Here is a 63725-nt window from a genome sequence, read left to right as displayed (position 1 = left end):
CGAGCTCGACTAGCGAGCTCAAATGAGTAGCTTGACTGGGTAGGTCGACTGGACGAGGTGACGAAGTCATTCCAGTTCGACCAGGCTAGACCAACGTACTCGAAGTGACGACGTTATTTCTGGACGAGCTCGACTGGGGGGCGAGCTCGACTAGACGAACTGGACAAGCTCGATCAGGTGAACTGGATGAGCTGACGAACTGAAGAAGTCGTGACGAAGTCATTCCAGCTCGACTGGACGAGCTCGACTGGACAAAGTGACTATGTCATTTCAGCTCGACTGGACGAACTCGAGCTCGACTGGCGAGCTCAACTGAGTAGGTCGACTGGACGAGGTGACGAAGTCATTCCAGTTCGACCAGGCTAGGCCAACGTACTCGAAGTGACGACGTTATTTCTGGATGAGCTCGCTTGGGGGTGAGCTCGACCAGACGAACTGGACGAGCTCGACCAGGTGAACTGGACGAGCTCGACCAGACGAGGTAAAGAACTGTACGTTTAAGAATTAAAGTCAACGGTTTGTGGGCTTTAACTCAATGGTTTTTGAGCTTTAAATGCGCATTATGACTGTGTAATAATGCCATTAAGGCTGGAAAAACGTTGGACTGTTCACATGTTTGAATTCATAACGTTGTGTTAAATGGTTGTAATAACCTGCGTTAAATGCCTTTATGGCTGAACGTTTTGAACTTCAAACTGATATAGCCTAGCCTTGGCCTATATATAGAGACTTCAGCTCTCATTCAAAATATACAGAGAGAATTCGCAATCCATTTTTCCCCACTGTTCCCTCTCTCCCTCTCTCCCAGAAAATATTTCTCTTTTCTTTGGTCGTGGTGGTAGTTTCGCAGAGGTTCCAGTTCGCCGAGAGAGTCAAGTGGATGGACTAGTGCCACAAGTATATGTAACTGATGTATTTACCTTTCAAAGAAAATTTGACTTAAAGCTAAATTAAATAAATAAAATGAAGCATTTATTCTCTTTAAGCATACCTTATTATGATTTATCACTATTTTTCCTAAAACGACCTATAACATGTTTTTAAGTGGTATTCACAACTTTTTAAACAAATAGACTATGGTTGATTCCAATAGATGATTGGTAGGAGAACTCATGATGTTTATATATGTAACATAGAGAGTTTGGGGATGTCTTGTTCTTCATAGATATCTTATGAAGATATTGAGCATGACCAATGCAGTTTTTAAGATTTAAGGCTAGTGTGAAATTTTCGTACGCAAGTGCACGTAATCGTTCAAGTAATAAATTATAAGAATGATTCGATCCCATAAGAGGACTAAGTATTTACCGAGAATTCTTTAAGCGCTACGAATTAAACTCAATATCAAACAATGTGATTATTAATAAGAACTAGCAAACAATAGCTAAAACACAAAAACCATGAGCGAATGTATATGATGAAGGTACGGTCTTTGGTTTTACTTTCTTCTCCTATAGTCGGATTCCTAGACCTAAGCTATATTATCAATCCTATTTTTCTAATCACGTTCACGTTTTTGTATCACTAAATCTCTTTTGAGTATCTAACAACTATGAAAATATCATATTTTTATTTAAGATCTTAAATCCTAATTAAAATATGACATGCAATGGGTTCGGAAACTGACACAGGACTCCGTAGCAACTTAGAGTATCTCTAGTCAACTAAAAATGCACTATGATTGTTCTATTATTGTGTACGATAAATCATATAAATATTTCTCAAGTATCTAAACAATCTTAAACTCCTACACTAGTCAGCTACTCTTACATAACCAATAAGCACGGAATAAAAACAAGCAAAATAATGGAACAGATAATGTTTCAATAAATTAAAAAATGGAATTCATAGCCATTGTCAAATCAAGCTATACCATCAAGGGCATACCATAATAATTGGTAAACTAAAACGCAAACTATTTATTGACAGGCACACATACATGCTCGAAACCCGCAGTAAAGGAAAAAAAAATGAAGAACCACTAACGGATTACACTCTCTTTATGGTGGTTGGAAAAGCTAGATGTTGAGTCTGGTTTCTCAAATCAAAATGCATAGAAGATATTCGGTGTAAATCTTGTGTGTAAACAATCTTATGCAAAACCGAAACTTGTAAAGGCCCATGATGTGTCAACTAATTTTGAACACGTTGAGAGACATCATGTCCAAGAATCTTTACAGATAAAAATAAGTCAACACCACATGTACACCATTTACTTATAAATATTTAATCATTAGTAATTGTTAAAAGCAACAACGGATTGACAAGATTTTGAAACCACCAAAATTTGAAGAAAAATTATACGGACTAGCCAATCCTAAACGTTGCAATTGCATTTTAGCCGATGTTTCAATATTTTTTTTATTAACTAGCCAAATCGATGATGTGACAACTAATTTCAAATTTCTTTTACCAATTATGTCATTCTGAATAAAATGGGTTGGTTTTATATGAGTTTTTTTTTTTTTAAATTCTTTAATCAATATGCATTTATGTAATTTATCTCAATATCTCTCAATAAACGCTGTTTATTTGGTCTCTCTCTCTCTCTCTGTCTCTCTCTCTCTCCAAGTATGTGTAGAATAAAATGGAAATTTCTTACTCTTCTCTTTCCTTGTCATTTAACAATTTTTGCTAAAAAAAAACCGAGACATAAAGGATTGAAAATTGCTTTTGCTAATTCAGGATAATGATCATGCTTCATCACTATATATTATGATTTTTGATCCGTTGTCTGATTTTAGTATTAAAATTTTACTTCACACTAGAGTTGTCCGACTCATAAAACCCTGAGTGCTTTAATAGGCTGCACAACCATTGAGGCTTCCTCTGTCAAGATAATTTATTAATTTTATTTATTTTGGCGATTATGTAACAATAATGCTTTTTTCAATTCGTTTAGGTTTAACCTCTTAACGATTTAGGGTTCTTACTTTCTTTTCCTGATTATAAACAATTAATAATTACTGTATAGTTAATAATCATAAATTTTGGTTTGTGGATTGTTGTTACGTTGAAGTTGGCGTTTTTGTTCAGGCAACTCTTCTGTTTCTAGTGTTGTCTTTGGCATTGTACAGAACATCCTACACCTCTTTTTAATTTGTTAGGACTCTACGTGGCCTTCCTGACAGCTTTTTGTCTGTCCTTATCCTGTTGTGTGCCATCTGTCCAGGAAGGCTTAGGCTTCCTGATTCTAACGCCATATTTGTTTACTTGACCGCTAAGCCAGGTTTAGTTAATATCAACCCGAAGTTTCTGTTGATGTTTATGAGAAGAAGAAAGTGCTGAATTTTGGTTGACCTTGTAAAAAATGTCAACGGTGTTTAAGTAAACCAGCATTTTATTGTCACTTTTCACATTCTAAAATTTCCTAGACCTTTTATTTTTCGTTTATTTTTTTCAAATTGTCGGAATATAAACTTGATTCGGGTCATGGTATTTGGGTTTAGTTATCTCTAGTTCGTAGTATGAGCTTTTAGTATATTGGTCTCTTATATAACAAAAAATTGGCTACATAAGCCACCTGAACTATAGGAATTGTAAATTAGCCAACATTTGGTAAATACTTTGTAAATAGCCAACTTGTATATGTGGCAGCCTATTAACTACCTAAAATATATGTTTGACTGTGTTAAATAAGTCTTTTATTAATCTGTTAATAAGTTTACTTGGCTATTTACAAGAAATTAACTAAAGGTGGGCTATATCTCAATCCACTATATCCGTGTGGCTATATAGCTTAATAACCCCTTATATAATAGTCATATTATCTAGAATATTCTTTGATATATCTAGAGTGAGTAGAGAGTAAATAAATTTTAGAATAATATTGTGATTCTTAGATAATTATGAATTACGAGAATTCTCTAGTAAAAGTTGTATGAAGAGATTTCATTACTATGGATGTAAACTCTAACATTTTCAATCAAGTTGGTACAAAGTTCTCTCTTCCATTGAAAGTTCTACAACTTCTTTAATTTTAATATTTTCAATTTCGAATACTTTTCCTAAACACAAAAAACTCTTAATTGAATATTTTATATGTACTATTGTTTAAAAAATATCATTTTTTTTAATAATATTATAATTAAATAAAAAATACTCAGTATTATACTTTATTATTTGCGAATTCATGATAATTTGGTAGTTAAAAATATGCGTAATTTTTATTTTAATATGTAAATTTTCTATAGATAAGAAAATTTTGATTTTATTTGATATAACGTATTAGATATAAGGGTCGGCTAAACAACTAGCCAAAATAGCACCCATACTTTAAAATTGTAGCCCAACTATTAACATATTTAGGAGAATAACCAATTTATCATGACAACATTCTAATATTCCAATTATACCCTTAGGTTAATATTATTAACTATCATAGTAAATAATATCATCCATAACAAAAAAATTAGTAAATCTAATTAACAATAACAAAAACTACAGTAAATCCTATTTGTCATAACAATAATAACAGTAAATCTTATTTACCGTAACGAGAACAATAGTAAATTTTATTTACCGTAATAACAAAACAATAAATCTTATTTACTGTAACAAGAACAACAGTAAATCTTATTTACCATAAAAAGAACAACAATAAATCTTATTTACCGTAATAAGAACAAAAGTAAATCTTATTTACCGTAACAAGAACAATAGTAAATCTTATTTACCGTAACATGAACAATAGTAATTCTTATTTACCGTAACAAGAACAATAATGAATCTTATTTACCGTAGCAAGAATAATAGTGAATCTTATTTACCGTAACAAGAAAAATAGTAAATCTTATTTACTGTAACAAGAACAATAATAAATCTTATTAATCGTACCAAGAACAACAGAAAATCTTATTACTAATGTTGTCAGTCAATCGCCCTGTCTACGAAAATGTTGTTTTTTGGCTACCTATATTTTGCATGTCACTTTTTTTTTTTTTTTTTTTTTTTTTTATAATGCTATTTGGATTTTCTAGATCGTGGCCAGATCTTATGCTATCCTCTGATCGGTCCGATTTGTTTGTTCAATGCAAGTGTAGCGAAAGAGACTCTCAGACTTGATATAAATTGATTCTATTTTTCTCTTCCTTCTAAAAACTCAAGTCAAAGCTTCAAAATAAAGTTGATTTCATCTGATTTTTCCGATGCTCTGGTTCAACTAGGTTTCTTGGTACTTCTGTAGATTAAAAGAAAAGAAAAGGAAAAGCAAGCGAGGGATTTCACCTATATGGCGACGAAGAATATCAATACCTCGAGGTTCACCTATATGGAGAGGAACTTCAGCGATTTGAGCGGCCTCTGCGGCGGAGATTCATCTTCCTCCACCTCCAGCGACTGCAACACAATAGATCCAGCGAGTTTTCACTGGCGACGAACCAGTATCGGAGGCTCCTTCTCGCCTGCACCATTGATAACTCCGATGAACTAATTATGCAACTGGTCGCGGACCTGGAATCAAGCTCCGTCAAGGATCAGAAGCAAGCGGCGATGGAGATCAGTCTTCTCGCGAAGAACAAGCCGGAGAATCATCTGAAGATTACGAACGCCGGCGCGGTGAAGCTTCTGGTGGCGCTCCTCCCGTTGCCTGATCTCCAGCTCCAAGAGTACGGCGTGACGACGATTCTCAATCTCTCGCTCTGCGACGAAAATAAAGACGGAATCACGGACGCCGGAGCGATCAAGCCGCTCATTCGCACGCTACGATTGGGAACTTCGATGGCGAAGGAGAATGCGGTCTGCGCGCTTCTCCGGCTGTCTCAGAAGGAAGAGAACAAAGTCGTGATCGGACGATCGGGAGCGATTCCGGCGCTGGTGGACCTCCTCATCGGCGGCGGATTCGGGGAAAGAAAGACGCCTCGACGGCGTTGTTCTCTCTGTGCTCTGTGAAGGAGAACAAGATCAGATCCGTTTAAGCCGGGATCATGAAGCCTCTGCTCGAGCTAATGGGGAGTTCGGGATCAAACATGGTAGATAAATCGGCGTACGTCCTGAGCGTGGTGGTTTCGGTGCCGGAAGCCAAGGCGGCTCTGGTTGAAGATGACGGAATTCCAGTCATGGTCGAGATCGTTGAGATAGGCTCTCAGAGGCAAAAGGATCTGTTGGCGAGGCGAGAATAGAAAGCGTTGGGCTAGAAAGGGTAATTTTGGAATCTAAAATAATGTGGGCCATTCTCTCAACCCGATTATTTTTGGATTGGTTTGGTATTTAGTTTTACTTTTCAATCGGGTTGGTTTGAGTTTTAAAATTAAAAAATTAATTGTAACGATTTGGGTTGATAGCACATGAAAAAATCGACAAACCCAACCCGATTACACCCTTAGCTGAAATCAGAAAACTTAACTCGATTGTATGTGCCAAGTTATTTGGTCCAAATAAACAAACTCAACTTAAATTATTTGGGAAAACACAAAAAGTTATTATAGAAAGCGGATGAATAACAAACAATCACCATGAAAAATATTACACACACACACATATTTATTCAATACCACAAAAAGCATGTGCCACGAAAGTCTAATATATGCAAATAAAATTTCATCGTTATAAGCAGTTTATCTCGAAGCATTATATATGCTTTAGGTTCCTTTTATAACAAGCAAATATTGAATGCTGTACCTACAAATGAAAATTGAAAATAAGACAGTGACAGATTAAACAATATAAACAAAAATAAATTAGATTAAATAAAAATAAATTTCATTCACAATTCTCGCATGTTCTTCCACTTTCGTACAGACTCCAAAAACATTTCCACTTAATCTACAGAGCATATAAGAAATTAATGCTCTTTTATCATTGAACTATTTTCGAATCAAATGTTGCGATTTTTTTTATAACTAGCACGCAAGCGGACGTATCGAACAAGTAATAGTGTTACGTAAGTAACGGATATCGATCCCATGGAGACTAGTTACTATAGCGATTTTCTAAAACTTGATGCTAATTAATTCCAAGTAAAATTAAGAAGATGGTTGTAACAAAAGCAATAATAAAAATAAAGCAGAGAGTTAAATACGAGTTTTGCAAGAAGAGAAAGTAGGGGTCACGATTTCACCGGAACTAACTAGGACGGGGGTTACGGGCTCGAACAACAAAATCTACTCCTATGGATGTTAATCTCACTCTATCAAAATTATTTACTAGTCTTTCTTAAGTGTTCTAGCAAACCTATGCAATTGACGGATTATTATCCTCTCGGCATCTAATCCTATTAAAAAAATCACACGCAATGAAACAAGAGTTCAAACGATTACATAAATTGCCTAGATTTTCTAACCTAGGATCAACTATGATGACATGAACAAAAGCACGATTATTATTATTATTATCCTCTCAGCATCTAATCCTATTAAAACAATCACACGCAATGAAACAAGAGTTCAAACGATTACATAAATTGCCTAGATTTTCTAACCTAGGATCAACTATGATGACATGAACAAAAGCACGATTATTTACTCTCTCTCGAGTAGCTAAACAATCCTAGATAACAATTCTAATGGTGATCAAGCACTAGAAAGCATAATGAACAATTCACATCAAGCAATCCATAATAAGGAAGCAAACAATAATTATCTAACCCTAACGAGCCCCCCAACCATTATCAATCCCGGCTACATCGCAACCCAATAAGAAGCTTAGCCTCTAATGGTATTCATAATCAACACTAAACACAATAGAATAATTAAAAGCACTAAAATAAAGATTGAAACCAAAACAGAATTCATATTAAATAAAATTGATGTTCAACAATAATTTAGAGCAATAAAATAAATAAAAGAAAAGAAGAAAGAAGAACGAATGAATTCGGAGAAGGAGAACTCGTCGGGTTGTCAATTCCGTTGAAGAACGTATTTTTCCTCTTTCAAAAGCTCTCAAGAACAACCAAACAATAAAAAAGAAACTAAAACAAAAGGAAAGATATGTTTTTAAGAGCTTAGAGTCTCATATATAGGTCAAGGGGTGATTTTCGGAGCATATTGGGCCTTTGGAATGGTTTAATTCGCCCAAAAACATCAAAAACGGAAAGTAAGTCCGTCAAAACCCGAAGGAGGGCGCGGCGCGCGGTCTGAAATCCAGGTTATGCGCGGAGCATATATAAGACTCTGTGTATTTTCATGATTTGCGCTCCCGTATGCGCGGCGCGCTATCGTCTATGCGCGGCGCGCGATGAAGGGTGCGCGGCACACGTGGTCGCCAATTTTCTTACTTGTGCTTTTTTACTCTATTTCGACCGTTTTGTCTCCAAATCCCGTCCTCTTTCCACAAAATTAATTGTAGACGCTCTATTACTCCTCTGAACCTGAAACTACTCTAAAACCTACTAAAAACCATTAAAATACTTGAGGACTCGTCGGCTTTTGGTTCGGGAAATAGGAGTTTTACGCGTGATTAACGCACCTAACTTGTTGCGATATTTTTTATAACTAGCACGCAAGCGGACGTATCGAACAAGTAATAGTGTTACGTAAGTAACGGATATCGATCCCACAGAGACTAGTTACTATAGCGATTTTCTAAAACTTGATGCTAATTAATTCCAAGTAAAATTAAGAAGATGGTTGTAACAAAAGCAATAATAAAACTAAAGCAGAGAGTTAAATACGAGTTTTGCAAGAAGAGAAAGTAGGGGTCACGATTTCACCGGAACTAACTAGGACGGGGGTTTCGGGCTCGAACAACAAAATCTACTCCTATGGATGCTAATCTCACTCTATCAAAATTATTCACTAGCCTCTCTCGAGTGTTCTAGCAAACCTATGCAATTGACGGATTATTATCCTCTCGGCATCTAATCCTATTAAAACAATCACACGCAATGAAACAAGAGTTCAAACGATTACATAAATTGCCTAGATTTTCTAACCTAGGATCAACTATGATGACATGAACAAAAGCACGATTAATTACTCTCTCTCGAGTAGCTAAACAATAACAATTCTAATGGTGATCAAGCACTAGAAAGCATAATGAACAATTCACATCAAGCAATCCATAATAAGGAAGCAAACAATAATTATCTAACCCTAACGATGCCTCCCAACCATTATCAATCCCGGCTACATCGCAACCCCATAAGAAGCTTAGCCTCTAATGGTATTCATAATCAACGCTAAACACAAAAGAATAATTAAAAGCACTAAAATAAAGATTGAAACCAAAACATAATTCATATTAAATAAAATTGATGTTCAACAATAATTTAGAGCAATAAAATAAATAAAAGAAAAGAAGAAAGAAGAACGAATGAATTCGGAGAAGGAGAACTCGTCGGGTTGTCAATTCCGTTGAAGAACGCATTTTTCCTCTTTCAAAAGCTCTCAAGAACAACCAAACAATAAAAAAGAAACTAAAACAAAAGGAAAGATATGTTTTTCAGAGCTTAGAGTCTCATATATAGGTCAAGGGGTGATTTTCGGAGCATATTGGGCCTTTGGAATGGTTTAATTCGCCCAAAAACATCAAAAACGGAAAGTAAGTCCGTCAAAACCCGAAGGAGGGTGCGGCGCGCGGTCTGAAATCCAGGTTATGCGCGGAGCGCGCATAAGACTCTGTGTATTTTCATGATTTGCGCTCCTGTATGCGCGGCGCGCTATCGTCTATGCGCGGCGCGCGGTCTCGAATCCTGTCATCGCGCGGCGCGCGATGGAGGGTGCGCGGCGCGCGTGGTCGCCAATTTTCTTACTTGTGCTTTTTTACTCTATTTCGACCGTTTTGTCTCCAAATCCCGTCCTCTTTCCACGAAATTGATTGTAGACGCTCTATTACTCCTCTGAACCCGAAACTACTCTAAAACCTACTAAAAACCATTAAAATACTTGAGGACTCGTCGGCTTTTGGTTCGGGAAATATGAGTTTTACGCGTGATTAATGCACCTATCAAATCCCCCCAAACTTAAACCGTTGCTTGTCCTCAAGCAACACAAAAGACTAGACAATAACATAAACACACCAAAGAAGTTACACTAAAAACTTGTGGTGATCACAAAATTTAGCAACAATGTCAAGTGTTAGTTACATACCTCAACCTACAAAAATTTCCGAATCCAAGTCAATCATCATATGAAACCAAGAAAAAAAATAATTAGACTGACTAAATGGCCTTTTTGTAACTCGTTCTCGATCAAAATCTCCCGTGTGTGAAATATGTCCCGAAAGAGTGAATGGTCAACTCAATATGTTCGTTCACGTCTTCTAATGTCAAATGCTCAAATAATAATGAGATGAATGTGAATCGAACACCATAATGCTTTTTGCCGCTCACTCTCCACTAATGCAAGACACTTACCAAGGAAATCAATATGGCTTTGTCGGCTTGTAATGTTAGGCTAGGGTCAACGGTAGGATATGGTCAAAATGTGGCTAAAACGTCAACCTAGCGACTCAATCTCTCCAACTCACCAACTTTCACATGATATTTGTTACTCACCCATTCCCACGTTCATGGTATAACATTTCACCTTTCGCGAACGTTTTCTTTCCTAAGCCTTTACTTCCCAACGTTTTCCCCCCCAAACTTTGACTATGCAATGTCTAGTCTCTAAAACTAATGTCACAGAATACCACGCCAAAGACTAATACAAACAAATAATAAAACGCATAAATTAAACACTCTTTTTTTTTGTAGTATTTTCTTTTTCTCTTTTTTTTTTCTTTTCTTTTTTTTTTCCTTTTTTTTTCTTTTTTGATACAAAACAATAAAAATAAACACGAACAATCATCGGCGTGGTGTCTAATGAACTATAAAACACGTAGAGACTAGTCGAAAAACATGTCACAAAATCGAAAGAATTCACTCAAGAGTCGCTAAGTTAACGGGGTTCTTTGTGGGATTTCAACAAATATGGGCTTGGCTTTTTCTGACTAAGTAACGAGAAAGGATTAATCGTTCGGCTTTTTCTGAAAGGGTGCTCAAGGAAGTATTACGGGTTGGCTTTTTGGCTCTGATCGGTCCAACTGAAGGCCTATGTCATTTTTCCTACGTTCGTGTCATGTCATTTCGCCTCGATGAGGGCTAGAGCGGTTCTTAGTGTTCGTGAGCTAAAAGACATTTAAAGATGTGATCGAACCTCTAAGGACTACTCAAACCCCGGGACGACGTGTGTGCATAAGTGGGAAAAATCAACCAAAATTGCGTTACTCAAACCACTAGTCAATCACGATGAAGCACAAAAAGTTTTAAATTGACTCAAACTCGGATTTCTTCGAAAATACATGGTATCATTGGCAAATAACGAGAGAAAACACTTTAATACTATCACTTATAAGCAATCACCAAACAAAATTAAGAAAATAAAAATTAAATAAAAACAACCTAATCTAACAGAAATCCCCCACAAAGTAGTTCATCCCCCCCAAAGTAGTTCATCCCCCCCAAAGTTAATCTCTACATTGTCCTCAATGTAGATCCATAAAAACACGGGAGACAAAGAACTTACCTCACGGGGGTGGTAGAACTCCCCTACTCGTCGCCGCCGCGCTCGGGCGGCGGTGGATCTTCTTCTACGTGCTCTTTCTTCATCCATACCTCTTTGAATGGTTTCGGCCAACGTCCTCGCCATGGCTTGAATGGAGACTTCGGCTTTGCACCCTTGCTCGCACTTTTTGTTGATTCTTCTTTAGGAGCCCGTGGCGGAGGCGGGGGTGGTGGAGTGGCGACTTCGTATGTCTCGATGACGTAGATCTCTTCTTTTTCCTTCTTGCGCTTTCGGGTTTTGCAGGTCCCGAACGTCTCCTCCTTGTTCTTCATGCGCATCATCAGCTCGCCTCTTTGCACGTCTATGCGAACACCGCAAGTGGCTAAAAACGCCCTTCCAAAGAGAATGGAGATATCGCGATCCTCGTCCATGTCGATGACGTAGAAATCGGCCGGAAAAGTGAATTTTCCGAACTTAACGAGGAGATCTTCCACGAAGCCGCGCGGATGCCTTACGGTCCGATCTGCCAGTTGGAGAGTGGTGCGCGTGGGCTTTAGTTCACCCACCCCGAGTTTGGTGAAGACGGCCGACGGCATGAGGTTGATGCCCGAACCTAGATCACACAAAGCATTCTTGATGAAGACGTCTCTAATAGTGCACAACAATGTGAACTTGCCCGGATCTTCTAATTTTGGCGGCAGCTCTTGTTTTAGAAGTGCGCTACACTCGGCGGAAAGCGCCACCGCTAGCCGTTGCGGGAACGGAAGTGGCGTCTCATAGATGCGGACCGTCGAGTGCGGCTTAGGGGCTTTGGTGACCGGAGCAGCCTCTTCTTCTTCTTTCTTCGGACTCTCGGTGGCTGCAACGTGTTGATGAGAAATGGCATTGCAGTGCTCCCTTGGATTCACTTCAGGGGTGCTTGGAAGTGTGCCTTGGGGTCGTGTATGGATGGTGGTTGTGAGTTGCCCCACCTGCGTCTCGAGATTTCGGATCTGAGCCGATTGGTTCGAGAGTGCCGTCTTCGTTTCGTTCATGAAATCGGTGGTGGTATTCACGAAGGCACTCGTCGACGTGGCCAAATTAGCTACGAGCTCCTCCAGATTGGTCTCGTTCTTGTAAGCTCGCAATGGTGGGGCTTAATATGACGGTGGTCGGGGCTGATTCTGATGCGCTCGAGGCTGAGCTTGCGGTGCGGGTTGCATCGACATGTTATTCTGGGGACCGCACCATCCGCCATTCTGATAAGTGCTCATTGGGCCTTGATTGTAGGGCGGCCGATTGTTGATGAAGCTTGCTTGTTGGCCCTTGTTCCCTTGCGCGCACTCATCGCTAGAATGAGGGTCGGCACACCAGAAGCACGACTCGGGGGCGGGGGCTTGGATAGCATGAACTGTAGCTTTCTGCTCGTGGAGCGTTTTGGTGAGGTCGGCCACCTGTGCTGCGAGAGCTTTCATCAATACCATCTCGGGCGTGACCGGCTTGCGCTTCTGAATTCTTCGCTCGGAAGGACATTGGTCGTTGTTGTACGCGAGCTCCTCGAGGATGGCATGAGCTTCTTCCTCGGTCTTTTGGAAGAAGGATCCCCCTGCGGCGGTGTTGACGAGGGTGCACGATGAAGGAGAAAGGCCGCCGTAGAAGATTTGCACCATCATCCACCCTTGGATGCCATGGTTAGGACACTTCCGCTGCAGCTCCTTGAAGCGTCCCCAAGCTTCAAATAAAGACTCACCCTCGAACTGGGAGAACGAATGGATCTCGTTGCGTCTCTTGTGCATCTTCTCGAACGGGAAGAACTTTTAGATGAATTTGACGCGCAGGTCGGCCCACGAGGTGATGGAGCCCGGCGGGAGGGAGTTGAGCCACGTCTTGGCTCGGTCCCGTAGTGAAAACGGGAAGAGGCGGAGGCGGATGGCTTCGTCGGACACATTGTGGAGCTTGAACGTGTTGCTGATCTCGACGAAGTTGGTGAGATGGTCTTGCGGGTCTTCGGCCGGTGATCCCAAAAATTGGGATTGCTGCACCATATGGATCACGCCGGTCTTGATTTCGAAATTCTGATTACCCGCAAGTACCGGAAGAACAATGGCCGATAGTGTGACATCGGTCGGCGGCAGCCCGTATTGGAACAGGGTCTTGGGCTCCTCGGCGTTGTTCCTGTTCTCTTCCATTGCTCGTTCCTTTGATTCTTTTCGATTTTTTCTGCAAAATTTTTCGATCTCAGGGTTGATTGGAACTAGAGCTGATGACCCGTCTTTTCGCATACACCTTCAAAAGCAAGAAAGTGACACAAAAAGTTAGAAAACAAAAATTAAGAAATTAAATAGCAAGAGCAAGCAAATCCGATCGCTATTGTAGACTAGTCCCCGGCAACGGTGCCAAAAACTTGTTGCGATATTTTTTATAACTAGCACGCAAGCGGACGTATCGAACAAGTAATAGTGTTACGTAAGTAACGGATATCGATCCCACAGAGACTAGTTACTATAGCGATTTTCTAAAACTTGATGCTAATTAATTCCAAGTAAAATTAAGAAGATGGTTGTAACAAAAGCAATAATAAAACTAAAGCAGAGAGTTAAATACGAGTTTTGCAAGAAGAGAAAGTAGGGGTCATGATTTCACCGGAACTAAGTAGGACGGGGGTTTCGGGATCGAACAACAAAATCTACTCCTATGGATGCTAATCTCACTCTATCAAAATTATTCACTAGCCTCTCTCGAGTGTTCTAGCAAACCTATGCAATTGACGGATTATTATCCTCTCGGCATCTAATCCTATTAAAACAATCACACGCAATGAAACAAGAGTTCAAACGATTACATAAATTGCCTAGATTTTCTAACCTAGGATCAACTATGATGACATGAACAAAAGCACGATTATTTACTCTCTCTCGAGTAGCTAAACAATCCTAGATAACAATTCTAATGGTGATCAAGCACTAGAAAGCATAATGAACAATTCACATCAAGCAATCCATAATAAGGAAGCAAACAATAATTATCTAACCCTAACGAGCCCCCCAACCATTATCAATCCCGGCTACATCGCAACCCCATAAGAAGCATAACCTCTAATGGTATTCATAATCAACGCTAAACACAACAGAATAATTAAAAGCACTAAAATAAAGATTGAAACCAAAACAGAATTCATATTAAATAAAATTGATGTTCAACAATAATTTAGAGCAATAAAATAAATAAAAGAAAAGAAGAAAGAAGAACGAATGAATTCGGAGAAGGAGAACTCGTCGGGTTGTCAATTCCGTTGAAGAACGCCTTTTTTCTCTTTCAAAAGCTCTCAAGAACAACCAAACAATAAAAAAGAAACTAAAACAAAAGGAAAGATATGTTTTTCAGAGCTTAGAGTCTCATATATAGGTCAAGGGGTGATTTTCGGAGCATATTGGGCCTTTGGAATGGTTTAATTCGCCCAAAAACATCAAAAACGGAAAGTAAGTCCGTCAAAACCCGAAAAAGGGCGCGGCGCGCGGTCGTCCTTGTGCGGCGCGCGGTCTGAAATCCAAGTTATGCGCGGAGCGCGCATAAGACTCTGTGTATTTTCATGATTTGCGCTCCCGTATGCGCGGCGCGCTATCGTCTATGCGCGGCGCGCGGTCTCGAATCCTGTCATCGCGCGGCGCGCGATGGAGGGTGCGCGGCGCGCGTGGTCGCCAATTTTCTTACTTGTGCTTTTTGACTCTATTTCCACCGTTTTGTCTCCAAATCCCGTCCTCTTTCCACGAAATTGATTGTAGACGCTCTATTACTCCTCTGAACCTGAAACTACTCTAAAACCTACTAAAAACCATTAAAATACTTGAGGACTCGTCCGGTTTTGGTTCGGGAAATAGGAGTTTTACGCGTGATTAACGCACCTATCATCAAACTTCTAAAGGTAAAAAAAAAAAAGACATGCAACTTGCCATCGACGACTTCATTCAAAATGAATTTAAACATTTAGAAATGTTTGTGATCATTACATTAAACTTTCTAATTGGGAGCCTGCACTTTGCCCATACCTGAAGATTGTATCAAGTAGATATTTTTCAGTTCCTAGTTTATCAGTAGCCGGCAAGCCAAACCAATGCTAACATTGTGTTTCAGTGTATGCCAGTGGCGGACCCAGCTACAATTCTCAAGACGCCTGGGCGCCCCAAAGCCCAAATTTTCGGCGCCACTTGTGTATGCATGCGTTTCCAGAGTTGTATCTATTTATTCATAGTAAATTTCTAGTAAATATGTGTAAATAACGTTGGTTATAAGACACCAGGCAAGAGCTAAACAACAGAAGTTATCTGGCTGAGGGCTGAGTTATCGCATGCTCAGTGTTGAGATTCAAAGGTATGGTTTCACTTAACTCTCTCAAACCTCTCTTCATGTCTTCTGTACTTTGTGTCATTTGCAAGCACACTCTGAGTTCTCCCACAACCTCGCCCATGTTCGGACGATCTGCGGAGCTCAAAGACACGCACCTAATAGCAATTTCAACAATTTTCCAAGCAGAGTTGAGGTTGAATTTTCCTTGCAGCCTCGGGTCAACGACGTGATTGATGAGGCCTTTCTCGATAACCTTAGAAACCCACTCGCCGATAGACGTGCCCTTGGATATTGCGGGTTTCCCTGTAATAATCTCCAACAACAGTACTCCAAAACTGTACACGTCACTCTTCTCGTTTAGTCTGTTTGATTTGTAGTACCTGCAATATAAGAAAGTGATTCATTAAATGAGAAATCACAGGAATTTCACTTTTCTTGCGAATTAATGGTGTGGAATAATATGAATAATGTAAAAGCAAACAAGTTATAGCCTATAAAAAAGGAATCTTGTTAGCAAAATGAAGCGCATAAGATTAATATAATTTTTTCTAAACCATATCTAAATTCATGGGAGACTTATAAGAACATTTTTTCTAGGGAGACTTACTCCGGGTCGAGGTATCCGGGGCTGCCAGCGACTACCGTCGAAACATAAGCCGCATTGGAGTCGGTTGGAAAAGTTTTGGATATTCCAAAATCAGAGAGTTTTGCTTGAAAGTTTTCATTCAACAAAATATTGGCAGACTTGATATCTCTATGGACTATAGGAGGCTTACAACCTTGGTGTAAATACTCCAACCCTACATATTTTTAAATGAAAACCAACTCAGCTGAAGAATAATTAAATGATATATAACACGTATTCATATATTGTTAGTTGATACAAACCTTGTCCTGCATCCACTGCAATTCTAAGCCTCTCCTCCCATGTCAAAATTGGGAGAACTGAATTATTTTGATCATCTGTATGAGCTGCAGTTATACCCAAATTACCCAAATTATTTTAACAACTTCCATTAATAGGTTTTTTTTAGTGTAATTAGTTTGTGAACTATAATGAGAATGATATCTTGGTCCCTAAACTAACTTTCTAAGTATATTAGTCTTCAAACTATTGATTTTATAGCATTCTTAATGAAATATATAAACTCTTAAAGAAGTATTTGAAAATTTAAATTACTTGTTAATTAGCTTGATAAAAAGAATAATACAATTAAACTCAAGTATATAAACACTAAAAAAAGTTTATCGAATTTGGATTGTTACAAGAAAAAATTGTTTTAATGATTCTCTTAGAAATTAATAACAAGTTAGTTGAGTATTTAATATTTTTAATATTTTTAATCAAATATGCGTTAAGTAAAAACCTGAAAGATGAAACTATATGTCTCCACTGGCCATGTACTCGTAGACTCACTGAATAAAAGTTAATCTAATTTGGATTATTAGGAAAAAAAAAATGTGATCTGATGATTTTTTTTTTAAATTATAAAGAAGTTACTCAAGTTTTTAAATAGGATGATTTTATTTAGATGTTGAATTTCATTTAAAAAAATTATACATGACTAAACTGCTACAAAATTAATAACTTAATTAAGGACTATTTTGCTTACAAAATTAATAAAAGGCTATTCAATTATGTGTTGGAGGAAAAACCTGAAAGATGAGAGCGTAAGTCTCCGTTGACCATGTACTCGTAGACAAGGCCAGAGCGATTTTCATCGTTGAAATAGCCGACAAGAGTCGTTAAATTTCTGTGATAGACTCTCAGTAGAATATTAACCTAGAAAAGAATGTTATTATTTATATATTGATGGAAATAAAGAACATAATAAAACTAAACTTTGGTATGTATTGTTTATCTTTCAAGTACCTCAGCTTGAAATTGCTGATACCCTTGAATAGCCGTGGATGAAAGCAATTTGACAGCGACTTGAGCATCACCAATGTGACCGTGATAAACCATACCGGATGCCCCTTTGCCTATCATATTCTCAAAGTTGTTGGTCATCTTTTTTATTTCGGAGAAGCTGAATTTTTTTTTTAATGATCCTTCGTGATATTCCCCAAATTTTGCATCATTTGCCTTGGCCACACCTGAAAATTAGTTATAAGTAGCGGTGAGGAAAATGTTAATTTCAGTTAATATACACCCAAAGTTTCTGTTGATGTTTATGAGTGTTAGAGTATAAGCCTGCGTGCTATACACGCAATCTATTTATATTCATCTGATATCAGTTAGCCACGTCAGCCCAGGCAGTTAGAGTTTGTTGTAGCTAACTGATCACCAGTCCTTGTATATATACACAGTTGTAATCATTGATTCAGTAATGAGAAAATATCTTCATTCTCAATCCTTTGTCTACTATCTTTTTCCTTAAATCTAACATGATATCAGAGCTCGGCTCTCCAGAAATCGAGTCCTCACCAACTCCGATCGGAGAAGCATCGTCTTCAATGGCGGCGCCAAAATCTGGACCAGTGGTGTTTTCTCATTCACTGTCGATCCAGCTCACCAACGACAACTATCTGCTGTGGAATCATCAAGTCTCTGCTGCGATTCGTGGCCATAATCTCCAACTCTTTCTCGTGGAGTCTTCAAAGCCAGCGAAATTCCTCTCTGCTTCCGATGAAATCTCAGGTCAGATCAATCAAGCTTTTCTTGACTGGGAGAGGTAAGATCAACTCCTTTTGTCCTGGCTTCTATCTTCCATGTCTGAAAGTCTTCTCACACGCATGATTGGATGTGATGAGACACACAAGATTTGGTCTACACTTCAGCAATATTTCACTGTCCAAACGAGGACTAAAGTCAAACAGTTGAAAGGCGATCTCGAATCCACGAAGAAAAAATTCGCTGTCAATGAACGAATACCTACTTAAGATCAAGAACATTGTTGACCTTCTTGGATCTGTAGGGCATACTCTCACTGTCGATGCGCACATTGGAGCGATCTTTGATGGTCTTGGAGCTGAGTATGATTCGTTCATCACGTTAATTGAAACAAGAGCTGATCCGTACACGGTTGCTGAAGTCGAATCTCTTCTCCTGTCTCAAGAAAAGAGAATTGAGAAACGAAATCAGGTCAATGACACAAATCACTCAGCGAATCTCATGTCTGTTCAATCAGACTCGTCCAACAACAGTCACAACAATGGTGGACGCGGCTCCAACAATGGCGGTCGTAACAGCAACAATGGCTATCGTGGTGGCCGAAATGGACGCGGACGTGGACGAACCAACAACAATCGGCCTCTGTGTCAAATCTGTGGACGTCTAGGTCATCCAGCCTTCAAATGCTTTCACATATATGATCAAGCCTTCTCAGGACCACCTCAGCAGCAACACCAGTCCTTCCGTCCCTCTGCACCACCACAGGCTCACTTTACTCAAACTCAAGGCTATGGCAACCAAGGAAGCAACTATGGCTATGATCAATCTGGTGGCTACAACAACAATGGACACTTTGCTGCTCCTGTTCATCACCAAATGCATCTAGCCACTCCAGAAACTGCCTATGATCCGATGTGGTACCCAGACTCTGGCGCAACTGCTCATATCACTCCAGACTCAACCAATTTGAACACTCAAAGCAGCTACAATGGCTCAGAAAAGGTTCTTGTTGGTAATGGTATGGCTCTTTCCATTTCTAACATTGGAAGTTCTGTGTTTCAAGGCTGTTCTAAATTGAAATCACTCAAGTTACAGAACATTTTACATGTGCCTCAAATCACTAAGAACCTAATGAGTGTATCAAAGTTTACTAAAGATAACTCTGTATTCTTTGAGTTTCACCCACACTCGTGCTGTGTAAAGGATCAGGGAACACAGGCAGTGCTTCTTGAAGGCAAGCAACGCAATGGACTCTACTCGTTCAGTCCTAGTAATCTCCAGCCTCTATCAAATACGTTGTCAAGGTTTCACTCAGCTGATGTGGCGTCAAAGGCTCAAGTTCAGAGGAGTTCAGTCCAGCCTCATGTCTCCAAAGATAGCTTGATACTCTCTCTTTGGCATGATAGATTAGGCCACCCCTCAATTCAAGTTGTAAAGAGTGTCTTAACTAGATGTAACATACTCAATTCACGCATGAATAAAGCTGATATTACTTTCTGCAGTTCCTGTTGCAAAGGAAAAATACATAATTTTCCATATGTTACATCTGAGACTGTGTACACAGCACCATTGCAGCTTGTCCATTCGGATTTGTGGGGTCCTTCTCCTATGGTACCTAAACATGGTTATAGGTACTATATCCATTTCATAGACACATATTCCAGATTCACATGGCTGATTCACATGGCTGTATCTCATGCATAACAAGTCAGAGGCCTTCACTGCTTTTCTTCAATTCAAAGCACGAGTAGAGCCGCAACTTGGCTGCAAAGTACGAGCAATTCAGACAGATTGGGGTGGAGAATACCGTGCGTTCACATCCTATCTTGCAGAAAATGGCATTCAACATCGTATATCCTGTCCACACTCACATCAGCAGAATGGACTTGCTGAAAGAAAGCACAGACAGATAGTAGAAAATGGTCTCACTCTGCTTGCACGTGCCTCAATGCCTCTTATCTTCTGGGATGAAGCCTACAGGACAGCAGTTTATCTTCATAACAGGCTTCCATCACAGGTGCTTCAAGGAAAGAGTCCTCTTGAGGTATTATTCAAATCTCCTCCAGATTATATGAGTCTCAAGTCATTTGGTTGTGAATGCTTCCCTAACCTAAGACCTTTTAACCAACACAAATTAGATTTTAGATCTCAGCCATGTGTTTTCCTAGGCTATAGCATCAACCATAAAGGCTATAAGTGTCTCACCTCATCAGGAAAAGTCATTATTTCCAGAAATGTCATCTTTAATGAGTCAGTTTTTCCTTACACCACATTGTTTTCTCTAACTAAGCATACCACACAACCAGTACAAATCACACCATCTATAATACCAACCCACACTCCAAATCACATTCCTGCCATCATACCACCAATTCCCAGTGAACCACATATTTCCTCACACACACAACCCAGTCAAATGTCAGCAACCTCTCAGCCACCCAGTGACCCTCAACCTAGAGACACAAGGAATAACTGCACTAATATAATACCCTATACACAGCCTGACCCACCTCCTATCACTACACCCTCCACAAACATTCATCCTATGATAACACGTGCCAAACATGGGATTCACAAGCCTAAAGCATTCCTCACAACTATACATGAGCCTGACACGGCAGATGATGCTCTCAAGGATGTAGCTTGGAATAAAGCTATGCAGTGTGAGTACAATGCCCTCATTCAGAATGGCACTTGGTCTCTGGTTGATCTTCCACGAGACAGGAATCCAATAGGCTGCAAGTGGGTTTTCAGGATCAAAGAAAACTCAGATGGATCGTTGAACAGACTCAAAGCACGTCTCATAGCTAAAGGGTTTCACCAAATGGCTGGCTTTGATTTAAGTGAAACCTTCAGTACAGTTATCAAGCCAACCACAGTGCGTGTTGTTCTCACCATTGCCATCTCTCGAGGTTGGAAAGTGTCTCAGTTGGACGTCAACAATGCGTTCCTTAATGGAACAATCACAGATGAGGTGTACATGGTCCAGCCTCAAGGCTTTGTCAGCAAAGGAAATGAACACAAAGTGTGCAGATTACACAAAGCTTTATATGGCCTAAAACAGGCTCCCCGAGCCTGGTTTGATACACTCCACCACACCCTCCTCTCATTTGGATTTAAAAGTGCAAAATCAGACCATTCTCTGTTCATGAAATTTGCTGGAAACACTGTAGTCTTCATTCTGGTATATGTAGACGACATTCTGGTTACTGGAAATGATACTGCTCACATCAAACAGCTCATCAGCTCTCTTAATGCCTCATTTGCCTTAAAAGACCTGGGCGAGATTCACTACTTCTTGGGCATTGAGGCTACTTACACCAAGTCTGGTCTTCATCTCTCACAGACCAAGTACATCAATGACTTGCTACGCAAGTCAAAGATGTCAACAGCCAAGAGTATGCATACACCGATGACTAGTGGACAAAAACTGAGCAAGTATGGAAGCAATGCTATTGATGATCCTCAAGCTTATCGCCAAATAGTTGGAGCACTTCAATATGTCACAATCACGCGGCCTGAAATCTCCTACTCTGTCAATAAGGTGTGTCAGTTCATGCAGTCTCCAACTGATGAACACTGGCGAGTTGTTAAAAGGATATTGAGGTACCTAAAAGGCACAACCACTCATGGTCTTCTTCTACGTCCAACTGAAGATCTCAGTCTTTCAGGATTCTGTGATGCAGACTGGGCATCAGATCCTGATGACAGACGCTCTACCACTGGTTTATGTGTCTATTTTGGTACGAATCTCATAACCTGGCAGTCCAAGAAGCAACAGACGGTGTCACGTTCGAGCACTGAAGCTGAGTACCCCAGTCTCGCAGCCATAGTTGCTGAAATCACCTGGCTGAAGTCACTACTATCTGAACTTCGTGCACCGGTTATGAAACCACCAGTCATATGGTGTGACAACCAAAGCACAGTCTTGCTTGCTGCCAACCCAGTTCAACATCAACGCACGAAACACATTGAACTTGACCTGTACTTTGTACGGGAAAAAGTACAGGCCAAGGAAATCGATGTCAGACATGTCCCTTCGTCAGAGCAGGTTGCAGACGTACTAACCAAGGCAGTTCCGAGTAAACAATTTTTGGAGTGGCGTGACAAGCTTCGTGTTACAGGCTCAAGTGCGCTGGGTTTGAAGGGAAGTGTTAGAGTATAAGCCTGCGTGCTATACACGCAATCTATTTATATTCATCTGATATCAGTTAGCCACGTCAGCCCAGGCAGTTAGAGTTTGTTGTAGCTAACTGATCACCAGTCCTTGTATATACACACAGTTGTAATCATTGATTCAGTAATGAGAAAATATCTTCATTCTCAATCCTTTGTCTACTATCTTTTTCCCTAAATCTAACAATGAGAAGAAGAAAACGCTGAATTTCGGTTGACCTTGTAAAAAACGTCAACGGTGTTTAAGAAAAACCAACATTTTATTGTCACTTTTCACATTCTAAATTTTCCTAGAAAGAGTAGACCTTTTATTTTCGTTTAATTTTTTTTTTTCGAATTGCTGAAATATAAACTTGGTTTGGGTCATGATATTTGGGTTTAGTTATCTCTAGTTTGTAGTATGAGCTTTTAGTATATTGACCTCTTATATAATAGTCATATTGTCTAGAATATTCTTTAATATATCTAGAATAGTGATTATAGAGTAAATAAATTTTAGAATAATCTTGTAATTCTTAGATAATTATGAATTACGAGAATTCTCTAGTAAAAGTTGTATCAAGAGATTTCAGTACTATGGATGTAAACTCTTTAACTTTTTCAATCAAGCTAATCAAAGTTCTCTCTTCCATTAAAAGTTCTACGACTTCTTTAATTTTAATATTTTCAATTTCGAATACTTTTCCTAAACACGAAAACTCTTTTCCAAAGCGGATGTGACCTTAATTTTTTCGGTTAAAATCAACCTAGCTTAAAAAAAGTGAAATTATAAATCAAAATTCTTATTTTCGTTTAAGGGTACATCTAGCGTGCAAATGATATTCGAGAGGACTTACCACGATGTCTGTTTCTTCTAAGAACCCACCAAGCAACTGCAACAAATGATATCAATGCTAAAGATCCGGCAGCGGCGATTGCTATAATTGCCATAACTGAGAGTGATGCAGTTTTTTTCTTTGTGCAAGAAGCTGATGCGCATAGTTTCGTGTTCCCATTTATACTACATAGTTAAAGATAAATTAGATACGTTAATAATAGGAAACATGCAACAGCTTTTAAGCAGGTTCAAACTAGGTTCATGTTTTGAAGTGTAAAAAAATTCACCTTAGAGATAGAAAGCCTTTGTTCTGTTTCTGTATGAGTTCATATGGGATTGACCCGCTGAGCTGGTTGTTTTCCAAGTTTCTGTCATTGTTATTAAAGCATGTCATTTTACATGTATAGCGAGATTTACGACGATGAAGTTGCTCTGCGTACATGATTTTTAGGTTTGGTAATGTTGACAAAAAGTCTGGAACTGATCCCGTAAAGTTGTTGTTCGACAGATCTCTGAGATCAAAGTAAAAATTCAGACGAAATAAATTGTCGTATGAATTAAGATGATAAAAATATTATATACTTACAATACTTCTATCATTGATAGTTTGGCTATTGAAGAAGGTATCTCCCCTGCTAGTTCACTTGCTGACAAGTTCCTGAGAATATCTCAAATGCATTTTAGTTACTTAGCTCAAAGGGCAAATCCAATAATATTGTATAAATACACTTTTCACTTACAAGGATGAAATTCTTGGGGCTCCATCATAAGTACAAGTTAAACCTTCCCATGAGTAGTTTTTCGGAGAGCATGGGTCTCCTTGCCAGTTTCTACTTATTCTAGAACTTAACTTTATCTTCGTAATCGCATCAACTGTACGTTTTCCATATATCAGGACGATCTTATTTTTATTAGGAGAATATTAAAATCATAAACGAACTCTGTACGGTTGGATAATATTTTTCATAGTTTCAAAATGTACTAAAAATAAAAAATTGGAGTCTTTTTTTAAGGATTACTTTTTGCCCATATTTTCACCTTCTTATGTTCTCTTGACATCCAGCCCCCAAAATTTGATTTTTGGCTCCACATATATCCAAGAACAGGATTTAAACAAAATTGACAACAATTGAAGACCAAACATAAAAGAAAGACCCAATTACCATCTTGTTGGCTAGATTCTGACTGTGGGAAATCCATGATGATGTAAATCTCGTAGGCATTGATTATGGGTGGATTAGTTGAATTTGGAGTCTTTACTATCGAGAAATTGTGCAAAGTTCCTGAGAAAGGAGTCGGAGTTGACACCGTAGTGGTTTCCAAATAGGAGGGAGAAATGGGGCCGTGGAAGAAGGCGCCGTTATAGAGGATGTTGAACTCTCTCGACTCGTTTGCTCTGAGCCGTTCGATCTCAGCAAAGTGAATGAATAACATATATTGGCTCAAATTGGCGTTAGAGTAGTCAGACCACCAAATATCTAAAGAAGTGGCACCTGGTGTTGCAGCGGTGCTCATAACTATAGATGGCACATTGAAATGGTTGTTCGGATCTGCTTCAGCGTCTATGGTTTCACTAGTGTTAATACTTGCCCAGTAATTAGCGTACAACGAGCCCGACTCCCAGAATCGATCATGAACATCGGTTCCGTATCTAAATAAAAGATAAAAAAAATTATAAGTGCACCACAAAGAAACAAATTCTTTTAGCCTTAGCCACATCCTGTGACTTGTACCTCAAGGTTCAAATTTGATTATATTGCTTCCTATTCAAATATGAGTACGCGCTTCAAACAAACAATTTATTTATTTATTATTTTTTTTAACGAGTCAAAGAAATGCAATGTAATTGCATTTTAACATCTAAACATGTCTTTTTTTGCACTCAACCCCGAGCTTTTAACATCTAAACACTTTTTTAATACCCTCTCAGCCTCTCTCTCTCTCTCTCTCTCATAATCTCCTTCAAATCCGTTATATTAATAAAGATAACTGAAACCTCCCAACCTATTTATATGCTTATAAAGGTTTATAGTACGGATAATGCGTAGATGTACAATAAAATCATAATGGCTAATTTGTAGCTCATTATAAATAATAATTAATTTGTTTAGGATAATTTCTGTATGATACATATGATATATATTTTCTCCTGTATGTTTCGAATTATCCTAAAGGACCTAAACAAGTTAATTATTATATGTACTCAGAAGACAAATTCCACATAAAATTATATTTTGAATACCAAAATTTAAATAATCAATAACGAAATATAAGAAATAACAACATCCTGAAATTATAGGATATAAAAGTCAAACATTGAAATGTTATTTCTGATCTAAGGTGACATTTTTGTTAAAAAACTATCCAGCGTGGGCTATAGATTATTTTTACACGGACTCATTAATAGGGCGGCGCAAAAAAACCGTAAAAACCGTAAACCGGACCGGACCGGGGATTTTTAAACCGCCGGTCCGGTTTAAAACGGTTTTTTTTTTCCCCGGTCCGGTCCGGTCCGGTTTACTCAATGTAAACGGTCCGGTCCGGTTTTTAAAAAAAAAAAACCGTTAAACCGGACCGGACCGGTTTATTTATAAAAAAAATTTAAAAAAATTAAAAAAAAATTAATTGATGTCCAATTAACCAAATTAGGCATTTGTGCATGTATTTAACTCCCAAATATGATTATATGTTTGTGTTTTGGTAGAAAATTAATGGTTTTTTTTAAAAAAAATTATGTTAAACGGTTCAAAACGGTCCAACGGTCCAAAACGGTCCGGTCCGGTCCGGTCTAAACGGTTCAAAACGGTCTAAACGGTTTAAAACGGTCCGGTCCGGTCTGGATGATTTAAAACGGTCCGGTCCGGTCCGGTTTTTACAGTTTTTTGGTCCGGTCCGGTTTGGGTTTTTTTGAACCGTTTTGAACGGTCCGGTCCGGTTTTTTGGCCGGTTTTGGACCGGACCGGACCGTGCACAGGCCTACTCATTAATAAGGGAGAAAGAAAAGACATTCTCTATTCTAGTTACTATAAAGAAAGAAAATATCAACATATATTATCCCATGCCTTTAATCGAAATTTATCTCTTCAGTTTCCAAAAATATCAAAAATCTTATTTCGGTTTAATATAAATGATTCATTCCTCCACTAATAATTTGTTATATCGCGGATATCACTATTTTCATTTATTTTTTACACAAAAAAATAATAATTAAACTTCCCAAAATTTCTTTAAAAAAAAAATAAATATTTATTTGCTATTTTAATAAAAAAAAATCAAAATCTCTCTTTATAAAAAAAAATCCATACTTTTTTATAATGAAAGATTTTGATTTAAAGAGTTATTTCATTAAGGGCATTTTGGGGAGTTCAACCTTTTTTGGTAAAAAATAATTAAAAATGGTGGTATTAGCAATATACCATATTTTTAGGGTAGGTGATTATCATTTATATTAAACTGAAGAGAAATGTTTGATATTTTTAAAAATTGAGGGATAAATCACGTATTTTGATTGAACACAGGGGATATCGGTGATATATTCCGTACTATAAATGTTTGCTAAATTGTAATCTAAATGTTTTATGTTGCTTACTAAGTGTATTTTTTTTAAATACCATGTATGAGAAGTAACTTTTCAGCTACATACCATGTAATCCCGATTAGAATGGATTTCAAAATTTATGAAAAATAATTTCAAAATTAGGAGTTATATATACAAATCTTTAAATTTAGTAAAAAGAAAAAAATGAATAATTTAATTTATGAAAACTGTGAACTGTGAACATAAACTCTAGATATTGATAACTTGATCTGTATAAAAAAATATTATTTCATTCCAAAACTAAATTGGTTGCACAAAAAGTAATATATTTGACTAATTTATTATTAAAAAATATCATTCATATATGTCGCTTTATTAATCTTATTTGTACAAATGGTACCTCGAACTTGGAACGAGCATGAAGAAATTAACGATACTTCTTTATCTTTTGAGTTGTTCGGCCGGATCGGTCGCTCAAGACCTTTGGTCTCTACCCGAACTCGATGAAAAAAACGGGATCACTTCTTATGGACTCGTTGAGAATGATTCTGATCTAGTTCATGGCCTATTAGAAGTAGAAGGCACTCTGGTGGGATCCTCACGGACAGAAAAAGATTGCAGCCAGTTTGATAATGATCGAGTGACATTGCTTCTTCGGCCCGAAGCAAGGAATCCCTTAGATATTATGCAAAATGGATCTTGGTCTATCGTTGATCAGAGATTTCTCTACGAACAATACAAATCGGAGTTTGAAGAAGGAGTCCTCGACCCGCAACGGATAGAGGAGGATTTATTCAATCACATAGTTTGGGCTCCTAGAATATGGCGCCCTTGGGGCTTTCGATACAATCAAATAGAAAGCCCCAATGAATTGGGATTTCCCTATTGGGCCAGGTCATTTCGGGGCAAGCGGATTATTTATGATGAAGAGGATGGGCTTCAAGAGAATGATTCGGAGTTCTTGCAGGGTGGAACCATGCAGTACCAGACACGAGATAGATCTTCCAAAGAACAAGGTTTTTTTCGAATAAGCCAATTCATTTGGGATCCTGCGGATCCACTCTTTTTCCTATTCAAAGATCAGCCCTTTGTCTCTGTGTTTTCACATCGAGAATTCTTTGCAGATGAAGAGATGTCAAAGGGGCTTCTTACTTCCCAAACAGATCTTCCTACATCTCGCTGGTTTATCAAGAATACGCAAGAAAAGTACTTCGAATTGTTGATTTATCGCCAGAGATGGCTTAGAACCAATAGTTCATTATCTAATGGATTTTTCCGTTCTAATACTCCATCTGAGAGTTATCAGTATTTATCAAAGCTGTTCCTATCTAACGGAACGCTATTCGATCAAATAACAAAGACATTGTTGAGAAAAAGATGGCTTTTCCCGGATGAAATGGTTGTTGCTATCTGCTACAATAACGAATCATTGGTTTAACTAAAGAAAAGAGATAGCCATTTCTCTTCGTCTCAGGTCAACGGATCTTCTCAATTGAAGGATCCCCTATATGTATAATACACATTCCAGTTGACCGACTAATTCTAATTGTTTTGTTCCGAAGCAAAGATCTCCACGGAGCGGTTCGTCTTATTCACGACCAAGAAGTACTAGATTCTCTTTCGGATAGGCTCTGAAAGGGGGGGGGGGGGGGGGGGGGGGGTTGAGTTAGTTAACTATAATGAATTAAATATTGACTATTTAGCAAATAATAAATTTGTAAATGCTCAAAACATTTTAAAGTCAATCATCTTTTCACATTTTCGTTTATAATCATATTAACATTATGTTTTTTTAATTGTTGAAATTTATTCATGTCTATGGACATTTGACTTTACTTTTGTATGTTAATTAATATTACCAATGACCGAGACGTGTCATTTGTGTAAATTAATAGCCAAAGGTTAACCAACATGAAAATTAAGAGATAAATTCTAACAATAAGTAATAGTTTAAAATTTAAGGGAGGATTACGATCGACTTTAAAATCCAGGGTACACAAGTAACTTATATAAATGATAAAAAAAATTGGAAGTGTAAAGAGGAGAGCAGACACGTTACCTATATGCTTCAGTAGAACCGACGTCGAGACGAGTACGCAGTTTCAAGGATCCGAACCGGGTTTGGTAACCCGATCCATCCAAAGGCCGGAGATCGATGGTCGAGACAAACGGAACTCCTTGTTTGGTATTGACGAGGCAAACGTGGACATAGTTTTGGGTCATAACGTGTATGATCTCCCTATTCACACTGCTTGAGGAGTCCTTCATCTGGATCGTGTCCCAGAGGTGTGGGCCCAGATAGAGGTCGAACATGGGAGGCATTCCTTGGCCATCGTGGTCCCCATAGAAGAACCCGGCTCTCACCAAGTACTTGGAACCTTGAACCACCTCTATTCTGTAGCAGTTTCTGTCTCCCTCTGGGAAGCTCCGTAGAGACCAGTATTGCTGTTGGATTTTATCTCTGTACCTCTCGCCTATACTTCGACTCTCGCCCGTCTCCACGAATCCCTCGTCTGGAACGTAGGTCAACCCCGTCGTTTTCTCGTTATACCTAGAAGCGTTGCTTTGTAGACCACAATCTATGCTGATAAACCCTGAGTATAATTATTAACTATTAGTGATAATTAAGATCGTAATTAATGAATTCCTGTCATGAATATTTATGTAGTTGGTGCTATTTACTTACCAGTTTGATCTTGGGCACTTGCAGTGAAGGCATATGTAGATAGCAGTATTATTGACGCTAAAAGAAGTTTATGTTTCATGTTTCAATTGCTAAAATGCAAAGTCGTACATAGTTCCAAAATGTACTAAAATATAAATTGGAGTATTTTTTTTAAGGATTAATTTTTTGCCCATATTTTCCTCCTCTTATGTTCTTTTTGACATCCAGCCCCCCAAAATTTGATTTTTGGAATTAAAGAACAGGTTTTAAGCAAAATTGACAGCAATTAAAGACCAAATATAAAAGAAAGACCCAATTACCATCTTGTTGGCTAAATTCTGACTGTGGGAAATCCATGATGATGTAAATCTCGTAGGCATTGATTATGGGCGGATGAGTCGAATTTGGAGTCTTGACTATCGAGAAATTGTGCAAAGATCCTGAGAGAGGAGTCGGAGTTGACACCGTAGTGGTTTCCAAATAGGAGGGAGAAATGGGGCCGTGGAAGAAGGCGCCGTTATAGAGGATGTTGAACTCTCTCGACTCGTTTGCTCTGAGCCGTTCGATCTCAGCAAAGTGAATGAATAACATATATTGGCTCAAATTGGCGTTAGAGTAGTCAGACCACCAAATATCTAAAGAAGTGGCACCGGGTGTTGCAGCGGTGCTCATAACTATAGATGGCACATTGAAATGGTTGTTCGGATCTGCTTCAGCGTCTATGGTTTCACTAGTGTTAATACTTGCCCAGTAATTAGCGTACAACGAGCCCGACTCCCAGAATCGATCATGAACATCCTTCCCGGTTCCGTATCTAAATAAAAGATAAAAAAAAAAATTAGTACACCACAAAGAAACAACTTCTTTTAGCCTTAGCCACATCCCGTGCCTTGTGCCTCAAGGTTCAAATTTGATTATATTGCTTCCTATTCAAATATGAGTATGTGCTTCAAAGAAACAATTTTTTATTTTTTATTTTTTATTTTTGCTTTTTAACGAGTCAAAGAAATGCAATGTAATTGCATTTTAACATCTAAACATGTTTTCTTTAACTCAACCCCGAGCTTTTAACATCTAAACATTTTTTTAATACCCTCCCTCTCTCTCTCTCTCTCTCTCTCTCTCTCTCTCTCTCTCTCTCATAATCTTAAATCCGTTATATTAATAAAGATAACTGAAACCTTGCAACCTATTTATATGTTTATAAAGGTTTATAGTACGGATAATGTGTAGATGTACAATAAAATCATAAAGGTTAATTTGTAGCTCATTATAAATAATAATTAATTTGTTAATTAGGATAATTTCTGTATGATACATATGATATTTTCTCCTGTATGTTTCGAATTATCCTAAACAAGTTAATTATTATTTAGACAGGCAAATTCCACATAACTTATATTTTGAATACCAAAATTTAAATAATCAATAACGAGATATAAGAAATAACCGCATCCTGAAATTATAGGATATAAAAGTCAAATATTGAAGGGAAAATAACATATTTATACCATGTGTTTTAGTGAAATTTCGAATTTAACCTTTTGTTTTAAAAAATGTCAAGTTCATACCTTATGTTTAACTAAAATGATGAAATTATACATTGAAATGAATAGCAGTGTCACACATCTAAATTCATTGATATTAACTCTTATATAAGAAAAACCGAATCAAAGTCAAACTAGTACCAAAATTACAAATTTTGAAATAAAAATAGTCTTAAATTGAAATTAAATAATAAAATCCATATCTTCTAAGAGATGATTTCATTCTATGTTCGAATTGCAATTCTAAATCCTGGATTCACGGTTCGAATATGTGATTTTGATGACTATCAATTGTTGATTTTTACCCATTTGTCTATTTCTGTGTTCTTTATGATTTCCCTGTTTGTTTCTTCATTTGAAAACTGTTTTTGACTTTTCTAACTTGAACAGTTTTATGAAAAACTGAATTGACTGTTTGTTTGATGATTCTCATAATACAACTCAAAAAGTTTTCAAACTGTTTTTGTTTTAATGAAAAAAAATCAGAAAACAGTTTTTAGGTGTTTTCTAATTTTTTCACTCAACTTTTTTAACTTTTTTTTTTAATATATCATATTGACATTTCATTTTCTCCTATCAACATCATTTCATTTTTCTCACTTTTAATTATCGAATTTGTTTTCGTTCCCTGGAAAACTTAAGTTTTACAATTATGGCAAACTTTAAACAATCGGAACTCCATTTTACAAACTATTAATTGGTCGTGATCCTCTCGTCGAGCACATGAGTTTTCTCTATTTTAGTCAACATTAGGTATCAAAATTTGATATTTCTTGTATCGACTACAAAGACAAACGGTGTTTTCCGATGAACTTGTGAACAATCATTATTACTAAAGGTACGACAATTATATTCGCAGCAAAGACTTTCAATTAGTATATATCTCAACGCCTAATTCTTATGTGAATTATTACACTACAATTACAAAAAACTGAATAAAAAAACTGAAATCCTTACCAAACAGTTATTTGAAAACAACTGCAAAAAAATTTTAGACTACAACTATATGAAAACAAAAACAGAAAACAAAAACAGTTTGAGTTAACTAATAAGAGACTGTTGTATTTTTTTTGTTTTTAAATAATTACATATATGGCGTGAATGAATAATGATAGTTGGTGTTTACATATGAATATTATAGTCAACGTCAACGAAAAGTCAATAAAAATTCAATAAAAAGAAGATTTGTGGCATTGTTATCTATTTCATAGTATAATTTCATCATTTTATCAAAACATAGGGTATGAACTCGACATTTTTAAAAACTAAAGATTAACCTCGACATTTCATTAAAACACAAGGTATATATGTGTCATTTTTCCAATATTGGAATGTTATATTTGATCTAAGGTGACATTTTTGTTAAAAACCTATCAAGCGTGGGCTATAGATTATCTTTACACGGACTATTAATAAGGAAGAAAGGAAAGACATTCTCTATTCTAGTTACTATAAAGGAAAAATATCAACATTATCTCATCTGTTTAATCGAAATGTATCTTTTTAGTTTCCAAAAATATCAGACATCTATTTTCAATTTAATATAAATGATGCATACCTCCCCTAATAATATGTTATATAGCAAATACCACCGTTTTAATTTATTTTTACAAAAAAAAAAATAAACTTCCCAAAAATGTCTTTAAAAAATAAATATTTATTTACTATTTTATTAAAAAAAATCAAAATCTATCTTTATAAAAAAATCCTTAACTTTTTATAAGGAAAGATTTTGATTTTATTTTTTATATATAAAATTGAAAATAAAGAGTTATTTCATTAAGAGAATTTTGGGGAGTTCAACCGTTTTTTTTTGTAAAAAAATAATTGAAAATGGTATGTGTCATTTATATTAAACTCAAGGGAGATGTTTGATATTTTTAAAAACTGAGGGGATAAATAGCATATTTTGATTGAACCCAGAAGATACCGGGTTATATTTTTCCTACTATAAATGTTAGCTAAATTGTAATCTAAATGTTTTCTGTTGCTTACTTAGTGTAACTTTTTTTAAAATACCATGTATGAGAAGAAAATTTTCGGCTAAATACCATGTAATCCCGATTAGAATGGATATCAAAATTTATGAAAAATAATTTCAAAATTAGGAGTTATATATACAAATCTAAAAATTTAGTAAAAAGAAAAAAAATGAATAATTTAATTTATGAAAACTGTGAACATAAACTAGATATTGATAACTTGATCTGTATAAAAAAAAATTTATTTCATTCCAAAACTAAATTGTTGGTTGCACAAGAAGTAATATATATTTGACTAATTTATTATTAAAAAAATATCATTCATATATGTCGCTTTATTAATAGAATTAGCGGTTAGTACTTAACTCTAATGAATTAAATATTGACTATTTAGCAAATAATAAATTTGTAAATGCTCAAACATTTCAAAGTCAATCATCTTTTCACATTTTCGTTTATAATCAAATTAACATTATGTTTTTTTTTTTTTTTTTTTTTTTTTTGAGGACAAACATTGTGTTTTTTTTAATTGTCGAAATTTATTCATGTCTATGGACGTTTGACTTTACTTTTGTATGTTAATTAACATATATATATATATATATATATATATATATATATTTGACATATATTACATTTTTTTTTTCTTCAGAAGTTTACGAATGTCAGAGACGTGCCATTTGTGTAAATTAATAGCCAAAGGTTAACCAACATGAAAATTAAGAGATAAATTTCTAACAATAAGTAATAGTTTAAAATTTAAGGGAGGATTACGATCGACTTTAAAATCCAGGGTACACAAGTAACTAATATAAATGATATAAAAATTGGAAGTGTAAAGAGGAGAGCAGACACGTTACCTATATCCTTTACTAGAACCGACGTCGAGACGATTACGCAGTTTCAAGGACCCGAACCGGGTTTGGTAACCCGATCCATCCAAAGGCCGGAGTTCGATGGTCGAGACAAACGGAACTCCTTGTTTGGTATTGACGAGGCAAACGTGGACATAGTTTCGGGTCATAACGTGTATGATCTCAGTATCCACGCTGCTTGAGGAGTCCTTCATCTGGATCGTGTCCCAGAGGTGTGGGCCCAGATAGAGGTCGAACATGGGAGGCATTCCTTGGCCATCGTGGTCCCCATAGAAGAACCCGGCTCTCACCAAGTACTTGGAACCTTGAACCACCTCTATTCTGTAGCAGTTTCTGTCTCCCTCTGGGAAGCTCCGTAGAGACCAGTATTGCTGTTGGATTTTATCTCTGTACTTCTCGCCTATATTCCGACTCTCGCCCGTCTCCACGAATCCCTCGTCTGGAATGTAGGTCAACCCCGTCGTTGACTCGTTATACCTAGAAGCGTTGCTTTGTAGACCACAATCTATGCTGATAAACCCTGAGTATAATTATTAACTATTAGTGATAATTAAGATCGTAATTAATGAATTCCTGTTATGAATATTTATGTAGTTGGTGCTATTCACTTACCAGTTTGATCTTGGGCATTTGCAGTGAAGGCATATGTAGATAGCAGTATTATTGACGCTAAAAGAAGTTTATGTTTCATGTTTCAATTGCTAAAATGCAAAGCTGTGGATAAAGAGAGCTGATGAAGAAGTAGCAATATATAGCTGCTTATATACAAGTGAGGTCTTAAGAGGTCAATGTGACTCAGTCGTATGCGCCTCGAAATTCTATGCACGTACTGGTTTATCTCACACGCACAATTTAGAAGACTGATTCTAATTAATCACGACATTAATACCTCGGGCGACGACCACATATTATTTTATCTCACGCAAAACTTTTAATAAATTATTACGTGATGGAGGAGATAAAACACAAAGGTTGGAATTTGATTTGGCAGTCACCAATTGGACACAAGACAACTTGGTTGTGATTGCATGGAATAAGCGATCATCAGTCAATCAATGCAGTAATGGTGGTGAATGTGATTGGACCTGCAGATCAGTGGGGACATTTAGTCAAAGTCTTCATATATATACGAAATGACGACCGAGTCTACTCACCCAATTTAAGTCAAGACCTTTAACTTGATTAATTAGATGCTCGTGATTATTGGTCTTATTAATCATATTAGTATATATTTTTCTATGAAAAAATGACACATATACACCTCCTTGTGTTTTAGTGAAATGTTGAGTTTAATCTTTGATTTTAAAAAATGTCGAGTTCATACCTTCAGTTTAACTAAAATGATAAAATTATACTCTGAAATAGATAACAGTGCCACGAATTTTCTTCTTATTGAATTTTTATTCACTTTTTATTGATGTTTGACTATAATATTTGTATGTAAGTACCAATTATCTTTATTCATTCGGTCCATATATGTAATTAATCTAAAAGCTAAAGATAAACTACAGTCTTTTAATCGCGAAGAACACAGAAAGAGACAAAGAGGTAAAAATCGATAATTGATAGTCATCAAAATCACAAATTTGAGCAGAAAATTCAGGATTCAGAGTTGCAATTCGAACACAGAATGAAATCATCTTTTGAGAGATATCCATTGTGAAATCCCAAATTTATGTTAAGCTTAAAGGCTAAAATATTTGTGTTCGAGTGACGTTTCTTTTTTTTAGTAAAATAGTAGTGAATGATTTTTTTTACGTGGTAGTTTTTGAAGTTTTAGTTTTTATGTGTGTTTTGGTATTTTTAATATACGCTTTAGATTACAAAATATGGATATTATATATATAAGTTATATATATTATAAATAAATCATGTGTGTATAAATATACATAATTTTCATATATTGTTATATATATATTATAGTTATAAATTAAATATACATACATACTATAATACATAATATATACAATATATATATATATATATTATAATAATATCTATATATTATAATAAGTAATATATATATATATATATATGGCTATTCAATCATGATGATGTGTATGCTTTATTATTATAATAATAATAATTATTAATATATTAAGAATATAAGTAGGATTGGAGTTTGGGCTTTTAGGGTTTGGACTTTTACGTTTTTTTAAATCATATATAAACATCTCATCATTTTCTTTTTCACGCTTCTTTTTTTCTCTCCCTCCCACGTTCATCTCTTAAGTTGGAAATTCGTAGCTCTAAATTATGTATGCTTTCTTTTCTATCGGATTCGGATTCCTTGAAAACGGTTTCTTAAAACGCTTGTCATGGTTTCAAAATGTATGTTTTTGCGTTGATTCTTTTTTAAAACGTTAGTTTAAGTGTCTTCTATCTAAATCTTTAATCGAAAAATATGTTTATAAAATACAGAATATTTTTCGATTATTTTTAAATCAGTGCGCAGACCTCAGACCTATTTCCGATTTTCAGACTTTAAACGCTTACTGTGGATTCAAAAAATTTGGTTTTGCGTAGATTCTTTTTAAAATTTAAAAATGTCTTCTATCTAAAGCTTTAATCTAAAATATTTTTAAGAAATACATAATATTTTCTGATTATTTTAAAAACGGTGCGCAGACAGTTTTTGACAAAAAATTTAAAGTTGGATTTTAGCACTTCTTTTATTTTTAATAAATGGTATTATTTATTTTGGCCATGGTGCCTTTACAAAAAGTGATCCAAATTATGTTTTATACGTACTGGAATTTTTACAGAAGTTTTCTCAGAGTTTTAGTTTTTCACCGAAACCCTAATAGCCAAGGGTATTTTGGTAATTTCACTTTGAAAGTCGTTTCTGAAAATTTTCAGAACCAAAAGTTTGTCTTGGATCTTTTTCTAAGCTTATCCCGGTAGTATTTTATCCCGATTAAGTTTCAAGTCGTTTTGAGCATCCTTTTTCCTTCGACGATCTACGATCGTAACCTTCGATATCCAGGTGAGAATAATCTCACTACAACATAGATTACTTCAAAATTAAATATTATGATTTGTAATTCATGTTATAGTTTGTTTAAAGCTTTATATGTTGGAGTAGGTTTTGCTTTATTTGATTGTGTGGTTGATTGTAGTAGTTGGATTTATATTTGGTCAACTATGCAGTGTTAAGTTAAAGTAGATTTGAGAATGTACATGTTTTATTTTTTTAGTCATGTATTGTGTGAGCATATGTTTAAAGTTTTTATGTACATGTCATATCAGTATGTAATATTATTTTTCAAAAGTGAAAAGATAAAGATAAGCAAGGGAATCGTATCGCCTCGAGAGGTATTAAGGCGAAGTTTCCCTGGCCGAGGCTCCAATGGGAAATTTCTCGGGCCGAAGCCCTAATAAGTTTAAAAGATAGAGCGAAGTGTGAGACTTTATAACCCCCACGTCTTCATATCAAAAGTGTACTTTGAAATTGGTACGACTACCCTCGGGACACCCCGAACTAAAAGTTGATAGAGAATCAAGAAAAGAAAGATCAAGTCATCAATTAGTTTTAAAATACTAATAATCGGTTCATGCATTGCATTATTCTTTTTATTTTGTGAGCTTTATATTATTCTCTCTGAGTGTAAGCTCATCTCTTCGAAAAAATATACGTCTGTGTTGTAGGTAAACATCTTATAAAGAACTGAGTAGGGCGGACTAGCGGCGTCGATAGCGAGATGGTGTTGGAATCGATCTAGGGTTTAAGAAAATAATTAACGCTTCGGTAAGCGGCGGAATTTTAAAAATTTTCTTTTACAAGTAAAAACAGTTTTTACTAACCTAGACAAAGAGCAAGTACACGTAATTAAAAACTATTATGAGCTAAGAAGATTACTAACCTTTCTTGAAGCTTGATCTTTGAGAAGCTCTTAGAAAGTTGCAACGCTCGTCTCCCCTAGCAGCACGTCCCTCTTTCTTTCCTCGGCACCTCGAGCAACCACGAAAGTTTATATCACTAAATCACTCGAGAGAAAAGGAATCAGTGGGTGGGCACTTTTAAACACTATACGACTTAAGAACGAGTCTTGAAGTCGCAGAGCTAAACTCTAGGTCAAATGAGGACCTAGGTGCCAAAACAAAATCAAAAATAAACTAGAGAGAGAGAGAGAGGAGTTCGGCCAAAGTTCTAGAGAGAGAGTCTCTCAAATCTCTTAAACTTGGATGAATGAAATGTGTGGAATGAGGCTCATATTTATAGGAGAGGTCTCACCTTCAATAAGGTAGTTTCCTCTTCTATAGAATATCACATATTCATGAGAAAATATTGCTCATTACCTCTTTATTCCACACGGCCAAGGAGGCTTCATGAAGCCCTTGGATTTCTTTCCTATTTTGTTCTCTCCCTCTTTGGCCGATTACCCTAATGCATGCATATGCAAATTTGTTTCCTCTTTTTTCTTTTGGCAAGTATCTTGATACATTTATGCACAAAATATTCTCTCTATCTCATGGGTAGTAGGCGCCCAACATGTCCTCTAGAAGGAGCTTCTAGAAGCTTCTTTATTTGTTCATGAGAACATGAAAAAGCCCATTAAGAATTTTCAATAAAATTCTTATGAAATGAAATTAATCCACAAGGCCCAATAAGACTAGTATTGGCCGAGTGATGCATGTCATCGAATGACCTTGTCAAAAAAATTTATTGACATTCATTTCATCATATGTCTCAAAAGACAAAAATACCCTTTTGATAATTTTCGTTCTTGTTTTGACTTAGCTTCCAGTTTAACTATTCCTACTCGATGTGATTCGTGACAGTGACCTCATGGACCCAAATGAACAAAGCTTGAGCTAAACACTTGGACTCAAAAGTTCACAAACCTTTTCCAAGTTTAGCTTAATGCCAACTAACTCCACTAAAGAGTTGACACTGAAAATCTCTCGGTTCAAATGAATTTATTTTCTACTAAAGAATTCAACCTAATTATGATGAGCGGATCCACTGAATATTATCTATGTTTACCCTTCATGAATGTCATCAGCTAGTCGGGATTTACTAAATTACCATTTTACCCTTCTAACTGTTATTTCCTCAACTCCTTTGTCGCTTGTGAATAAGTTAGAAACAATGTATTGGCGAGGAGCTAACAAGTCACATTGTTTCATCCAAAAGAGTCAGGACTCAATTTGGACACTGGCCAGTTCATTTATTCACACTCCAAGGAACAAAGCATGAGGTGACATACATTGCATTTCAGCAATCTTGTACATGAATTCCATATCTATGAGAACTTCACAAAGTTACTCATGACATTCTCACAACTTAGTACTTCACCAATAGGCCCTGTTCGGAATCACATAGTGAGTCCGAACTCTGACTTTCTCAAATGAGAATACGTAAGCTGTGAAATGACATGTCTCATTTCAGGATTAAGGTAAGCATGATGCAATTCATACATAGTGACTTCGAGACATAAGAGGTTAAATGGTTTGTTCTTATCTTGTCTCTAGAAGTGCACTGGTCAATTCAGTACCTTCGGAAGATACCTAGAAGAACTATAGAGTCTCCAACTCTCAATGCCTCATAACCAGACATCATAGATTCTTCTAACAATCGTACTGAGGTCAATAGTCCTTTGACCCTAAGATTGCGAATATATCGTTTTAAGTAAACTACGAAGAGTTTGTTCATGCAAATCTACATTTGTCTCTTCGTAAGTTGTTAAGTTTGTTTATGGACTAAAAGACTAAGGTTTTATCATAAAGCTTCAAACAAAGAAAGAATGAATGAACGTTTCAACTTTATTATTAAATGAATAGGCAATTACAAGCAAGAGTCTTCATGAGACTTTATTACATCAAATGTAAAAAATAAAGACTACAACTCTTCTTGTGGGCACCATTGACAACAAACTCCCACGTGACTCAAAGAAGATGTGTGTAGTCCTTCATGCCTAATCCCTCACGATGTTGGTCGAAGACCTTGTTCGCTAGGGCCTTGGTGAATGGATCTGCGAGGTTGTCCACCGTTGAGATCTTCGTCACTTCCACGTCTCCGCGCTGCACGATCTCTCGAATCAAATGGTATTTCCTCTCAATATGCTTAGAGCGCTTATGGCTTCGAGGTTCCTTCGAGTTAGCGACAGCCCCACTATTATCACAATAAAGGGTCATGGGCTCGTCGACGTTTGGAACAACTTCCAAATACTTAAGGAATTTTCTAAGCCATACAGCCTCTTTGGATGCTTCACAAGCAGCCACATATTCTGCTTCCATTGTGGAGTCAGCAATGCAAGATTGCTTAATACTTCTCCACACAACAGCTCCACCATTAAGGATGAACACAAATCCCGAAGTGGATTTTCTGGAATCCTTATCCGCTTGAAAATTGGAATCGGTATATCCCGTCATAGTCAGGTCAGTACCTGAGTATGTAAGCATCAAGTTCCTAGTTCTTCGAAGATACTTAAGAACATGCTTAACAGCAATCCAGTGCTCGGGTCCAGGGTTGGATTGGAAACGACTAACTACGCCAACGGCGAAACAGATGTCAGGTCTAGTGCAAAGCATAGCATACATGAGGCTTCCTACGGCAGAGGCGTAAGGAATTTTCCTCATGTCTTCAATCTCTTGTGCAGTCTTGGGAGACTGGTCCTTAGAGAGTGAAACTCCATGCCTAAAGGGTGTTTGACCCTTCTTGGAGTCTTGCATCGAGAAGCGATCCATCACCTTATCAATATAAGATGCTTGAGAGAGCGACAGGGTCCGGTTTTTCCTATCTCGAAAGATTTGGATCCCCAGAATGTACGCGGCTTCTCCTAGATCCTTCATATCGAATTGCTTTGCCAGCCAGACCTTGACCTCAGATAACTTACCCACGTCATTACCAATGAGTAGTATATCATCGACATATAGCACCAGAAACACAACTTTGCCTTCGTGTATTAACTTGTAAACACAAGGCTCATCTATTGATTGTTCAAAGCCGAAGCTTTTCACAGTTTCATCGAATATGATATTCCATGACCTAGATGCTTGCTTTAATCCATAAATGGACTTAAGCAACTCACAAACCTTGGTCTATTGACCTTCTTCCACGAAACCGTCTGGTTGAGCCATGTAAATGCGCTCGTCAAGATTGCCATTCAGAAAGGCTGTCTTGACATCCATTTGCCAGATCTCATAGTCGAGAGCTGCAGCTATGGATAAGAGTATGCGGATGGATTTAAGCATCGCGACTGGCGAGAAGGTTTCTTCATAGTCAATCCCTTCTTGTTGGGTATAACCCTTCGCCACAAGTCGTGCTTTGAACGTCTCGACGTTCCCATCAGGACCCATTTTCTTCTTGTATATCCACTTACACCCTACGAGTTTAATACCTTCAGGAAGGTCTACAAGTTTCCAGACTTTGTTGACATACATCGAGTGCATTTCAACTTTCATGGCGTCAAGCCAAAGGTTTGATTCAGAACAAGCCATCGCTTGGCTATAGGAAACAGGATCATTCATGTCAGAGACGGCTACAAGAGAGTCTCCATAAGACATGTACCTGCAGGCTTTTGAGTAGCCCTCCCACTACGTCGAAGTACTACTTGACGAGATTCTGATGAGTTAAGTTGTGTTTCAGTTGGGGTAAGAACAGTTCTTACAGATGAGGTAGAAGTTTCCTCACCCAACTTTTCTTCAAGCACAATTTTGCTTCTAGGTTTTGCATCCTTCATAAAGTCCTCCTCAAGGAAACGAGCATTCGTGCTAACGAAAGTCTTATCGTCCTCGGGACTATAGAAGATGAAACCCTTGGTTTCCTTTGGATATCCCACAAACAAGCACAATTCTGACCTACTAGCCAACTTGCTAGTCTTTTGCCTTAGCACGTGTGCAGGGCAACCCCAAATTCTGATGCGGCCAAGATTTACTTTCCGGCCAGTCCATCGTTCATAAGGAGTACCAGGAACCGTTTTAGACGGAACTTGGTTCAGAATGTAAGCGGCTGTTTCGAGGGCATATCCCCAAAAGGAAAGAGGGAGTGATGAGTAACTCATCATTGATCTAACAATCTCCATAAGAGTTCGGTTTCTTCTCTCTGACACTCCGTTTTGTTGAGGTGTGCCAGGTGCGGTAAGCTGAGAAGCGATACCTTCTTCTTTAAGAAAGTCATCGAACTCTCCAGACATATACTCACCACCTCGATCAGATCGAAGGGTTTTGATCACTTTGCCAGTTTGCTTTTCCACTAAAGCCCTAAAGACCTTAAATACGTTAAAGGTCTCGGATTTGTGTTTGAGCAAATAGACAAACCCATATCGTGAGTAATCATCGGTAAAGGTAACGAAGTATTCGTATCCTCCACGTGCCTGTTGACTGAGCGGACCACATACATCAGAATGTACTAGTTCCAGCAACTCAGTGGCTCTTCGACCCTTATCGGAGAAAGGTCGCTTAGTCATTTTTCCTTCTATGCAGGATTCACAAGTAGGTAGTGAACCTATTGCAGAGTCTTGGAGTGGACCGTCCCTCACAAGTCTCTTAATCCTATCTAGACTGATATGACCAAGTCTCAAGTGCCAGAGGTATGTTGATTTTGTTAGATCGGAGGATTCAAAAAGTTTGATCCTCTTTGGCTCCCTAATTAGATCATTATCTATTTCGGTGTCTAAAAGAGAAGGTTGAGTGTGATAGATGTAAAAAAGACCATTCTTCATACATGCATCAGTGACAAAAGAATTAGAAAAAGAAATTCGAATTCCATTCTTTATAAACTTTAAATAATAATTTTGCTCTAAAAGTTGAGCAACAGATATTAAGTTTTTCCCAAAGGAAGGAACATAATAAACATTATTCAAATTTAAAGTGCGATCTTCAAAAGATAGCGTCACGGATCCCACAGCCTTCGCAGACACCACGCTCCCATCACCCCACTTGAAGCAGAAGTCGCCATCCTCTAAACTTTCGCTTTTCCTAAAACCAGTTAAGGAGCAGCAAATATGGTTAGTGGCAGCGGAGTCAATAATCCACGATGATATATTATCAGCTACTAAACAAGCTTCAGTAACAAGTACAATACCTTTTACTTTGGTTTTGAGGTAGGCAGGACAGTTCCTACGCCAGTGACCAGGCTCATTGCAGTGGTGGCACTTGTCTTTAGACTTGTCCACCTTCGGAGCCTTTGGCGCCTTCTTCTTCGTTTGAACCTTAGGTTGGTTCTTCTTCTCGGCATTGCGAGGTCTCTTCTTAGATCCAGAGGTGGAGGCAGTAGCATGTACTTCTCCTTGAGCCCTCTTTTTCTTAGTGAGTGCCTCAGCGGTTTGAAGTTCCTTCATGAGCTCGGTAACAGTGTACTCTAGCTTGTTCATGGAATAATTCAACTTGAAGGTATCAAAGGTTTCGGGGAGAGTTTCCAAGATCATATATATTTTAGTCTCCCCATCAATCTCGGATCCAAGGATCTATATTTCGTTTAGATAGCTAATGATCAGCATCGTATGATCTCTAACGGGAGTTCCAGCCTTCATACGACAGTTCATGAATTGTCGGACCGCTTGTTGCCTAGCTTGACGTCCTTGCCCTCCAAACATCTCATGGAGATTGTAGAGCATATCGGTGGCAGTTTCGTAATCACGATGTTGTTGTTGCAACACATTGTTCATCGATGCCAGAATGTAGCACCTCGCAATCTCATCGGATCGAAGCCAGGCCGCCAGGGCGTCTTTTTCCTCTTGCGTCGAATCTTCATTCGTTTGAGGACAGGGGGTGGTGAGAACCCATTTGTGCTTGTCGACAGTAAGGGCTATGTCGAGGTTACGTTTCCAGTCGACGTAATTGTCGCCTTCGAGTTTATTCGAGGAAAGAATGGTTGAGAGGGGTTGAGAGACATATTGCCTATAAAAGTTGAAACAAGTTTATGATTAGTCTTTGGTTTAGGATTTAAGTTTTATTAAGACTTTTATAAAATCCAAAGGTGTTATAAACCAAACGATAATTTACTCCCTCAAGAGAATGCCGCAAAAAATCTCCATTTATAAGTAAATGACACATCATTAATGCTTAGCCAAGATGTCAATACATCTATTTTGACTAGCCACCTTTTAAATTAGTTTGATCACTCACATCCTTTCGCAGAGCCTCAAGGGAGGATTACTAGGGATTGAGCCTAAGTGTGCAACCAACCACTTAGTCCAAAAGATCAACTTTGAAAAACAATCCCCCAAGGGGAGGCCTTGTCATCATCGTCTCACTCTCGGACGTAGCTCGTTGAGCAATGATCGAAGCAATAACGCCTTGGAGTACTCCCATTTAAGTGAGGGTCGCAAGAGCGGCTCTTAGTCCCACGTTAATTGCTTCTTTCATTAGTGTTGGGGATCGTGGGTTACAAACAACAAGTATAACCCTCCCACTTAGTTTTTGGAGTTGGTTCATCGACTCTTATAAGTTCGGAAACAGATCTCCTAGTTAGAGAGCGACAGAGCGGACAACTAGAAGAGAATCCTAGATCGACATGTTCAGAGTAGTATTAGTGCATAAAGGCACAAGGTACATACTCGATCTTTTCCTATTTTCTATTTCGGGAAAGTGCGTGAGGGAAGTGTGAACTTCAACTCACTCGAGCACTTGAAAGTTTGAGATTACACATCTTTTTATTTTTCGGCTTGTCTACAAGGAGACCTCCCACTCAAATTTTCAAGAGCATATAGATTTTGAACATATGTGATATAGATATAGTTTTGAAAATATTTTGAAAACTTATTTGATTTGGATGATAAAATATTTTCAAGTTTGAAAGTGAAAACGGTTTTTCAAAATTCAAACTAGTTTTGTAAAAACTCAATTTCAATTAAACTTTCAAAAATCAAAACATTTTAATCTTACACATCATGTTTATAATCATATGAAAAAAAATTTTGCTCAAGAAAATTTTCTCATTAGAGTTCTATAACTCATGGTAGTGGGGTTTGAAAATCCGGATTTCTAAAAAATTGGAGTTCCAGCACAGCCATGCACCTCGGAGTAAAATCGCCATATCTGGCGGCTCCGATGTCCTTTTGAGCCGAAACTGGTGGCATTGGACAGAGGACAGATAGAGCTTTAATTTGATTCAAGAATCATTAAATTTCGATTTCTGAGCAGAGAGTTATGCCACTTTTAATGCGGGTTTACTCCAGCTCAAAGAAAAAGAAATAATTAAAGCTTGGTCCTTTTTAGGTGCGAAAAATAATCGAGTGTAACGGAACGTTTTATGAAGGTTGTTAAAGATTTTATTTGTGTTTTATAAGCAAGGTAATAACAAGGCATAAAAGAAATAACAACAAGCATAAAACGATTCAAGTAAAAATAAGAAACTAGTAAGACAAGAAAACTAGTCACAAAATTTTACTCGAAATTTCTCAAACCTTTAAAACACGTTTTTCAATATAAAAAATTAAAAACTTTTAGAACTGATTCTAATGTGTTTTAATAACATCCCAAACTCATGGAAAATCAACATGTTTTTTAATTTAAAGGCAAGAGCAATAAATTAAAAAAAATCTAAGATAACAATTCTAACTTGTCACAAAATTAGTAAACTTTCGAAAACGATTTTCAAGCTCACATTTTTAAATACATGTACATGCTAATCTTTGACCATAGCTCTGATACCATTTGTTGGAATCGATCTAGGGTTTAAGAAAATAATTAACGCTTCGGTAAGCGGCGGAATTTTAAAAATTTTCTTTTACAGGTAAAAACAGTTTTTACTAACCTAGACAAAGAGCAAGTACACGTAACTAAAAACTATTATGAGCTAAGAAGATTACTAACCTTTCTTGAAGCTTGATCTTTGAGAAGCTCAGCTGCAATCAATTTGTGACCAATGTGTCACGAAATCAATCCAGTTCGTGACCGATTTAACACTTAATGTGTCAAGATTTGAGTTTTGATTAAATGACAAACCATTGGTATTATTGATGTCAATTTCCCTTAACCTTAACTAAAAAAAAGCCTCGACGGTGGTTAACCAATTATTTCAATATTGGTAAAAAAAAAGGGTAGACTTATAATTATATTTTACTTTTAATGTTAACCTTAATTTTTTCCGTTAAAACCAACCTAGGATAAAAAACAGTTTATAATAAAACCAAATTCTTGTTTTTATTTTAGCATACATGGCTAGCGTGACAATGACACACCAGAGGACTCACCACGCCGTGTGTTCCTTCTTAGAGCCCACCAAAGTACTGATACAAATAAAATCAACACAAAAGATCCGGCGGAGATCAATATAATTGCAACAACTGAAAGTGATGCAGATTTTTTCTTTTTGCAAGAAATTGATGCGCATAGATTCGTGTTCCCATATGCACTGCAATTCAAAACAGACTTTAATAATAATAAGAAGTCTAATAAAAAAAACTCACCTTTGTTTGAAAAAAAAAAAAAAAAATTAGCATCATGTTTTGAAGTGTAAAAAAACTCACCTTTGTTTAAAAAAAATAATTACCTTAGAAATAGATAACCTTTCTCGTGTTTTTGTACAAGTTCAAGTGGAACTGAGCCACTGAGCTGGTTATATTCCAAGAAGGTATCTCCCCTGCTAGTTTACTTCCTGACAAGTTCCTGAGAACACCTCAAATACATTTTAGCTACTACTCACTGCAAATACATGTAGCTGTAAAAAATAAAAAGGCGTGTATATATATATATATATATATATATATATATATATATATATATATATATATATATATAATTAAAGTTCTGCCATATAGTCAATATTTGATAAATCTTAAATACATAGCTACGAGATTTTATTAACAACGTAAAAAAGACATTAATAATTGTAAATCATCGTTAATAATTGTAAATAAACCATCAAATTCAAAGGACATGAATAAAATGTTAAAAACGTCCAAACAATGTCACATCACCATAATATCTATTTATTTAAAATTTACAAAAAAATTAGGTATTTAGCAAATCTCCAAAAAATAACCCCAAAAATTTACGATAATATAAAAAAATTATGTAACAAAAAAATATATTGAAAATAAGTAAATTAAAATTTGTCTTGGATTGTTGTTAATAAAATTATCATCATTGGCGTGCTACACAAATTGCACCTATCAAACTGGCTAAAAGAATTATTGTGGATTAGTTACTTATAAATTTGTATATACTTTGTACTTACAAGATAATAATTCTTGGTGTTCCATCATAAATACAAGTTAGACCTTCCCATGAGTAGTTTCTCGGAGAGCATGGGTCTCCTTGCCAGTTTCTTTGAATGCCAAACCTTTCCTTTATCTTCGTAATCGCATCAACTGAAAGTTTTCCATAAAAGACACCGATTTTGTTTCTGTTAACAATGAACTTGAATAATAACGTGATAACGGAAGATACAAGAGTTTGAGTGTATAATCTAAAGATAAATGAAATAGGAAAGTCTAAAAAGCCCTTATAATTAAAAAAAATATATATAATATATGCTAATAGTACTTACGGTCTTGGTCTGATTCTAACTTAGGGAAATCCATGACCATGTATGTCTCAAAGGCGTTGAGTATGGGTGGACGAGTCGATTTCTCAGTTCTGGCTATCGAGAAATTAAGCATAGACCCCGAGAAAGGAGTCGGAGTTGAGACCGTAGTGGTTCGCAAATAAGAGGGAGAGACGGGACCGCGGAATAAGGAGCCATTGTAGAGGATGTTGAACTCTCTCGCCTCATTTGCTCTGAGCCGTTCGATCTCCGCGAAGTGAAAGTATAACATGTATTGGCTCAAATTGACTTTTGGAGTCCTCCCACGAAAGGATCTGTAAAGAAGCGTTCGGGTTTTTGGGTGTGTCAGCGGTGCTCATAATCACCGATGGCACCTTGAAGAGGTCGTTCGGATCTGCTTTAGAATCTACGGTTTCGCTCGTGTTGAGACTGTTCCAGTAATTGACATACATCGTCGCTGACCCCCATAAACGGTCATGGACATCCTTAGCGGTTCCGTACCTAAAAACATATACATCGCGAGAACTTCTATTAGCCACATATAGGTCTTTTTTTTTTTTTTTATCACACCATTTTCGTATTCTAGAAATTTTTGCATGCAGTTCATAGCAATATTTCTTTGGCCTTTTTTTTTTTTTTGGAATTCTGTCTAAATATTTTAGTTCAGATTTATAAATGAAATGTTTTGTATTTTAAACTAATAACAAACTTTAATACATAGTTAGAGATTATTGAAGCGGGATAGTTTCACATTGATTGTGTGTGTGAATGGACTTGTGTTTATATATCAGTTGAACTTCTCCATTTAGTACCAATTGATTTTGAGATGGAATTTAACATGGTATAAGAGCTTTGTCCATTCACACAACTTGAATTTAGCCCGGTCCACGCGAAGCGTGAGGTGGATTGTTACGCGGCTTGGTCACGCTACGCTTGAGGAGGAGTATTGAAGTGGGGTAGTCCCACATTGACTGTGTGTGTGAATGGACATGTGTTTATATATCAGTTGAGCCTCTCCACTTAGTACCAATTGGTTTTGAGATGAAATTTAACATGGTATCAGAGATTTGTCCATTCACACAACTTGAATTTGGCCCGGCCCATGCAAGCGTGAAGGGGGTTGTTACTCGGCCTGGTCACGCTACGTGTGAGGTGGAATATTGAAGTGAGAAAGTCCCACATTGATTGTGTATATGAATGAACATGTGTTTATATATCTCAAAGGTGTGGGGTTCCATCTAAAACCAAGTTTGGTAATTAGAGGAGTAACCCATAAGCCTTATAAAGAGCCCATGATCGTAATACCCAGTCGATGTGGGACTATCCTTACGCGCACAGGCACATGCACACATTGGCACAGGCACTGGAAGCGTGAAGTATAGGCCCGATCAGGTAGCCCACAACCGAGAATGGGCCCCGCTCTGATACAATCTTAAATGTGTGGGGTTCCATCTAAAACCAAGCTTGGTAATTAGAGGAGTAACCCACAAGCCTTATAAAGAGCCCAGGATCGTAATACCCAGTCGATGTGGGACTATCCTTGATAATATATCAGTTGAACATCTCCACTTAGTACCAATTAATTTTTTTTTTTGGAACTCTGTCTAAATATTTTAGTTCAGATTTATACATAGTTAGAGATATAACTAATTATTTCACATTGTATGCCATTAGAGAAGAAAAGTAATTTCCTTTGCCTTTTAATCCTCTATTTTTTAATCAATATATCAATGAAGTCATTTATGATCTTGGTAAAGTATGAATTTAAAATTAGTTATGGGTTCGACCTGTGTAACTTTTTGTTGAAAATATAAACAAATTTTTTGGAACAAAAAGTAGCCGAATTCAAAAGCTCAGAAGATCAAAGCAAAAGAAAAAAAAAAGAAAAAAAAAGTTTAAGGAACAAGTGCAATTATTCGACAAATGATTGTTCAAATATATATATTCTTCACTTAATATTTTTGTTGACTATTGCATCTCAATTTACCAAAAAATTACATAATTTGTTATTAATTTGAGCAGTGATTAAGAAGGGTCAGATTATATGGTAAAATTAACAAGAAAAAGGAACCAAAATGTCAATTATTTCATATTAATAATAAACTTACAGGTGAGAGGTGAGGATTGTGATCGTCTTCAAAGAATTACATTTGTTCTTTATTTTATCAATGATCAAGAACAGTCAAATTATGGTAAATTAACTAGCAGGGGAAAAAAAAAAAAACCAAAAGGTCAAATAATAGATACCTAATTATCTACCTGTATAATAATGCACGGTACGAATGAAATACTTTTAAACAATTAATTGATATTTTCCTATTAATATTCATTTTTTCCAGAGCATGTGGAGAAGAAATTACACAAATAAGTTACCTGTATTCATGGCTAGAACCAATGTCGCGACGAAGAACGAGTTTCAAAGACCCGAATCCGGTTTGGTAGCCCGATCCATCCAAAGGCCTGAGCTCTATGGTCGAGACGAACGGAACTCCTTGATCGATGTTGACCAGGCAAACATCGATATTGCTTCGTGTCATATTATGTATGATCTCGGTATTCACGATGCTCGAGGAGCTCTCAAACTTGATCGTGTCCCACATGTGTGGGCCGAGATAGAGGTCGAACGTTGGAGGCGATCCTTTTCCGTCATAGTCCCCGTACAAAAACCCGGCTCGCGCCAAGTATTTCCCACCTTGAACCACCTTTATTCTATAGCAGTTTCGGTTTCCCTCGGGAAAACTATGTAGAGACCAGAATTGCTTTTGGACCGTCTCTCTGTACCTTTTGCCTATCATATGACTCTCGCCCGTCACGAATCCCTCGTCTCGAACGTAGGTCAACCCCGTCGTTGGCTCGTCATATCTAGAAGAGTTGCTCTGTAGACCACAGTCTATGCTAATAAACCCTGAGCGAATTATGAAACGACACAAACCTATATAAATTATAAGAACTAATTAAGAGTGCAACAAATTCATATATATATATATATATTACCTATTTACCAGTCTGATCCTGGCAAATTGCAGTGAGAGCATAGCTAGCAAGCAGTATTATTGATGCTAAGAGAGGTTTATTATATTTCATTTTTGTTACTCGCCAAAGAGAAAGCTGTGGAAGAAGAGAGCTTATGAGGAAGTAGTTTATTAATTATAAGAACTAATTAAGAGTGCAACAAATTCATGTCATATATATATTACGTATTTATTACCAGTCTGATCCTGGCAAATTGCAGTGAGAGCATAGCTAGCAAGCAGTATTATTGATGCTAAGAGAGGCTTATTATATTTCATTTTTGTTACTCGCCAAAGAGAAAGCTGTGGAAGAAGAGAGCTTATGAGGAAGTATTTATTAAGTCAGCTGTGATTTAGTCATTTATGCGCGTGGAAATAAAGGCAAAGCCAAACCCACTACTAATCACGTCACTGATTGTACGTTAGCCCAACACGACTCCAGTTTGCCGGGTTTTTTTTAGCAACGGCGTCTTGGTTCTTTTAATGCACGGGACGACTATTATTTCTCATGCAACAGAAGTCTTTTTATTATTTCCTGTTTATTTAATAAAATCAGTACTTAATATCTTATTTATTTTATTTATTTATTCTAACAGTCTACTTATATGAAAAAAATTAAAAATAAACCCCTTTTTGATAATTTAAATAGCTTTATATTAAGATCGTGATAGAGTTATATAGAAATAAACTTATGTTTAAGATTTATCGTCATATTTGTTTATATAATTGGTCCCTTATAAAACTAGTTTCTGACTCCGCCATGTAATTTTCGAGCAATATGAATAACATTTCACGTTAAAATAAAGGTAAGAGTCATATCTAATTATTTGCAAGTGTCTATTGAAAAATACGGCGAAATAGCTTTTTGAGACATCATTTTGGATGGAATTGCGAAGGTTAATTATACTACATAAAAGAATATCGCTATATATATACATCAAATGAAATATGTGTGATTTCTTTTTTCTTTTTTTTTCTTTTTTTTTTCGTACCAACATATTGACATAGATCAGTATAATATTCACAATACCTAAAAAAAGAATGTTAAATAAATCTTTAAATGAATCACTGAACTTAAATTTTAAACTAATCCATAAACAATCCAAAAGATATAACTAACTTAATTTATTTAAAATGTAAACTAGTGCCTATAAACCCAAACTTTATAAAATAAGAATGTACACAATTATATAGTATCATCGTATCTTTAGTGTGCAAGTCAAATAATGGCTATTCTAAATTCTTTTGGTATTTTAAAAACACTATGTTATAATTCACTTCCCCCTCTTCTCCTTCTCTCTCAAATAAACCCACTCTAGAGTTTTGTTTCCTTTTTAGCGGCCACCTCTCCTATTATGTTAGAGTCACCAATCAACCAATTAGCAATGCTCTTCGACCTAGGCTAGGGGAGAGTTTAATGAGGATTCGTTTTTCTACGTCTTTTTGTGTGAGATCTCTTCGACACCATATAAAGTTTTTATTTTTTTATTTTTATCATTAGATCTTTCAATAATTCGGATTTCGATACAAGACATCTATTTGTGTGATTTTATTTGTGTCGAGTCTCTAATCAAAATAATAGTTAGTTTTCTACGAGCGTAGATTTTATTCGAAAAAACTCTAGAATAAAAGCCGATTGCAATAAATGAAGGTAGAAAATTATATTGGCGTGGTTACTGTTACTTGAAAACACTAGAAATTTATCATTTTTGTTGTAAATTGTATTTATGTTATCCAATTTTTATATTCTTTTAGGAAGTTTGAATTTTCCTTTTAGTTTATTTATAATTTAAGCTTTTTTTTTTGTTTTTGATAAAAATATACATGAATTTATTGCAACTAGCTATTTTATTGGCTTATTTCAAAATCTAGCCCAAGTTTCATTTTATTTAAAAAAAATAGCCAACCAGTTCGCAGCAAATTAGTGTGAATGTGGCTTTAAGTTTGTGGGTCCCACTTCTTTATTGTTTTATTTCCTTTTTATTATGTATATAAAGCAAGAGTGTTGTTGTTTTGTATGCTGAGAGAAAAACAAATAGAGAAGAAAAGTGGGTGAGAGAAAGAAAGAGGGAAAATAACCTAGAACAACCAAGAGAGAAAAATCCTTTGAGAGAAAAGAGAAAGTTATGGGGGCTTGTAATCTTTGTAATCTCGGATTATTATTTGTTAGTGGAACCACTCTCCAAGCAGGAAATAGGACATTTTGGTCCGAACCTGGATAAATCTCGTTGTCTCGTTCTTTTATTTTTCCGTCGATTATATTGTTTGGATTGGAGCCATAGAGACATATATATATATATATATATATATATATATATATATATATATTGTGTTGTGCTAGTATATTCCGTATTCCGCAGGTATCCGGCCCCGAACCGATCTTACAATTAGATTAACTAAAATTTTAATTAAATTAACTTTTTAGTTAGTTTAATTTATTAAGAGCTGATTAGATATTTTTTTTAATAAAATGAATCTTTGACTACTTTTTAAAAAGAGAATTGACTATTGAACTATTGGTTAATTGCTCCAAAAATATATCCTCCTTCAAACGCCAAAAAAATGAAACAAAGTAACAAACAAACAGGCCTATATGGGTTGATATTATTTTCAAATGTCGTCCTTACTTTTTGATTGTTCCCATATACCAGAGTTACTAAGTAACTTTTTTTTTTCTTTCTAAAGATTGTATTAGTCTTAATATTTTTTGTAAGTCTTAATATATATACATATATATATATATATATATATATATATATATATTTTGATATGTAAAAAGTTTGATTTCTAAAAAGTCAGAGAAATTGACATAAATAAAACTTTCTTTAATCTTGTAAAAGAAAATAATACTTTATTTGACCTTTTCTACCAAATTATGTTAATGTTGTTTTTTAATATTTTTTTACGACTGAGTTATATACAAATTTGCCTCAAGTTTATAATAAAATAATATTAGTTTTGAGAAAAAAAAAATTAGCGCATTTAAATAAAAATAAAATTATCCATGTCCATTTAAAATAGAGATTTTCACACAAATATTATTAAATTCTTGTCATTTTATCAAACCTAAAATATTGTACAAAGACTGTAATATCCTTCATGGTTTTGTGATGAATCAATCACGAAATACAAAATTTCGTGACAGTTTAGTCACGAAATTCTATATTTCGTAAACGATTTTAAAATTGTGTGACAGATCGTTCATAAAATAATAAAACATTCACGATCGTATATTTTGTAAAAAAATAACTCTCTCCTTATTTTAATAATAAAATTGTCAAAAATTTAGTCTTTATTGATTTTTATAAGGTGATATAAATTCAATAATATTTTTGTGTCAAAATCTAAAAAATGAGAATGCATACACCCCTCTGATTTTGTAATTTTCTAATGGAGATCTTTCGAGGAAGTTCTTCCGCTAGATTAGATAATGGACCATATACACATATATAGAGCAATAAGTGTCCAACCAATACACGCAAAAACAAAAGTGATGTCTGGACCAATGTGGGAAAGTAAGTCAAGTCTACATATCTTTTTATACATTGAAAAGTAAAGTCTTCATATATGAAGTGACGACCGGGTCTACTTAATTACATTGACGAACTTGTTCATGTTGGAAAGAGGAAGAAAAATCCGAAATGTTTATGCATACATCAAATGACATAGATTAAGCGTGTTTAAATTTATTTAACTGTTGGCACATAAAAAAAGTTATAAGCTAGGAAAGATTACCTCATGATCAAATCATTAGGAATATAATTTTTACCAACTTTTTATGTGCATAATTGAATCTATCAAGACAAACCAATCAAATTAAGTAAATTATTAACCGCAATAACACTACTCCATAAACATCGATTATATAGTAAATCGGTGACTCCCTCAATTGATTGGTGGTAGCTTAATTTTCAATAAACATATCGATTATAACCATGGCGTTTCTAAAAAACTGTACGGTTAAAATCATGTGGTACAATTAAAGACACATTGGTTGTGTAAGAGAAGCTTTCCACGATAGGAATTGATGAGGAAAATAATAACTAGAATAGCCAAATAGTAATTTGTAAATTTTTTCTTGTTAATGTTATTCACAAAGGGTACGTAACATCGATAATTAATACTATGCGGGCCAATGTAATAATAGTTGTTACATCAAGCAGAAAATATAAACGCGTATAAATCGAGAGATAGTCGGTGTAAGTACTTTAGTGGAGTCAATTAATTGATATCAATAATGAAATCTTGAAAAAGGTTTGTGAACTTTTAAGTCCGAAGCTTTAATATATAAATTTATTCGGGTGGATCCATGAGGTCTCAACTTTAGGATATATATATTAAACTAGCACAATTAGAAATCTAAAAGTTCTTATTAGTTTAACATATTCTAAAGTTGAGACCTGGTGGATCCATCCGAAGAAAGTCACTTCTAAACCCTAAATTAGTTTTGGGTCAAACTTTGTCTATAGACTACATTTGTAATAGGGTCTATAGACTCACCAAGCATATGAATTAGAATGACAAGAGCAATATAATTATCTATAACTTATGTGTGTCATTTAATATAAAAAAGGCAAATCATTATCAGAAATTGACAGGCGTAATTTCTTCTTTTGTTTTTAACTTTTGAAGAGGATTTATGACGTGTTAACTCATGAATGTGTCATGAATTTATTTTTTATAATATGGTCGTGTATCACTTTAATTTTCTAACCAAAATGTTTAAAATAAAAAGTTATGAATGGTAACAAAATGACACTTGTAATTATCTTATTATTTAATTAAATCAACTCATGAATGAGTCATGATTTTTTTTTTGTTGAATTAATGCCGATTTTAAGGCATATAGAGAGGAAGAAAACTAATTAATTCATTCCTTTCGGGCTAGCTTATGCCGTCCGTTCTCTCTCATATTCCCTTAATCATGTAGCTAGTGCTTTGAAAATTTGTTTTCATATCACCATTTGATCACTAAAGCGCACACTTATATCCTAATAAATTGTAGTTTGAGTTTTTAGTGTTGAATTCTATTTGTGGTTGTTTGGTGTTCATATGAAGAGTACTCGTGGAGCTTATTAATCTGGATAAGGAGAATCATAATTGTGTTGGGCTTAACGCATACAAGTACATGTAACTGATGTATTTACTTAAGTGCAATAAGCCCTTTCAAAGAAAACTTGACATAAAGCTGAATTAAATAAATAAAATGAAACATTTTTCTCTTTACGTATGCATATTATGATTTATCACTATTTCACTAGTACAAAAAAAATAGCATTGAGTACGACTTTTTTCGCACCTAAAAGTCAAAAGTCGCACCCAATGATAATTCTAGCACAAATCGAGTCTAATGCATAGAGAAAATCAGGAACCAACCCATAAAGATAAAAAGCCCTAAATTAACTTAACCCTAATTCTTTGAATTCCAACCTGGGTGTGAGAGATTCTCACCTCGTTTTTGGTGGATTTGAACTCTCTGGCGCTAACCCTCTCCTTCACTGGCGTCCTCTCTAGCTCGCGGCGACTCGCACTTCCCAGCAGTGGCTCTTCTCCCCGGCCAAGACGCGCGCGCGGGCTCGGTGGTGGAGTTGCTGGCCGAGCGCAAGCGAAGAAGAAGAAGAATGGAAGAGATGGTGGTTGTGGCGGCCGGAGATGGGTTGTTCTTGTTGTTGAAATTTCTTTTTCCTCTTTGTTCTTGCAGGTGAGGCGCGCGGCAATGGAGAAGGAGAAGAAAAAGAGAAGTATCGGGAAGAGAAGAGAAGGAAACAAGAAGAGGGAATGAGGAAAAATGAAAAAAAGGGGAAAAAGACCGCTTAAAACATTTGGACTTTTGGGTGCGACCAAAAGGTAACCTTGATTTTTAGGTGCGACTTTGTCGCACCTAAAGGTATTAATGAACTTTTGGGTGCGACTTTTCGCACCTAAATTAAAAAAAATCAGCGAAATTTTTTAGTTGCTTCAATGTCTTTTGGATGCGACTTTTTGCACCCGAAAGCTTTTTTTGGTGCGACTTTTAGGTGCGAAAAGTCGCAACCAAAAGTCATCCGCACCGAAAGACTGTATTTGTAGTAGTGTTTTTTTCCTAAAACAACCTATAGCATGTTTTTAAGTGGTATTCACAATTTTTTAAACAAATGGACTACAATTAATTCCAATAGATGATTGTTAGGAGAACTCGTGATATTTGTCTATGTAACATAGAGAGTTGAGGACTCTCTAGTTCTTCATAGATATCTTATGAAGATATTGAACTTGACCAATGCACTTTCTAAGCACTACTACAAAATTGATTTTCTGATGCGCAAGACTATCAGATGCGACTAGTCGCATCTAAAAGTCGCATCTAAATAACTTTTAGATGCGACTAGTCGCATCGGATATTCAATCAGAAGCCGAAAAAATTCGCTCAAATTGTCTTTCGATTTTGACAATCCGATGCGACTAGTCGCACCTGAAAATATGTTGAAACTTTCAGGTGCGACTATGTCGCATCAGATAGTTTTAAATTTTTGAGCGGGCCTCATCTCCCCCTCTTTTATTTCATTAATCTGACGTGGCGAATGAAATTTTAATTTTTTTTTAATTACAATCCAGTGCGACTAGTCGCACCGGATGAGTTATCAGGTGCGACTAGTCGCACCTGAAGAGTTATCAGGTGCGACTAAGTCGCACCTGATTGTTAGGGTTTGTTTATAAACCCAGGTCGCGAACCTTACTTCTCCAGCCGCTCAAAACAAATTTTTTCATTCTCTGCAAATCCTTTCCTCTCTGCAAATCCATTCTCCGACCACCCTCTCCTCCGTCCACCCAACTTTCCTCCGTCCCTCTCTTCTCGGCCTCTTCCTTCGCCGACCACCACGCCACGTACCCGTACCCGGCCACCGGTCCTCCGTGCGTCTCTGGTCCTCCGCCTCGTACCCGGCCACCGGACCTCCGCCTCATCCGGCCACTGGACCTCGCCAGTCACCACTGCCTCTCTCTCTCTCACTCGGTATTTCTCTCTCTCACTCCCTCTCTGCCTCACTCCCTCTCTGCCTCGCTCTCTCTCACTCTGTTTAAACTCACAGCCGTCGTCCTGCGCTCAGCCCCGGCCCCGCTGTCGAGTTCCTGTCCTCCGACCACAGCTCCGGCTCAGCACCGGTATTTCTCTCTCTCTCTCTCTCTTGGCCTCGAGCCCCTCCGATCACTCTCACTCTCCAGCTCTCTCTCTGCCTCAGTCTCGGCGTTTCCGGCTCACTCTCACACCTCGGCGTCTCCGGCTCACTCTCACTCTCCAGCTCTCTCTCTGCCTCACTCTCACTCTCTCCGTCAGGTCATCGTTAGCTCTTCCGGCCGAGCTTCCGACCGCCGCGCGCTCAGCCTCGACACCTCAGCGTCTCTGCCTCGACAGCGTGCTCAGCCTTGGCGTCGCTGCAATCCCGGTAAGCTCTCTCTCACCACCTCTCTCTCTCTCTCTCTCTGACTGAACCGAGAACCGAGAGCAGGGCTGCTGTCGTCCCCTGTCCTCGATGAGTCCCTGCCTCGTCCCCTGTCCTCGACGAGTCTCTCTCCCCGCTGCACCAAACCGTTGCTGCCTCGATCCCTCCTCCGCCGTTTCAACGAGCCGTCCCCTGTTGTCCCGAGCTGTCCAAGTAAGTCTAGCTTTTTCTCAAAAAAAAAAAATTGTTTGTTATATAAGATGGCTGTTAGTTTGGTTAGTTTAGTTAATTAGGTTAGTTGATATAAAATGTTAGTTAGTTAATTAGAATGTAAATGTTAGTTAATTAAATAGATATGTTAGTAACTAATTATTTAGAATGTTAAGTGTTAGTATGTAAATGTAAATGTTAGTTAATATAATTGTAGTTAATCATTGTAAATTTTAATTACATAGTTAGTAATATGTTTAGGTTCTTTAATTTAATTTTGATTAGTATGTTAATTATAATTGTAAAGAAATTGTAATTAATTACAATGTTTAGTAATGTGTTTAGGTTAGTGTTTAGTTTAAATTTGTTTTGTTTTAATTAGTTTTGATTTATTGTAATTTATCAATTAGGAATTGTAATTAGTCGAATAATTACATGAATAGGTTGTTTAGTTTAAAATTATTTAATGAAATTAAAATTTTAATTGTAACATGCTACTTTGAAGTTGATTAGTAATTGTAATTGATAATGTCACATGTTTAGTTTTAATTATAAGTTAATGAATTTGTGATTAGTTTCATTTGATTTAATTTCATGAAATTGTAAGTTTAAATAAGAAAAATAGTTTGTGACATGTTTTGATAGTTTGTGATATTTTGTTTATTTCGATTTTTCATTTATAAATGTTGTGATCGAACCACGGAGGTTCGGTTTAGGGCTGAGATAATTTATAGGATAGTTATGGATGGTTTGTGTATGTTTTTAAATATTTTTGCAGGTTTTTGGTTTGTCAGTATAATAGGGGAAACTCTGCCGAAATTTCGGTAGAGTTTCGAATTAGTTAGTTTAAAAACTCCAAACTTATTCAATCCGAGCTCAACATAACATAGAATTCATAATCTCTCTTTCATTTTGTTCTCCGTCGTCCTTTATCAATAACTCTTCCAAACTTTCATTTCTCGCTCTCATTCAGCGAAATGTCCAATCCAAGTAGAGATTGGATCACGGAGAATAATCGGGTGACATTGCAGTACAAAACCGGTGTTAACGAGTTTATTCGCGCTGCAAGAAGATTCCCTAACGAAAATGGCAAATATCGGTGTCCTTGCAAACCTTGCAACAACGTGAGATGGCACGACATCGGGGTTGTCAGGAATCATTTGCTGAACAAGGGGTTTACCCCAGGCTACACAAAATGGTATCATCACGGCGAGCTCGAGCGTGTCGTCCTTCCTCATGAAGAAGATTCCATCGGAGGAACAGATCAGAGAGGAATATGAGGATTGCACGGTGCTGTGGAGGATATCAGGGATCACGAGGATTTCGACGATGCTACAGAGCCGACCTAGAGCGAGGTGCGTGCAGAGGAGCAAGTGGAAGACCTCTTCGCCGAGTTGGAAGCAGAATTGTACCCTGGATGCAAAGAGTTTTCTTCTTTGTCGTTCTTGGTTTCGTTGATGCACCTCAAAGTCACGAACCATTGGACGAACAAGTCGTTTACAGAACTCTTGCAGCTCTTGAAGAAGTCTCATCAAGCTGGTAATCGAATTCCAGAGAAGCATTACGAGGCAAAGGCGAAGCTGAAGCGTTTTGGCATGGGATACGAGATGATCGATGCGTGTATTAACTATTCTGTCCTATTTCGAAAAGATCTCGCGGAAGTCGACGTGTGCCCAGTATGCAACGAGAGCAGATGGAAGCCAACTGGGAAAATGATACCGCAAAAAATTTTGCGATATTTTCCCCTGAAAGATCGATTGAAGCGGTTGTACACGTCTCGACACACGTCGCTTCTGATGCAGTGGCACGAAAGAGATCGCGTCAGGGAAGTTGGTGTTCTACGACATCCTGCGGATGGTACGACGTGGAAAAACCTGGACGAGAGATACCCAGGCTTTGCTGCAGAGCCTCGAAACGTGCGGCTTGGACTAGCTGCGGATGGATTCAATCCGTTCGGAGAAATGAGTTTATCGTACAGCATGTGGCCTGTGGTACTAACTGCGTACAACTTGCCGCCTTGGTTATGCATGAAGAAAGAGTACTTGATGCTGACGCTTTTGATCCCAGGGCCTCACTCACCAGGAAAAGACATGGACGTGTTCTTGCAGCCAATTGTCGAAGAGCTGAAAGAACTGTGGAAGACCGGATTCCGCGTTCGAGATGGCGCCAACGATGAAGTGTTTCGATTGCGTGCCGCGCTACTTTGGACGATTAACGATTTTCCAGCTCGATCCTATTTATCGGGATGAAGTGGCCAAGGGTATCTCGCTTGCCCGACGTGCAACCTTGACACGCCGTCTTTGAAAGTCAGAAACAGGATCGTCTACTACGACCATCGTCGATTCTTGCGTATGCGTCACCGATTGAGAAAAAGCACCAATCACTACAAGGATCGCCACGAGAAACACAGTAAACCCGAGAAGTTGACTTCGCGAGACATACTCGCTCAGTTGGCTAGTGTCTCTTGCACGACAACTGGCAAACATGCTGGCTCCGTGGGCAGAAAACGAAAGCGAGCCGAGTGCGAACTAAATTGGGCCAAGAAAAGCATCTTTTACGAGTTGCCGTACTGATCAGATTTGGAGTTGAAGCATAACATGGACTTCATGCACATAGAGAAGAACGTGTGCGAGAATCTTCTCGAAACTTTGCTCAGCTTAGAAAAGAAGAACTACGACACAGATAAGGCGAGGTTTGATTTGATGGACTTGGGCATCAAGATCGCTCTCCACTTGAAAAAACAAGGGGATTCGTGGTACAAACCGCGAGCATCGTACACCTTAACCCTTGTTCAGAGGCAGCGATTTACCGAGTTCCTCCAATCTGTCAAATTTCCAGATGGGGTCGCTGGGAATTTGAAGAAAAATGTGACTGCTGATGGAAAGCTCACATGTTTGAAGTCGCATGATTGCCACGTGATCTTGCAGAGGTTGTTGGCTGTTGGTATTCGTCCTTTTGTGCCAAAAGAAATACATCAGACGATCTCCGAGCTTTGCAACTTTTTCAAGCTGATAAGTTCGAGAACCTTGAGAGTAGAAGATCTTGAAAATGCACAAGAGTCTATCATCGAGATCTTGTGTAAGCTTGAGATGATATTTCCACCAGCTTTTTTCACGATCATGATTCACGTGGCGATTCATCTACCAGATGAAGCGTTGTATGGCGGCCCGGTGCATATGCGGTGGATGTACCCATTTGAGAGATACCTTGGGACGTTAAAACATTTTGTCAAAAATAGAGCTAGACCAGAAGGCTCTATTGCGGAAGCTTATGTTGTAGAAGAAGCTCTAACGTTCGTTGCAAGGTATCTTGAAGATAAAAAAAGTGTAGATGAAGTTCAAGTGCGAGAGCTCTCTGTTTTTCGATCCGAGATGTGTGTGCCTTATGGGATGATGAAACCGATAGTATTAGACGATGAACAGAAAGAGAACGCGGAGTGGTACATCTATACCAACTGTCCTGAAGTGGATCCATATTTGACGTAAGTTATCGTTGGGAATGTGTTTCAATTCATTCTTTTTATATATTGCTATTGAAGTAATGTTTTTAATAACAGCGAGAATTTGGATCTCTTGAGCGAATCTGGAGTTCGCGATATTGAAGCGGAGCATAGAAAGAGGTTCAAAATTTGGTTTGAGAAGAAGGTAATAACACAATATCAATGGAATTTTTTGATAAACGCACAAGTGCTAATCAATGCTTTCTTTCGTAATCAGATTTTTGATATGAAAGCTAGTGGTTCTGACGTGTCTGACGAGTTCTATTCGCTTTCTATCGGTTCCCTTCAAGTCGCCTATCAATATCCGAGCTGCTTTGTAAATGGCGTGAAGTTCATCACTCGTCGTCACGATAATGAACGAGTCACTCAAAATAGCGGTGTATGTGTACTTGTGGATGATTTCACTTACTATGGTCGAATGGAAGACGTCATCGTCGTGAACTATAGGCATAACTGTAGTGTTGTATTGTTCAAATGCATTTGGTACGGTGACAAGTATCATGCAAACCGACTAGTGTACACCGATAAGACTACTGGAGAAACGAGTGCTTATACTGCGAAACAGCGGTTTAAAGAGGAGCCGTACGTACTCGCGACTCAAGTCAAACAAGTTTTTTACATCGAAGATCTTGTTAAAGGCGGCGACTGGGAAATCGTCCAGGAATGCAATCATCGAGGGATTTGGGACATTCCTGAAGTTGACCCCTCCAACTCAGCCTCGATCCCATTGACTATAGAGTTGTCAAACATCGAGCGTTTGAATCATCGACACGAAATCGATGAAGCTGAGTTAGTGACTGTCGTTGACGATGATGAAAATGAGAGACATGTCGTTTTTTAGGGAGAAGATGTTGATGTCGATATAGAAGATGATATTAACATTATAGGCATAGATGATGATGAATGAGTAATATCTTTTTTGTATGTTTATTTACTATATAATGTAACCACGGTTTTCCTCCACCATATGTGAGGTTTGTTAATAATAAAATCCGTGGTGCCGTCCACGTTTTTTTTAAACAGAAAACTAATATTTATTTACTAATATTGTTCACATCTTACAGGATGTCAGATGCAGGTGGAGATGAGTCTCCGCTACACCGTTCAGGAGCAGGTGGAGATGAGTATCCGCTAGAGACACCGGGTTCCCAAGGTCCTAAGAAAACAAGGGGACCAACAACCGGCTCTACTTCGGCAAAAGCAGCGCTTAGGGTACCCGGTGCGAAAGTTGTTAGGTATGACCCAATCAACCAAACTTTCTACCAGGACGTAAGAAAAACAATAAAAAAAAGGTAGGAGTATTCAACAACCGCGTCGGCGCTTTGGTGAAAGTCCATATCCCGGTCACACTTCGTGATTGGAACGAAGTGACGCCCCAGATGTTGGGCAATATTCTGAGCGCACTTCATTCCGAGTACACTTTCGTGTACAAGGATGATGAGACCGAGGAGCTGCTTCCGACGGATTGCTATCGTCATCAGATTGACCAGACTATCATTCGCGATGCAAAGCGAATGAGGCGCAACCAAAAGTCTAGATTATCAGGGACTTTCTTAGGAAAATGTTGTGGGCAAATGAATATCGCCAAGAAAGAAATCCCAAAAGGATATAAAAAAGACGATTGAGAGAAGGTGATAGAGGAGTTCGCAACTGACGATTGGAAGGTAATGTATAATTCAAAAAAATTATGTTATCTTCTATGAAATCGAATTATAACGCAATTTAATATGTGCAGAAAAAGTCTACTCGCAACAGAGACAATTCAAAGAACAAGAAAACGAAGTCAACACAAGGGTCGATTTCTTTTTTGGCTCAACGACATTTGAACGTAAGTTTATTCTAATTTTGTAATATTTTTTTTTGCAATAAATACATTACTCATATTTTCATAAGAACTGCAGAGTAGGGAAGATGGGACTTTGGCCTCGGCGTTAAACACGTGGGAGAAAAAACATCAAGATGATCAAGGCAATTGGACGACAGCTTGGGCGCAACAAGCATTTGTAAGTTACTTGTGTTAATTACTTAATAATCAAGTTTTGATAATCTTAATAATTTTTTTAACATATGTTTGAAGGCGCGAATTATGACTCAAGTCGAGGATATGCAGCGACAAGCAGCGGAGTCAGGCCAAACGTTTGACATAGACCAGGCGGAGCAGTACGCGATGGATACTGTTCTCGGGCAACGTCGAG

At 37.1% G+C, this 63725-nt stretch overlaps 4 protein-coding genes and 1 pseudogene across 4 annotated transcripts; 1 reads left to right on the top strand and 4 right to left on the bottom strand.

The window, feature by feature from the left end:
- Positions 1-5230: 5230 nt before the first annotated feature.
- Positions 5231-6119, top strand: LOC149391184 (uncharacterized; annotated as a pseudogene).
- Positions 6120-13216: 7097 nt separating this feature from the next.
- On the bottom strand, positions 13217-13588 carry LOC149391183 (uncharacterized). The gene is made up of 2 exons (XM_089619950.1): positions 13437-13588; positions 13217-13367 (listed from the first exon to the last, which is right to left on the bottom strand). Exons 1-2 carry the CDS (start codon positions 13586-13588, stop codon positions 13217-13219), a joined length of 303 nt encoding a protein of 100 aa, XP_089476076.1.
- Positions 13589-15698: 2110 nt separating this feature from the next.
- Positions 15699-17858, bottom strand: LOC149391182 (putative LRR receptor-like serine/threonine-protein kinase At1g51880). Its single transcript, XM_089621231.1, has 5 exons — positions 17617-17858; positions 17400-17526; positions 16632-16715; positions 16351-16543; positions 15699-16123 (listed from the first exon to the last, which is right to left on the bottom strand). The coding sequence occupies exons 1-5, from the start codon at positions 17752-17754 to the stop codon at positions 15718-15720; spliced, it is 948 nt and encodes a 315-aa protein (XP_089477357.1). The 5' UTR covers positions 17755-17858; the 3' UTR covers positions 15699-15717.
- Positions 17859-22654: 4796 nt separating this feature from the next.
- Positions 22655-29676, bottom strand: LOC149391181 (putative LRR receptor-like serine/threonine-protein kinase At1g05700). The gene is made up of 9 exons (XM_089619949.1): positions 29575-29676; positions 28948-29482; positions 24514-25001; positions 24091-24223; positions 23937-24008; positions 23791-23862; positions 23638-23718; positions 23370-23533; positions 22655-22752 (listed from the first exon to the last, which is right to left on the bottom strand). Exons 1-9 carry the CDS (start codon positions 29651-29653, stop codon positions 22655-22657), a joined length of 1722 nt encoding a protein of 573 aa, XP_089476075.1. The 5' UTR covers positions 29654-29676.
- Positions 29677-29805: 129 nt separating this feature from the next.
- On the bottom strand, positions 29806-34759 carry LOC149391180 (LRR receptor-like serine/threonine-protein kinase IOS1). Its single transcript, XM_089619948.1, has 3 exons — positions 34570-34759; positions 33943-34477; positions 29806-30367 (listed from the first exon to the last, which is right to left on the bottom strand). Exons 1-3 carry the CDS (start codon positions 34646-34648, stop codon positions 29806-29808), a joined length of 1176 nt encoding a protein of 391 aa, XP_089476074.1. The 5' UTR covers positions 34649-34759.
- Positions 34760-63725: the final 28966 nt, after the last annotated feature.

Source organism: Urtica dioica, chromosome 7, assembly GCF_054948205.1.
Source record: "Urtica dioica subsp. dioica isolate 48M chromosome 7, U.dioica_male_clone48M_v1_H2, whole genome shotgun sequence".
Taxonomy (NCBI): domain Eukaryota; kingdom Viridiplantae; phylum Streptophyta; class Magnoliopsida; order Rosales; family Urticaceae; genus Urtica; species Urtica dioica.
This window is presented reverse-complemented; position numbering and strand designations above follow the sequence as displayed.

Coding starts and splice junctions, on each gene's coding strand:
- LOC149391183 (XM_089619950.1), bottom strand. CDS start 13,588: ATGGAAGAGAACAGGAACAACGCCGAGGAGCCCAAGACCCTGTTCCAA. Junction 13,368..13,436: donor GGCGTGATCCATATGGTGCA/GCAATCCCAATT, acceptor CGTCGAGATCAG/CAACACGTTCAAGCTCCACA.
- LOC149391182 (XM_089621231.1), bottom strand. CDS start 17,754: ATGACCAACAACTTTGAGAATATGATAGGCAAAGGGGCATCCGGTATG. Junction 16,544..16,631: donor TGCAGTGGATGCAGGACAAG/GTTTGTATCAAC, acceptor AAAAATATGTAG/GGTTGGAGTATTTACACCAA. Junction 16,124..16,350: donor CCCGGATACCTCGACCCGGA/GTAAGTCTCCCT, acceptor CTTATATTGCAG/GTACTACAAATCAAACAGAC.
- LOC149391181 (XM_089619949.1), bottom strand. CDS start 29,653: ATGAAACATAAACTTCTTTTAGCGTCAATAATACTGCTATCTACATAT. Junction 29,483..29,574: donor AAGTGCCCAAGATCAAACTG/GTAAGTAAATAG, acceptor AATTATACTCAG/GGTTTATCAGCATAGATTGT. Junction 23,534..23,637: donor AAAGGCTTTCTATCTCTAAG/GTGAATTTTTTT, acceptor TTAACTATGTAG/TATAAATGGGAACACGAAAC.
- LOC149391180 (XM_089619948.1), bottom strand. CDS start 34,648: ATGAAACATAAACTTCTTTTAGCGTCAATAATACTGCTATCTACATAT. Junction 34,478..34,569: donor AAATGCCCAAGATCAAACTG/GTAAGTGAATAG, acceptor AATTATACTCAG/GGTTTATCAGCATAGATTGT. Junction 30,368..33,942: donor GGTTCTAGTAAAGGATATAG/GTAACGTGTCTG, acceptor TCTTTTATTTAG/ATACGGAACCGGGAAGGATG.